At 41.0% G+C, this 72089-nt stretch overlaps 1 protein-coding gene and 1 long non-coding RNA gene across 19 annotated transcripts; one reads left to right on the top strand and one right to left on the bottom strand.

The window, feature by feature from the left end:
• Positions 1 to 14865: 14865 nt before the first annotated feature.
• LOC148037852 (DNA-directed RNA polymerases IV and V subunit 2-like) lies at positions 14866 to 53085 on the bottom strand. 2 transcript variants are annotated; one of them, XM_087676813.1, is made up of 7 exons: positions 52096 to 53085; positions 51570 to 51809; positions 51178 to 51285; positions 39227 to 40185; positions 26432 to 26726; positions 15557 to 16749; positions 14866 to 15444 (listed from the first exon to the last, which is right to left on the bottom strand). In XM_087676813.1, exons 1-7 carry the CDS (start codon positions 52561 to 52563, stop codon positions 14964 to 14966), a joined length of 3744 nt encoding a protein of 1247 aa, XP_087532939.1. In that variant the 5' UTR covers positions 52564 to 53085; the 3' UTR covers positions 14866 to 14963. The 2 variants fall into 2 exon arrangements, with proteins under 2 accessions (XP_087532939.1, XP_087532941.1); XM_087676815.1 differs by lacking the exon at positions 51178 to 51285 and having other exon boundaries at positions 52096 to 53077.
• Positions 53086 to 53201: 116 nt separating this feature from the next.
• Positions 53202 to 68610, top strand: LOC148037851 (uncharacterized). Of its 17 annotated transcripts, none has more exons than XR_015690721.1 (8): positions 53202 to 53545; positions 54302 to 54452; positions 54755 to 55041; positions 65897 to 65960; positions 66291 to 66349; positions 66586 to 66659; positions 66743 to 67933; positions 68019 to 68610. It is a non-coding gene; the product is annotated as an uncharacterized LOC148037851 (long non-coding RNA). The 17 variants fall into 17 exon arrangements; XR_015690719.1 differs by having other exon boundaries at positions 66515 to 66659; XR_015690708.1 differs by lacking the exons at positions 65897 to 65960; positions 66291 to 66349 and having other exon boundaries at positions 66743 to 66860; positions 67848 to 67933.
• Positions 68611 to 72089: the final 3479 nt, after the last annotated feature.

The following is a 72089-nucleotide window of genomic DNA, read 5'->3' as shown; positions in this document are numbered from 1 at the left end:
CAATCGTCCGTTTTATAAATTACATCACCATAGACCATGCATTGATGAACCTAATTGAATAACAAAGGTGTTGGAATTGTTGTTTGTCCATGACGAACACCAACTTCAAAAGTTGTGTTTATAAAAAAAAATTGAACATTTCTACAAGGTATCTTCAATTTACACAACGACCTCCATGGCACGTTTTTAAAAACATGCACGAGCATTGTAGTGTAACTTCTCCATACCTTGGGCACTACATATCTCTATAGATCCATATTTTCTCTAAGAAATGAGAGATTTAAGTATACAACATGTGCTATAAAGTTACACAACATTGATAGTTGAATCTCAAGGATGAAAAGTTAAATAAAAATTGAAGCACGAGAAGAAAATTTAAGATAAATGCCATGTACTGGGTGATGTTGACTTCTCCTATGCATTGAACTTTGACCTTATAATAAAAATCAATAACTTTGTAGAATTTGGTTTGAGTGAGAGGGTTGATTGATGGTTTGAGCATTATAGACACTACATAATGTCCCCATTATGTAGCTCAAAGGAATAAAACAATGTGAGATTCAAAACAAGTAAATTAATATACGAGAATTGTTGAATAAGTAATTTCATCAATGAAATGTGAATTCTTGACATATTTGCAATCAATGAGACCATCGCTAAAGCTAAGGCTCATCTTGAAGCTAAAGTGCAAACCAAGGAGGCCATGAAACCTAAGTAGCTTGAACTCATGATGGTTGAATACCAACCTAAAGGGGTAGTGATTCCATGTAATTACTAATGGCCTAACGAAGATAATCAAGTTTGGATAAATTATGGCTCATTAAATTTATCCAAAAATCTTCCTAAAGATTATTACTTTTTTCTTATTTAAATCATACAGATGGCCATATGCATGATAGCAAGAATTAAAGAAATAACCTCGTGATGAAGAAAAATGCATGTAGAAGGGCTATTTTGGCCTCATAAATTATATTGTTGCAAATTGACTAAACAAAAACCTAAGAAACACTAGAATGTGATGATTATCTCATCCTAGAAGTTATACTTGTAACAACTAGATAAAAAAGTGATTGTGGTGGTTTAGGCCATTAGGATCTCCACATCAACATGCCTTAGCATCTTACATGATGCTTGAAAGACTAAGTTGCAGGTGAGGGTTTTATGATCTTTCCTCATTCTTGCAAGAGCTAGGTATTTTTGATTTTTGGATTATCAGAGTGCCTAATACAGTAAAGGGCCAAGTAGTAAGTACTATTGTTATGTAGGATGGCTCAGGAGGCTCTTTAGGCTAAGTGGTGACTTGGGAGGCTTGAGAAAGCTTAATGAGACTTTGAGCTAGTAAATTACTTGTGTCTATAAAAGGAGTGCAATCACATATAACCTAACTTTGTAGAGTTAAAAGATCCCATCCTAGGCCATGATGGTTCTCTTCTCTTGCGGGAGAGACAAATCTTGTACCTCTCCTGGGGTTTGTATATATTTTATAAACAAATATGAAGTATTATTTTTCAAATTGCTTGTCATGTGCTAAAGGTTGTGTTAACAGACCTATATATTGGATTAAGAAAAGGTAGCTACTTTATATGTCAAATAATGTGGTAGCATACATGACTAAATTAGAAAACTAAAATAATCTTGTCAAGAAAAGTGGGAGATCTTGGCCTTGACAATCGATTGCCTAAGGATGGATGGACCAGATAAGTCGAGTAGCTTTCCTAAATACTAGATAGAGGTATTAAAACGTGACCCTTCAATTCATTTAGATAAGTACTAGCTTAACACATTTTTAGGGAGCTAATGTGAGACTATGCCTTATGGGTAGAGGGGTGGACATTCTACTCTCCCTCATTTCTCACTCTCATTGAACTAAGTGGAATATTAGCCCACTCTTACCTTTGATAGGTAATGAAGTGACCTTTCGTATGTGGGTACTAGACTGTTGTTGGGAGTGACTAGTCCCACAATTCCCTTGTGAATTAAAATCAATATTCCCATGTCCAACTAAGCTTGCTATTTTCTAAGGAAAAGACTAGATGATGATGTCACGTCAATTAAATATCAACTTTAGGATCTAGTGATTTATTATCAAGGTGAATTTCTTGCCCATGTTCAACTACGTTTGCTATTTTTCGAGAGAAAGACTAGATGATGATATCAAGTCAATTAAATATCCACTTTAGGCTCCAATGATTTATTATTAAGGTGAATTTTTTACCCAGTGAATGGCTTCAAAGTCAACATCGAAGTAGGAAAGCTTATGGAGGCTTTATTATTTAGCTCTTGCACATATATAAAAAGCTTTCTTGATGTATTTCAAACTTGGAAATTGTTGATTTAGAAGCTTCATACAGACATTGTATAGGAGCTTGGCAATGCTTTGTTGGACATAAGATTGTGAATATTTTCATCTCCTTGCAAAACAAGTTCAAGGTAAACTTGCTAGTATACCTTAAGGTAGGTTGTCCTTCCTCTCTTGACTAGATATGAAGCCTTGCTAGTGTACCTTGAGAGGTAGATTGTTCTTCCTCTCTTGACTAGATATGGAGCCTTGATATGCATTATCTTGATTTGACTGACCATTAGACTTGTACTTAGCACTTTCTTCTCTTGGTGCGGCAATTTATTAGCTCCAAACAATCTAAAATCTTGCTTTTAGCACATTACCTTGAGTCAAGTTGCAGAGGGCCTTGGCTCAACTCTTGTGCTCTCAATAGCTTGGGCACTTAGCTTAGACACCTTAGCAACAATGTACTCTTGGGAAGGGGACACCTTGTCTTGTGCTTGCTTGGTTCCAACCACCCAATAGGTTGGTCCCAAATCTTTTATCTTGAGCCTAACAAGTTCTTTCATCCCATGTCATTTTGTGCTGCAAGACGTGGTGCTTTGGACTTGCACCTCCTAAATATTGCATTTGCCTTGTTGTACAAATGTACTAGTTAACCTTGTATTGCATTTGCCTTGCTGTATAGATGTACTAGTTTACCTTGTGCCTTTTTAGGCCCCAACTCATTTACACCAACCTTGCCTCAAGCTTTTACCTTGAGAACCCATTTTTCCTTCAAGTTAAAAGGAGTTATCTTTTAAGCCTAATCATTTCATGCCAAAAGATTGCTTGAAGGTTCTCTCATTGAGACAAGTCAGAGCCTACTTTAGCATCATCAATCATAGACCTTGAAGCCCTCATCTTCCACGAAGAAAATCTTGGTAATACTACATCATATCTTGGTTGAGAAACATTGATATGAAGGAATCTACACCTTACCTTGAGGCATATCATATTCACCTCAACCCTATCCTTGAATTACATTGTGAAGCTTGATAGTTAGGTGATGCATTGTAGGTGTTACATACATTAGTTAAGGCACATGTTTGGTAGTGGTTGGAAAGTCCTTATCATGCGACCTGGTTAAGCATCATTGAATACCTTTACCTCAAGGAAATATATGTTTTGTCTCAAGGCATTCTAGCCTTGCCAGTTGCAACACCTTGCTTGCCTTAAATCACTCTAGTTTGGTTTGGATAATTCAACATTGTAGGACTTTATGTACTTGTCATTGCAATAACTAATCAATGAATTGTCTAAATTCTCACTCATTTTAACATTGATATAATCCTCATTACTTCTTGGTTCACATCTAGCAATCTTAAACTCTTATCACCTAACATGGGTGCATCATAAGCTAGAGTAAAGACCTATATACCCTAGTACTTGCATGGATTTGGATTTCTTTGCCAAAAATTCATTTCCAACATCTTTACCTTGAGCCAAAAGTGGAGTTTACCTTGAGGTATCTTGCAGACTTCATTTTGTACCCAATCCCTTTATAGCTCTAAGAAACTTGGCTTGCACATCATACATTCCATCTAAACCTTGTCTTGGCATCTGCTTTTCATCAACATAACTAATTGCATTAAAAAATCGAACCACATTCAAGAGACAATCTTTGTCTCTGGAGGCAAATTCGTGTTGGCACTTTCAAAAAGATAGGTCACATACATCTTGCTTGCACTCACTGCTTATACAGTCTTTCTTTGTGCTACCCTAAACACAAATATCACCAAAAGCCATCCAAAAGGGAAAAATGGTGAACTCTATACCCCTTGAAGTCATGTTAGAATATCCCAAGAGTGACCAGAATGAGTAGAAGGCATCAGTGGACTAAGTGACCATCTCATAGTAAAGCCTTGAATTACATGAAAACTTAGGGAGCTATTGTTGCTTTTAAATTTTCTTAGTTTACCCCTTGATACTTCTAGTTAAGACCCATACAATATTAAGCTCCAAGAATATCACTAAAAGAAATCATACCTACTCTAGTAGCATGCGTACCATTAGACCATATTCCTAGTGATTTGAGAGGACAAAATCAAATATTTTAAGTTTAGGTCTAGAAAAACTATGTATTAAGCATCAAGTAAATATTGTTATACTCTTGAATCTAGAAGACATTGTCATAGAGCAAGTAGTTTGATATCGGATCTGATAAGCTTCACAGCTTATAACTTATAAGATCATCTTTAAGGTCTTTGGTAAGTACATTGGATGTGTGTAGGGGTCTCCAATATACATTGCATTGTTACTATTGAGGTATTAGGTGCTAGCTTCTTTCCTTTTATCTTGTTAACACTCCCTCTCAGTGGAATTCCACTTAGAAGATATGCAAAACTTGTGAGCAATACCACAACACCAGCATCATTTATAATTCAACAAATGATGCGTTAGGGGTAAAGGCACCTATGCCTACATCGCCCACATATTCACTACACGTATAGTACCCACATACTTGTACATTGTAGGTGGTAGGTACCCATCATTGTCATTTCATTATTTATTCTTTGAATGACTAATGAATAAGGGAAGGTTGGTCACACATTTTGACAGTTGGAGTTCTCGCATCCTATGTCTCTCTCTCTTGCTCTCTTGCTCTCTTGCTCCATTCTCCATAACTCACACCTCCCTTGCCTTTGCTTACTTGTGCTCCTACTCATGCTTCTCTCTTCAAACGATATCAAAGCATTGGTTTGAGGAGCTTCATCAGTGATTCTTTCAGCATAGATTTAACATCTATAGCTCAAGGTTTAATGGCTACCATTGCTTTAGCTCATTTGAGGTAACCATTGCTTTTCACTTCTTCTTGGCTCTTCTAGAAGCTTGTTCCACGAATTGGAGAGGCTTGCTTGAGCACATTTAAGTGTTCTCCCATCCCCATTCTCTTTAGCATTAGCAGCAACAAAGGGGGTTGCAAATAGTGTGACTGCGCGAACAACCTCTCCCCTTGTCTTGAATCAATTTGGGCATCTCCTTCAACTCCTAGAGTTCTTGAGCATTTGGGCACACATTTGGCCACTCCTCGGGGTATCCTTGTTTCCATGGGATCGCTCTTTGTAATGATTACATCTCTGCTCTCTACTATATATAGTAGCAAACTTGCTCTTTTAAGTATGTAACAATCTTTGCTTAGTGATTAGAGCACATTTCTTGCTTCTATTGATGCTTGGATGCTTGGGACACATTATGGTGATGTGTTAAGGTGCATTGGATCAATTTGAGCCGAGGTGGCTCAGTGTTTGCACGATATTGTTGTAAACATTTTCGAGCAACAAGCATTTACAATGTGAGAGTATACCTATTGGGATTTAGTGCTATTTGAATCTACTTCATTGGATGTATTGATGTATGACATTGATGCTATGCACTTGAATATGCCTATGGAATACTTTGAGCTTTGTATTTGAGCCTGATTACGTGTCTTGTAGCTTTGATTATCTTGCTACATTGATCATTCATTTATGGGTTTGAAGATTTTATTGGGTTTTATGCTCCTTGCTATGTACTCAATGTATCTTGGATGCTTGGATATAATGTACATGATGTATTAAGCTTGTATTGCTCAATTTGCATTCAATTTGGTTCTAGTGGGAGTTACTTTGAGCTACTTGGATATTTTGTATTTGAGTAGAGCTTTGGATTTATGCAATTGAGCTTAGTATATTGAGAGACTGGGACTCATTGAGATATGTATATGCTCTCTTAATGCTTCTTGGTTACAATTACTCTTTTGAGGGTCGATTTGATTTATGCTTTGGACTTGGCACCTATCTCTGTTAGTGTGATGCCAATGATGTATAAACATTGCTTGGCTATGTATTAAGCTTCATTACCCTTGCTCAATCAATTGTGCATTCGAAAGTTCTCTTTTTTATTCCTCTTGAGACCTACCACACGCACGAAGTCTATGCCTACTAGATATATGGTCTACTAACACATTGAAGGTGTAACAGATCTTGATATCAGTGCCTAGTCACTACTAGCTGCTCTTATATATCCTCTTGTTTAATGAATATACCTAGTAATGGGAGCTTGGCTTTTCTTAGTTGATTGCTCGCAATTGGTCTTGGATCCATTGTTACATATTTTATAGTAGTACTATAATTGCAAGTTTATGCATGATCTATAAGAGCAGATACTTTGATTTCATTACTGGCAATTAGTGAACAACCTTACACTTTGGTATTTTCTTGTGTTAAAATCTTGACTGGCTATGATTTGGGACTGATTTGCAATCATTTACAACATGTCTTCTTATACTATGTTTTCATTGGTTAGCGTGATAGTTGGTGGATCAAATGACATTGCTATCTTTAACATTAACAAATTATTGGATGACACTAATTAAATTTATTGAAAGGCACAAATTGTCAGAGTGCAGCGATGCTGAAGCGTGGGACCAAGACTGAGAGAGAGAGTGAATGCAGAGAGAAGAGAGAGAGAGAAAGAGACAGTGAAAGATGAAGATTTGCTGTATAAGGTGTGTTGTATACAAAGATATGCAGATATATACACGGGCGCAGTGCGAGGGACTGCATATCTCCACCTCGACAATGCAATCTACTATCCACCTCAAAGTATGCTGCAGTCTACACGAATCTCCAGCCTGAAATCTGCACGAATCTCCAACCTGAGATTTGTAATCAGAAGTGTGGAACAATGTGCAGAACGTCGGCTAGAAATAGCCGAGAAGAATGCACCTAGAAATGGCAGGTCGGCTGCATTAAATGTAGCCGACTGGTCAGTACAGGTTGCGTGGCTGGCCAACTGGTCAGTCCGACCAGACTGCCACGTGGCGCCTGCACGGCCAGGACCTGATCGCTAACACCCCCTCTCAGAGCTTGGACGGGGCAAAAGCCTGAGGGATCTGGCATGTCTCCGAAGTAGAGCCTAGGGAAGCGCCTTCGTAAACAAATCTGCAAGATTGTCCTTCGTCTTGCAGTACTCCACAACTATGGTCTCATCCAGAAGCTTCTCCCTGATGAAGCGGTACTGGATCTCTATGTGCTTCGTTCGGGCATGGAAAACAAGATTTCATGCCAAGACAATGCAACTCGCATTGTCGCATCGCAAAAAAGTAGGACGAGTCTGGGGGCAGCCAAGCTCCTCCAACAATCTCCGAAGCCACATAGCCTCACATGTGGTGGAAGACGTGGCCCGATACTCCGCCTCAATAGATGAAAGGGCTATCGTGGGCTGCTTCTTGCTACTCCATGAGATAACACCTGCATCCAAGGTAAAACAATAGCTTGTAGTAGACCGCCTGTGGTCCACATCATCAGCCCAATCCGAGTCACTCCAACCTGCAAGTACAAGATCTGAACCACCTGTGCCTGCTGGATAATGAATCTCTAAGTCAGAGGTCCCCCTCAAACACCAAAGTATCTGCTAAGCAGCCTGCCAATGTACCGTCTGAGGTTCACTCATGAACCCCGCCAAGAGACCAACAGCTTGGTTTCTTTTGCGATACAGGATCTGAATGTGAAGCGGCCTTCCAGTTCGGATCCATAGGAGTAGAAAGGGTTCGACAATCCTCCATCGCAAAAGAAACCAAGAGATCCTGTATATATCTCTACTGAGAGATGAAAATCCCCCTTTGAGACTGATAAATCTCATGGCCCAAGAAGAAGTGGAGTAGACCCAAGTCCGTCATCTCGAACGTCTGATGTAAAGCTGCCTTCGTCTCTTTGACCTTCTGTGCATGATCACCTGTGACAATCAAATTGTCAACATACAACACAAAAAGCACACAACCAGCCTCGGAAGTGTGTACATAAAGTTGCGGATCGGCCTTGGAACGCCGATATCCCAACTGTGACTGAAGGAACGAATCAATCTTCTCGTTCCATGCATGCGGAGCCTGCTTGAGGCCATACAAGGCCTTCTTTAACCTGTAGACTTGCCCATCTGAAGATCTAAAGACAGGAGGTTGCTCTACATAGATCTCCTTCTTCAAATCACCATTGAGGAAGGCTGACTTCACATCCAACTGGTAGACAGGCCATCTCCTATGGCCAGCCAAGGCAAGAACAGCTCGAATAGTCGCCATACAAGCAGTGGGGGCAAAAGTGTCATGACAATCAATCCCTGGGTGTTGTGCAAAACCTTTAGCACAAGGCGAGCCTTGTGCTTGTCCAAAGAACCATTGCTAAGGTACTTGGTCTTGAAGACCCATTTGATGCCAATCACTTTCGTATGAGAGGGGCGAGGCACGAGATACCAAGTGCCATTCCTCTCAATAGCCTCCAACTCGGCTTCCATAGCTTTCTTCCATGGTGCGGACTGTAAAGCCTCCTTCACGGAGGTGGGCTCTCAATCTTGCATAACACAGGTCATCAAACAATAGTTAGAGCAAACAAGCTCCGTAGAATGTGCCTGGTGCCTCTATGACCGCCGCGGACCATCCTGCGGTCCCCACTCCTCAGGGACCCCATCGATCCCTGAATCTCGGAGTGTGTCATGGGCCCAACGAGGAGGAGGCCGGACCTCTCCTCGTCTCTCTCCATCAGCTGAAGACTCTGGGATATCCACCAGTGGTAACTCCTCGGGGGTGACCGGTGGAACAGTAGACTTTGTATCGGAAATAGAATCGGAATCAAAAGGCGCTGGCATCAAAAGGCGCTGGCTCCAAAGGAACTGTCTCGGGAGCCCAACTCTCCCCTAGATCTCCAAGAACGGGATGCTCCTCACCCGCTGCTATGGCCAGAACCTCCATGAACCGCACATCTCGACTGGTGTATACATCCCACTTGACGGGATAATACAAATGATAGCCTTGAGACTGAGAGCTGTAGCCAACGAACACCTGTCTTCGGGAAGCCGCTTCAAATTTATCACGATGAGTCTTGGGAATGTGAACATAGGCATCACACCCAAAAACCATAAAATAAGAAACATCGGGCTTAGTTCAAAGTAAGCCTCAAAAGGTGTCATCCCATCAACGACCGAAGTGGGGGATCGGTTAAGGATGTGGACTGCAGTAGCCACAGCCTCGGCCCACAGAAACTGAGGTGTCTGTCGGTGCTCCATCATGGTGCGCGCCATCTCGATCACACTTCGGTTCTTCCGTTCAAGAATGCCATTTGCTTGAGGAGTGTTGGTGTTAGCAAACTCCTGGTGAATGCCTTTATCTGCACAAAAACGAGCAAACTCATTAGAAACAAATTCACCACCCTTGTCGGATCGCAAGGTCTTCAATCGCCGACTCGATCGGTTCTCCTAAAAGATAAGCCAATCCTTGAAGTGGGAGAAAGCTTCCGACTTCAACGCCAAGAAATAGGCCCGCGTCATCCTGCTGTAGTCATCTACGATCAACATGAAGTACGAGCTCCCTCTCAAGGACTCGTTCCTCATAGGGCCACAAAGATCCGTAGATACAAGCTCCATCGGGGAAGAGACCGCCGCGAAGCTTTGTTGGGAATCGCATCCCTATGCTACTTCCCACGAATGCAAGAGACGCATGGCTGCTGGCTCACCACTATGTCCGACAACTCTCGAACAAGCTGTCCACGTGACGCCTTCCGAAGATAATCATAGTTAAGGTGACCAAACCGAGCATGCCATAGCTCTGACTATGTCTGAGAGGTAAGAAGAAGAGTAGGGAGAGCGATAGAAGACGTCAATTTGTAGATTCCGTTCTCCTCATATCCTGATGAGAGAACCTTCCTTGACCCACGATCAAGGACTCGCACCAAATCACTGTCAAACTCCACCAAAAGTCCAAGTGAACAAATCTTATGAATCGAAAGTAGATGATACCCTAAACCTGGCATATGCAAGATCTCTGAGGTATGAGTACCACCACGTCCATCTGGAATAAGCTGCATTTCACCCCGTCATGCAATAGACACCGAAGAGCCATCTCCAATGAGAATCTGCCCACGCGAGGGTCGCAACTGGGCAACACCAACCGATGAAGGAGTCATGTGCTGGGAGGCACCAATGTCAACAATCCACTCTCGAGCCTAGGGAGCTGTCATCGCAGCATTAGAAGCCTTTGATGTAGAGTCCTCAATGACTGCTAGATGAAGAAACGTAGCTGATGAGGGTGCAGCCACCGCTCCAAAATCGTTCGAGTCCTTCTTGTCTTTCTCGGGGCAATCCTTCTTCCAATGGCCGGTCTTTCCACAAATATGGCATGTGGATTCTTTTTCCTTGTCCTTCTTTGACTTGTTGTCCTCCTCCTTCTTCTTTTGGTCCTTCCCCTTCTTCTGAGAGACTTGACTTGTCAAAGCTTCCGACTTGGAAGCATGTTGTCCCTTCAGTTGTTCCTCTTGGTCCAAGACCATAGAAACCAACTCTTCCCACTGAAGAGTAGACTCATGCCCCGAAGCAATAAGGGCGGAGTAGAAAGCACCAAATCGTGGTGGCAACTGGGACAAGAGTGTGATCGCCATGTCTTCGGAGGAAATCAGCTTCCTCGCATTCTGAACCTGCATCTGAAGCTGTCTAAGCTTGTTGATGTGCTCCCGCAACGAAGAAGACTTGTTCACGAACAAGGTCCGCATCTGCACCTCCAAAGAAACCCACTTCATAAGGGTCATCTGGTTATACATCTGGTCAAGCTCCAGCCATATCTTCCGAGCCACTGTCAAGTGCTCGATGTGGACTATCACGGCTATAGTACAAGACAGAAAAAGAAAAGAACGAATCCAGGCATTCAGTTTGTCCCAGTGAGACAGAGCCTTGGTCAGCCCTCCCACTCGCCCTCGAACGTTGGAAACACAGCCTTGTGTCGCGATGGAATCTCCTCTTTAGGTAGGTTCTTCACTCAGTCAGCCCTTCTTCACTACTTTGATACCATGTCAAAGTGCAGTGATACGGAAGCGTGGGACCAAGACTGAGAGAGAGTGAACGCAGAGAGAAGAAAGAGAGAGAAAGAGACAGTGGAAGATGAAGATCTGCTGTATAAGATGTGCTGTATACAAAGATATGCAGATATATACACGGGCGCAGTGCGCGGGACTGAGTGTCTTCACCTCGACGATGCAACCTGTTGTCCACCTCGAAGTATGCTGCAGTCTGCACGAATCTTCAGCCTGAAATTTGCACGAATCTCTAGCCTGAGATTTGTAATCAGAAGTGTGGAACAATGTGCAGAATGTTGGCTATAAATAGCAAAAAAGAATGCGCCCAAAAATGGCAGGTCGGCTGCATTAAATGCAGCCGACTGGTTAGTACAAGTTAGACTGCCACGTGGTTGGCCGACTGGTCAGTTCGACCAGATTGCCACGTGGCGCCTGCACGGCTAGGACCTGATCGCTAACACAAATATGGTAAATTTTGATGTAGAAGTTACGACTTAAACCATTGAGACACAAGGATGTAAAGCTCGAACACTTTAATGTAAAGGATTGGGATGAATTGGATGAGTTATGTAAATCTACAATCATTTTGTTACTCTCTAAGCAAGTATTCTACAATGTTATCTCTAAAGGACAAACTATATGGCAATTATAGAAAATCTAAGATGTTTATGATAAGTAGAGTTCTATCTCTCAAATGTATTGATTGAAGCAACTTATGGATCTTTGTATGGAGACTTCCATGTTCATCCACTTAAATGAGTTTCGTTCTATTTTCAATCACTTGTCTTTACAAGGGATTGACTTAAAGGAGAATCTTTCAACATTATTCTTGCTGATTACATTACCTGAATCATGGAACACATTTTGTACTACTATGTATGCAAATATATTTGTTAATGAAATGAAATTGTAAGATATACATGGTATATTATTAAATGAAAATTTAACAAAAAGAATATTGATACCTTTTGTAGCTCTCATTCTTTGACAAAACATAATAATGCTAAGAGCAATAATAACAACCATAAGAGAGACTCAAAAGTCTCGTTCATAATTATGTGAATAGTCTCACAATAAGTCCAATGGTCATAAGTTTACATTGAATTGTCATTATGTAAAGTTAGGACATGTTTGATCACAATGCCATAAAATGCACGACGACCAATGTAAAAAAAAGAGAACAAAGTGCAAGAAAAAAAATGATAATTACAACATTATATTGTCAAATAAGTCCAATATCAAAATTGAAAAGATTAATATAGTACAAATTAACTTGAATGATGATTATATACTTCTCACTTTCTCTCTTAATGTTTCATAGTTAACTTATGCCCCACTTGCTTACACTTAGTGTTGGTTGATTGATTCAAGGACTTCATTTCATGTTACTCATCATCGAGAGTGATTCCTCCTATCGCAACATCACAAGATCTATCAGATTGAGTAATGACTTGATATTAGATGTTAGTATTGGAAATGTATGGCTATAATTTTCTTTAAGTAACATCTTTACTTTGCACGATATACACCATGTTCCGACTTTGACAAAAAGTCTACTCTTTGCTAGATAGTTGGATGATAGAGATAACTTTATCTTTTGGTGATTTCTCATGTAAGGTTACTCCTGGAAATCTTGTCCTTGCATGATATACACATGAACAAGTTGATTTAAGAGAGAGTATAATATGCTTAACCAAGTAGACTTACCGCAACATTTCTAGGTTGCGGCAATTATTACTACTATATATTTAATTAATTGATTCCCATATACTACTCTTGACTATCAAATTATAGAGATATGGTCTAGAGAACCTCCATCATATGCTCATTTGTGTGCCTTTGGTTATGAAAATTTCTACCATGTTCTCAAGGACAAGTGCAATAAGCTAGATCTTAAGTTAGTAAAATGCATATTTATTGGTTATGGGGATGCAGGTGAGATGGGTTATTGCCTATGGGATCTACAAGCTTGGAAGGTCATCCACAACTATGATGTTTCCATGACGAGAAAGTATATAAGTAGCTTGAGCATACAATTGAGGTACGCAAGGTGATACTTCACAAGAAGCCTTTGGCTATAACCAATTAGATAGCATATAGTTGATGCTCTAGTGGCTCATGACTACGATATAGATGTTCAAATTATTTATTGTTAAGACTCATAGAGGAGGTTGTATGATGACTTCAAGTCTAAGATCTCTCTTTTCCTATTGTTGGTAGCTCATACAAGCTTAATAGTCAACACATGGCTTGGATACACAAGGATCCCTATGTCATGCTAGATGTGGTGAGAATTAGAGATATACACTATCTATGGGACTATTCTAGAGCATAGGTGTGGAGGAGAACCCTCAAGATGGTCTTTCACAACACAATAGAGACCATGATTGTGACTTCAAGCATTCACTTGGGTCACACACAAAGAAGCAACATATGCATATAAGGATTTTTAGGAGAGCCACTTCTTTCTCATCATTTGTTAACATCTATCGTCGTCTCTCCAACAAAGAAGCAACATATGCATATAAGGATTTTTAGGAGAGCCACTTCTTTCTCATCATTTGTTAACATCTATCGTCGTCTCTCCAGATTACTTGTGGATATAAGGGACTTGAGAACATTGCCACTAATAGGACCTGATTGCTAGCATTACTGGTTGGCACATTTAGATTACTAAGTGTAACCATGCTATAGATCTCCACATGTCCACTACAAAGATTTGGGCAAAAATCATCCACTCTCCATAAGAGATGGGAGAGATTGCAAGGTGGCTTTGAAAGGATGAGCAAGACAAAAGCCTTTTTGTGGATCAAAAGCCTTTTTGTGGATCTAGAAGTCTGCCCCTAGCCCCTGAGATGGTCTAGTATTATTGCCCATTGTATTGGTTGTTAACACAACCATTGTATTTATGTACTCAGCTACCACTTAGGGTTCTTCATATTTTGTTTTTTACATCAGGGGTATTTTCTCCAAGGTGTCATTCAATAAAAAATTTATTATGTTAAAAAGACCCCTCCCCTTCTACCTTTCGATAGGGCTTCGATTCCAGATAGAGAGTTACCAAAAATAACATGCGCGTATAGCACGCTCATTTTTAATTCCCATCAGAGGCACACATGCATTCTCAAAAAGCCAGCTGCATGCAAACTACTGCTCCTCCACAGTAATAATTGGAATGGCAGCATCCTAGCTGCTGATTCATTTATCTCAAACTGCACTGGATAGAAAAAAAGTGCAGCCGATCCAATCTGATCACTTTGGTCACCACATAGAGCATTTTTAACACCACATAGAGCTTAACATGAAAACTACAGCAGTGCACAGACCATCGAGTTATGGCCTTGAGACTTCAACATCCAAAAAGCCATACACAAATCCTTCTGTTGGGCTGTACAGTAGATATTCTGAGCAACAGCTTGTTGGACTCCTGTAAAATCATGCCAGTTCAATCACAGAAACTTGCACAATCCAGTAAAAGGAGGTCATGGATGGCATTTAAATCATGTCTAAAATTTCTCACCCCAAACCACATTTTTCTTTGGTCTTAAAGGAGACTGCTTCAAAACTTTGTCACCAACTGAAGCAAACCAATGGTCAATTTTGGCTTTTTACATGGTGAAAGACTAGGCACTTAGGCATTGCTCTTAATTTTTCAAAATTATAGGATCTATATAGCATATACATAGAAACAAAGAGCCATGGGACAAACTATGGTTATGATTACCCTGCAACAAGGAACTGTGCCTTAATTTAGTTCTGTGTGGAACTGCATGTGCACTCCAAAACAAAGTGCTGCAGGACTATGAGTCCCCAGCAACAACTGTGCCTCAATCTAATTCCGTGTGGAACCGCATGTGCACTCCCATGCTTAACAGTTCTTGGAACAACAATTTGCATGAATAGGGCATTGCAACACGCACAACGTTTTTACCAGTCTTGCAAAACCTGCATGTGCGAGAGGCACTTCTTGCGTCTTTCGTGGCCATTGTTTTACATGTTTGACATATGTACACTTGGTAATGGTCAGCAAGGTAAAACAGCCTTTCTTGTATGTTGGCACTTGCACCATGTGCTAGTAAGCAATCCCTCTCCATCTCTCCTATGCGCACACCACCGTGCCTTTTACGGTCAGATACAGGCTGGCGTGTTAAAGGATGTATGGGCCCCTTGCGCCTGAACTTCACTTGGTCCTCTGCCATTCTCGTAAGCCTCTGGTAGAATGCAGGTCCAATGAATATGCTTGCTTCCATCATCTGACCTGTCTGGCCATGTATCATGGACTCTTTCCCCCATGCCTCAAATCCTAATCTGCATCATTCAGGTTTCTATTATTAGTAGAGAAGTCCGAGGCATTAAACTTTCCCTTGTTATAAGGGAAAACATACAAGTTCTACAGACAGAATGCACTCATAACACTTACCCATGCAATTCTTTGACTATTGTCTCAATGGGCTTATGGCTGTATGATGTTCCATCACATATTTCACCCTTCAGTGCAGCCACTTTGCCCAAATGAGTCTCCAAGAGCTGCCCCACAGTTTGTCGTGATGGAAATGCATGAGGATTGATAAGTATTTCAGGTACAACACCACTTTTTGTGAAGGGAAGGTCATTTTCTGCAACAGTGAGACCCACAACACCCTTCTGTCCATGCATAGAGGAGAATTTATCCCCTACTATAGGTTTGCGCCTCTCCCTCAGTATTACCCTTGCAATCATCTTTTCATCACCATCCACAGCAAGTACAACTCTATCCACACGACCCTTTTCACATGCTTTTAAAGCTACACTGGTGTCTTCATACAAGGCGTTGCTCTGCTCTACAGTTGTCTTGCCAAAAACAATATCGTTCTGTAAAAGATTTGCACCTATAAAGGGCAATCCATCATTATCCAGCTTATCATATGCAGAAGCCAGTTTATTTACTTTTCTCGAATCTGAGATTGCAGGCTTCATGAGTCTCTCGATTTCTTGATCGATTGACTCAACAAAACCTCTGTAGTGCAAGGAGTTAAACAATCCCCGGTCTATGGAAGACTGATTCATAATTATGGAATCCTCCTGATTGAAACCTAAGAAGGGACAAACTGCAACTATAGCAGACTGACCATTTGAAAGCTCATTTCTATTCAGGAGGCAGCCAACCCTAGTATTTACTAATGGCTTCTGTGGATAAAACAACTCTTGACCACCTGTATCCACTCTGCTATGCAAGCAAGTGGTATAGAAACCAATTGCTTGCTTACCATGCTTTTGACATTGGTGCATAACTCTGGAAGTATGATTATGGTTTGCGAATGGAATGAGTGAGGCTCCAACTCCGAACATGAATGAAGGATGAAGCTCACAATGGCTAAACTGATTTATTAAAGATCCATTTCTTCTGATTTCATTGATATCTGCTGCAACCAGGCACCCTGCCTCCTCCTCTGGACCCAGAAACTCAATTATACCAGCCTCCAAGAATTTTGTTTGTGTCGTTCCCTCTTTCAATTCTTGTTGGTTTTCTTCCCAATTCATGCTGTCATTTATAACAAGCAGAGGCCTAAGTATGCGGCCTGAGTCACTGAATATTCTCACCTCGTTCTTAGCTGCATCTTCACAGATCTCAACCTGGTATAAGACATCAACAAAACTTTCAAATAGGCAAACTCGGACAAAATAGAGATGAGAGAAGAAGAACAAGCAAGTTGGAACATTTCTCAGCAAAGCAGTATAAAAACATATAAGCATGTTCTTTTTTTTAAAACTTCTAAGAAAGTTTAATTTTCTTCTCACTCACAGTGCACATCCTGTTAGGACTAACAATATGTGTCATTCACATTTGTACTAATGCCAACAATAAGCTGAACCTGGAAAAATGCACGGTCAAGTTGCATTTTACTGCTAGGTGCCGTGCAAGTCCAAGTTGGGTCACTCCCATACCAAATCATAACCAAGTACTAACTGCATGTTTGCATGCTTTAAGTTAGATTTGATTCTGTGTTCACTCAGAGCTGAATGACTATCAGACCTAAACGATGACATGACTGTGTTGCACAAACTATTCTGCAATAACTACTACGTATTCTGCACTATCATTATTCTCCTCAGTATAACAGTTGACAAAAGGAAAGTGCTTGGAAAAGGATAAGATGGACAGGAGTTTCTTTCAGCCTTTCAGGCTTATTGAGAGATTCCAGCAGGACTTTACTGTCATTATACTCCTCAGTATAACAGTTGATGAAAGGCAAGCGCTTGGAAAAGGATAGGACTGTATTCGTGGTATTTCAGGAGATAATGAATATAAGAGAGATGCCTAAGAGAATTACAGAGGGACTGATTCAGCTGATTCTCAAAAGCAGTGGTTGGATATCAGTGATCCCACAGTAGAGGCCAATCACCTTGCTAGGAACCGCTTATAAGATCTTAGCCACAATGATATGCAGGAGAGACTCACCCATGATGATAGAGTCTACATGCTATCCACCCCACTCAGATTGCTTTCATTTAGGACAAAAAGTATGCCAGACATGTGCTCCATGATCTCCAAAACCAGAAACCCTCATAGAAATGGAACTCCTCCAGCTGTAGATAGACAAATCAATACTATGGAAGGGCAAAACTTCTACAAAGAGGCCAATACCACCAAACCAAACCGTTATTCGTAGTAGGAAATGAGTGCATCAAATTATAAGAGCAGGCTATAGTAAACAGCATTCCATGCTGAGAACATGGAGGAAGCGGCTCTAAATTGTTTACTTCAGCATCTGACATGCCTTTAATCTATGGCTACATTCAATGCCTGAACTATGGTCTAGTGTAAGCAATGAGCAATGTGTCTCCTCTAGGGGCTAGTGTCCCACATGCCAATACTAGGGTCTACTCTAAGCAACGAGTGCATCAAACTCAACTAAGAGCAGCCTATAGTAGTAAACAGCATTCCATTCTAAGAATACGGAGGACACAGCTCTGTATTGTATGCTTCGGCATGTGACATGCCTTGAATCTATGGCTCTATTTCATTATCAACAATGGTAATATTGACCCTCAATCGTACATTCTTTTTGGCATAATTTTGACTTGTCAGGCAATTCCTCACCAAGCCATTAACAGACACACAAGGTAGTAAGGCTTAAATTGGAAATTTTCAGAGAGCTCCCATCACACCTCGCAAACTTTGTCAAGATCATGGGCTTGATGCCAACAAGCTAAGTGGAAAATAATGTCACATGAACTTACACCCACTTGACCCATGATAACAGGACTATATAGTTAAGGGTGTCAAGTCTCACACTCTGCTGCCGGATTAGGCACAACTACTAATGCAATTTGGCATACTTATCATCAAGAACTACCACAAATAAACTATGGTTGTTCCGTCTAGATATGTGAGCATGCAGGTATGTATTAAAGTAAAGATTTGGAACATTCATGCGGGAGGTATGCCCGAATAAGGTTTATGTAGCTACACAAACAGCTGAGGAAGACCATACTTAGCCACATGCAACTTAGTGTGCCAAAATACATATTTGGAAATACACAAGCCTAAGTGGAAGTCAGAATCCTTGGAGAAGGGTAAGAGCAAAGGACTACAAGAGTTACATGATACTATTGAATATGACATGGGACCAGTAAGGACACTTGACAAGCACTTGCTGTGACCATTGTATAGTGGCTTGTGAGACGAGAAAGACCCTATCATTGATACAACAGGTGAGCATTGGTGCATGTCATAGTAGAGGAAGAGAACCACAAATTCAATAGGGATAGAAAGTTCAAGTTGCCAAGTGGCCATGTCATAAGCTGGTCGGCAAAACGTCTAGGCTAAGTGTCTAACACTAGGTCCAGCAATCCTAGATCCAGTTGGGCAGGTCCAAATTGAGAATTTTGACCTAACTTGCTATAGAAGATATTCTCATGGAACATTGAAGACACACAAACAAGGGTGTGTCAGAGTGCAGCGATGTGGAAGCGTAGGACAAAGACTGAGAGAGAGTGAACACAGAGAGAAGAGAGAGAGAGAAAGAAAAGGAGACTGTAAACGCAGAAAATCTGCGGTGTAGTATGTTGTATAAGAGTGTAGAAATACACAAGGGGACAGAGGAAATATCTGCGTATGTCTCCAACTTGATGACCTCGATCTCCGTCAGCCTGAGCACAGTCTATCTCAGCCAACAAATCTCAAGTTCAAAATTTGAAATCATTGAATAACGTGTAAACAATGTGCTGGAGGACTGCTATATAAAGCAGAAATAAAAGGCATAAAATAAACATGTCGGCTGCATTTAAAGCTGCATTAAATGCAGCCAACTGCAATAAAATAATGCCTAAAAACAGTCCGACTGCACTGCAGGCTGCCATGTGGCACCTGTGCAGTCTGCAGCCTGTCCAAGAGATGACTCAAATGCTAACACCCCCTCTCAGATCCTGGACGAGGCATTAGATTGAGGGATTTGGAATGCTGCCGAAGAAGAGCCTGGGGAAGCGCCTTCGTAAACAAATCTGCAAGATTATCTTCCGTCTTGCAATACTCCACATCAATGGTCCCATCTAGAAGCCTCTCCCGAATGAAATGATATTGGATCTCAATGTGCTTCGTCCGGGCATGGAATACGGGATTCCGTACCAAGGCAATGCAACTCTCATTGTTGCACCGCAGAAGAGTAGGACGAGTCTGGGGGCAGCCAAGCTCCTCCAACAATCTCCGAAGCCACACAACCTCACATGTGGTGGAAGATGCAGCCCGATACTCCGCCTCAATAGAAGAAAGGGCTACCGTGGGCTGCTTCTTGCTACTCCAAGAGATAACACCTGTACCCAAGATAAAACAGTAGCCTGTAGTAGACCGTTGGTGGTCCACATCGCCAGCCCAATCCGAGTCACTCCAACTTGCAAGAACCAAATCTGAAGCATCTATACCTGCGGGATAAGAAATCCCTAAGTCAGAGGTCCCCCTCAAATACCGAAGAATCCTCAGGGCAGCCTGCCAATGCACCTGTTTGGGTTTCGTCATAAACCCTGCCAAAAAACCCACAACAAAACAAAGATCAAGACAAGTGTTGAGAAGCCAAATCAAGGATCCAATCAATTGACGGTAGTGTGAAGCATCCATCACGGGAGAATTTGAGTGTGAAGTGGCATTCCAATTTGGATCCATAGGAGTAGTAATGGGCCGACAAGTCTCCATCTCAAAAGTCACCGAGAGTTTCTGAATGTAACTCTGCTGAGAGATGAAAACCCCCCTCTACGATTGATAATCTCGTGACCCAAGAAGAAATGAAGAAGCCCCAAATCCGTCATCTCAATTGCCTGATGTAAAGCTGTCTTGGTCTCTCGAACCTTTTGTGCATGATCCCCTATCAAAATCAAATCATCAATATACAACACAAACAACACACGACCAACCTTGGAAGTGTACACATAAAGCTACGGATCGGCCTTGGAGCGCCGATATCCCAAATTCGACTGAAGAAACGAGTCAATCTTCTCGTTCCATGCACACAGAGCCTGCTTGAGGCCGCACAAGGCCTTCTTCAACTTGTAAACTTTCCCATCCGAGGATCCAAAGCCAAGAGGTTGCTCAACATAGATCTCCTCCTGCAAGTCACCATTCAGAAAGGCCGATTTCACATCCAACTGATAAACAGGCCATCTCCTATGGCTAGCCAAGGCAAGAATAATTCGAATAGTTGCCATATGAGTAGTGGGGGTAAAAGTATCATGGAAATCAATGCATGGGCACTGAGTAAAACCTTTAGCAACAAGGTGAGCCTTGTGCTTGTCCAAAGAACCATCGCTAAGGTACTTGGTCTTGAAGACCCACTTGATACCAATCACCTTCTTGTGAGAGAAACGAGACACAAGAGACCAAGTGCCATTCCTCTCAATAGCCTCCAACTCGGCTTCCATGGCCTTCCACCAATGATCAAACTGTAAAGCCTCCTTCATTGAAGTGGGCTCTCGATCCTGTATAACACGGGTCAGTAAATAATAGTTGGAGTAGACAAACTCCGAAGAATGTGCCTGATTCCTCCATGACCTCCGTCATCTTGTGGTTTCCACTACTTAGGGACCCTCTGCATCCATGAATCTCGGAGTGTGTCACGGGTCCAACGAGGAGGAGGACGAACCACTCCCCGTCGTTCTCCATCTGTTGAAGACTCAGGAACATCCATCGGCGGAAGCTCCTCGAGGGTGGCCGGTGGAAGAGAAGACTTTGAATCCGAAGAAGAATCTCCATCAAGAGGTTGTGGCTCCAAAGGAACTGTCTCGGGAGCCCAACTCTCCCCTGGATCTCCAAGGATCGGGTGCTCCTCACCCCCCTTTGTGGACAGTACTTCCACAAACCGCACATCTCGGCTCATGTAGACATCCCGCTTAACGGGATCAAACAAACGATAACCTTGGGATTGGGAGCTATAGCCAACAAAAACCTGTCGCCGGGAAGCCGCCTCCAACTTATCACGCTGTGTCTTCAGAATGTGCACATAAGAGACATCAGGCTTAGTCCCAAAGTAAGCCTCAAAAGGTGTCATCTTGTCAACGACCGAAGTGGGAGATCGATTAAGGATGTGAACTGCAGTAGCCACTGTCTCGGCCCACAGAAATTGAGGTGTTTGTTGGTGCTCCATCATGGTGCATGCCATCTCGATCACACTTCGATTCTTCTGCTCCAAAACGCCATTCTCTTGGGGAGTGTTGGTGTTAGCAAACTCTTGGTGAATGCCCCTATCTGCACAAAAACGAGCAAACTTATTAGACATAAATTCACCTTCCTTGTCTGAACGCAAGGTCTTCAGTCGCCAGCCAGAACGGTTCTCCTCAAAGAGCAGCCAATCCTTGAAATGAGAGAAAGCCTCCGACTTCAAAGTCAAGAAATAGGCCCAAGTCATCCTACTGTAGTTATCTACGATCAACATGAAGTACAAGCTCCCCTTTAGGGACTCCGTCCTCATCGAGCCACAAAGATCCGTAGGTACAAGCTCTATGAGTGAAATAGAATGCCTAGAAGCTTTGTTGGGAATCGCATCCCGATGCAGTTTCCCACAAATGCAGGAGACACATGGCTGATGGCTCACCACTATGTCGGACAAGCAACCCTTGCAATGCCTTCCGAAGGTACTTGTAGTTCAGGTGGCCAAACCAAGCATGCCATAGCTCGGACTATGTCTGAGAAGTAAGAAGAAGAGAAGTAAGAGCTGAGGAAGACTTCAATTTGTAGACTCCATTCTCCTCATGCCCTACAGAGAGAACCTTTCTCGATCCACGATCAAGGACTCCAACAATATCATTGTCAAACTCCACCAAGAGACCAAGAGCACAAATCTTATGAACCGAAAGTAAATGATACCCCAATCTTGGCACATGCAACACCTCAAAGATGTGGGTACCACCACGTCTATCTGGAATAAGTTGCGTCTCACCCCGCGCAGTAATAGATACAAAAGCGCCGTCTCCAATGAGAATCTACCCACGCGAAGGTCGCAAATGAGCAACACCAACGGAAGGAGTCATGTGCCGTGAGGTACCACTGTCCACAATCCACTCTCGAGCTTGGGGAGCTGTCATCGCAATATGAGAAGTTGTTGGTGTAGAGTCCTCAATGACTGCTAAGTGTAGAAAAGCAGCTGATTAGGGTGCAGCCATCGCTCCAGAGTCCTTCATGTCCTTCTTGGTATCCTTCTTGTCTTTGTTGGGGCAATCCTTCTTCCAGTGACCGGTCTTTTCACAAATATGGCAAGTCGATTCCTTCTCCTTGTCCTTCTTGGATTTGTTATCCTCCTTCTTCTTCTTTTGGTCCTTCTACTTCTTCTGAGAGGCTTGACCAATCAATGCCTCCGATTTGGAAGCATTCTGTCCCTTCAATTGTTCCTCTTGGTCCAAAACCATAGGAACCAACTCTTCCCCACTGAAGAGTCGACTCCCGCCCTAAAGCAATAAGAGCGGAATAAAAAGTACCGAATCGTGGCGGCAACTGGAATAGTAAAGTGATCGCCATGTCTTCGGAGAAAATAGGCTTTCTCGCATTTTGGACCTGCATCTGAAGCTGTCGAAGCTTGTTGATGTGTTTTCAAAGCAAAGAAGACTTATTCACGAACAAAGTCCGCATCTGCACCTCCAAAGAAACCCTCTTCATCAGGGTCATCCGGTTGTACATCTGATCGAGCTCCAGCCATATCTCATGAGCCACCATCAAGTGCTCGATGTGAGCTATCACGGCTGTGGTGCAAGATAGAAACAGAAAAGATCAAATCTTGGCATTCAGTTTGTCCCAATGAGATTGGGCCTTGGTCAACTCTGCACGAGCATTGGAAGAGAGTTTGGACTCATCCCTCACCGAGGGCCTGTTAATCTCCTCCATCATCAGTTCCGCCAAATCATAAGACTCTAAAATGGCCAACATCATTACCCGCTAGATGCGGTAATTGTCACCATCAAGCTTTTGATCCGTTGGAAGAGCCGGTAGGACAGGCACCTTCCTGTCCATGATCGCATGAAACTCCAAATCAATCTTTGCAGACATGTTAACCTGCAATAACTGCACAAATGCAAAAGTAGCCCCCTCTGACTGTGAAAACGCAGCCTTCTAGGATTGATTCCTCCGCTGCCCAAATCTTCTTCACCTGCCAGAGGCGATGAAAAGGTAAAATCTGCAATGGAAGGCCTCAAGCACAGCCTTCCTCCCCTTCGAGCAGCAATAACCTGCAGCAAATTCACCGATTAGACTTCTTTCCCGCATGCCCACGTTCGCTTCAGCCTTGAGCCAATACGCAGCCCTCCCGCTCGCCCTCGAATCCTGGAAACGCAGCCTTGTGTCGCGTTGAAATCTCCTCTTCAGTTAGGTTCAACCCTTAGTCAGTCCATCTTCACCGCTCTGATACCATGTCAGAGTGCACTCATGCGGAGGCGTAGGACAAAGACTGAGAGAGAGTGAACACAGAGAGAAGAGAGAGAGAGAGAGAGAAAAGGAGACAGTGTAAATGTAGAAAATCTGCGGTGTAGTATGTTGTATAAGAGTGCAGAAATACACAAGGGGGAAGAGGAAATATCTGCGTATGTCTCCGACTTGATGATCTCGATCTCCGTCAGCCCAAGCACAGTCTATCTCAGCCAACAGATTTCAAGATCAAAATCTGAAATCACTGAATAATGTGTAAACAATGTGCTGTCGGCTGCAGCCTGCTGTCCAGGGGATGACTCAAATGCTAACAGGGTGGACCATATGGTTCCTCTGGCCTGCTTTCATCTCTCCTCTCTTTATCTTCACGGGGTCAATACTATCAAGTTATCTAATTTATAGTCAGCTCCTCCCTCCATTTTTCAGTGAGTTCCATGGGATGATACTTTAGAACTAAAAAGTGCACCAGCATTTGTTCACATGTTTTTAGTGTGCTTTGAACACAAGTTCATTGGTTAGCCAGGGAAAGTTTTCATCCCATACAAGTTACTTGGGACGTAGAAACATAATTGCACAATATGGTCATCAGAATCACCCGCTCTCCATCTAGATTCTCCACAGTGTGTCCTACCATCATCCCAATTGCACTTACATGGAGCATGTATACATCCATCAGAACTTCCACTACCCCTTGCATTTGCCACACTGAAAATTCACTAGGAGTGCCCATAATCCTGTTCTGGCACAATTCACTCTTCACAATTTGTCCCCTCTGGCTAGCCAACCGTTAACCATTGATTAAGCAGGACCACATTTAAGCCAATTATTGTCACATGGCGCACGTCACATCGTGTCAATCATTTAACTAACATTGTTAAGACTTTGAGCTTCAAATGAGATACAACTGAGTCATTATCATCAGATTCTGATAATAGACTCTTGGCTGGGTTAGTAGAGCACCAGCAGCCCACTCAGAACATGAAGCAATCGAAGAGACCCATTAGACACTACATTTTGTGGGCCCAGAATATATTTGCAGTAATAGGTTGGTGTTTTAGCATACTTATGGAGGGATGATCTGACTTGGGGAGCAACAGCCTGCACAAAAAGGAACAACTTGTGCTTCCGAGGATTTCCATAAGAGCAATACTAGTAGACTATGATTGGGCACATGATGAGCTTCACTAAAACAACATGCACTATGGAGCTAATTTCTACTAATATTACCATATAGACAGTAGACACGCAATGAGACCAGAAAGCAAGTCAACGGCATGCCTCAACCTTGGACACACTCATATGAGCAAAGACAATCTACATTGTTAGACATAATGTGAGAGGTTACAAGGCAGATCAGAGGCACATGGGAGAGGTTACAAGGCAGATCAGAGGCACATGGGAGAGGATACAAGGGCCCTCACAGGCAAATGGGAGAGGTTACAAAGAACCTCAGAGCGCATGAAGAGGTGGCAAGAGGCCTCTCTAGCCACTTGGGATTCAGGAGCCCTGGTGAATTGGCTCTTGCTACAGCCTTAGTACCAGACATTCTCCCTTGAGCAGCTAGTCTAGAAAAATCTATCCCTATATTTTATCCTTCATTATTGGAATCCTTGTGTATTACCTTAGCGATGTTTGTTGCTAAGGTGCTATAAATAGACTTCTCTGTCAGAAAGAAGTTGACGTGTGAAACAAATGTACAATAAGCCATAATGTGCAGTTAACCCATGGTTACATTGATCCCTTGCTTGAGAGGTCATTCAGCTTCACTTATTTTGGCTATATGGCTACTGTCTTTTCAACCACCTTTATCAAGTGGCAGTACAACTCAACAAAAAGCATGCCCATTTCAGTGAATCATGAGCATTGCTAGGCCTCCCATTTTGCTAAATTCCAAAGCCAACTACCAGTGTGACAGTGTAAAGAAGTTTAGTCCCTTCAGAAAATAGGAATCCTAATTATTCCCTAGGCAAGCCAATGTTCATAAGCGAAACATCAATGGCAAGGCAGTTAATTGCACTAGAAACTCCAAATCAAGCACTAGACTATATGATAAGGACAGAGTAACCATAGAAAGTTGGAAGCCTTGTATTGTAGATTCAGCTTACTGCAGACTTCATTTAAAGTCACCAGGTAGACTTTTCCAAATGTGGAAAAGCAAGTAGTTGCCTCTGTAAGACTCTGCTTGCATCCTAAAAGTAATCGTGGACTCCTAAACTTTAAGGTTCTGCACAACCATTGAAGAATATATTCAAGTTACTAAACTCGCCTTAGGACTTCTATGATCTATCTCTATTTCAAAAGATGGTTGTACTTTCTTCAAGCAATCTATAAATCACTAACCTTATTACCTTTACATTTCCAAAATGCTAGCTGAACATTGGCAGTTTGAAGGTCTGAGTTAATAAAGGCACTTGCCTCGGAAGGTATCTTTGAAGTCCGACGAAGAAGTTTTAAATGTCTACTGAGGTCCTTTGGCTGGTCATGAACCATTACCAAGTGTCCATTCAGAAAAATTCTGGCTAAATTCCTTAAAGAGCATAGAGGGCTGTTTTCAGGCTCTGCTTTACAGCAAACCCTAAGAATATTCAAGATTTCTTCTTCTGATGAACCTAAACTAACATGGCTGGAGATAGCTAAACTTTTGACAAGCCCACATTTCTCTCCATCTGGCGTTTGGACTAGGCAGAACCTTCCAATATGTGATTTCTTTCTGCAAAAAAATCAAGTTTGGACCTGATTCATGTCATACGATGAAAAGAGAAGATTGCTGTTCAATTTTAAAACAATGTCAATTGGGGATTTTCGTTATCGAGTAAAGACTTGCAAAGGGAAGGTGCAATGCTTTGTGCAAGGACAATTGTTACGTTTCAAAGGTCAGATATGACAAATAGTAATTAGTACAAACCAAAAACCACATCATTTCTCAATAGATCATATTTCTTTGCTTTCTTGTAGCAGATACAGAATCGAAGATAATCCAACAGCCAAAGCTCAGTAAGCTAACAAACAACACATTTTATTCACTAAAAATCTATCTGCAACCAATGGAAGGATTTCACTGGGATCAAAATAAGTGATGGAAAAAAGGATGCACCTTCAGTTTCATTTCCTCAACAATAGAATGCACACATTTTCACAATCTTAGGTGTCCCCTGGCATATTGGCCCATTCAAACATAAGTTAGTGCATAAAATAACCTTTCAAGTAATGCAAATGGATGCAACAGCTTATCGGGTTCCCTCTGATGATGCTTGCAATGAGCTTTCCAAGCATTCATCTTGCCCCAACAGTTCCAGCACATCCACAGACCATCCTTTCTAACAAAATGGAGATAGAGATTGGCCCATCTCTCATATGTCACCTGGTCATTTCTTTGACACTTAATGTCTGCCATGGAATTTGGGACTCAAATGGTATCTCTTATTGATACTATCAGCATTGGTGTAGTGGCACATATTGGACTTAATGGGGGAGTGTCTAATAAGATTGCTCTTTCTTGCTCATTTCGCCAGGGAGGCCCTCTCAATTCCTTGCTATTTGCTTTGGTAACCCATCCGATGCTTTCTCTATTGGATAATAGTTCATGAAGGCTGAAAGATCCAACTTGGAAAGGGCAATGGCAACTTTGAACCTCACCTCAGGCTTGCATATCAATGCGCAGAAATCTGCTTCAATCAGTTGTACACAAAGGAATTTGAATAATTTGAGATGGTAAAGGAGTGTGGTTCGTGGAGATGAGATACCTTGACACTTGGGCTAATCCCATAGGGGTGGATGTGGACCCTCCTGCATTGCTTGACTAGATGTCCTCCCATATACATGATAAGTTTTATGTATTGGAAGTCTCAAGGATGGCCTCTGCACGTGCAACTGAAAGTAAAGCTGAATCAAAAGCAGTTTCCAGCCAGCCAGATGATTATGATCAACACGATTTCATACATTTTGCCCTTGCTGCCATGGATGCAAAAATTGCTGCATGAACTGGTGCAGCCTATTAGCTTCATGCTCTGGAAAAAACAAGGGAATCAAATGGGCCAAGTGTGTGTCTCCTGCAACATGTGACTGTGCTAAAACAAATGGGTGATGCTGCCTTGTTGGATGTTAATATCCACATGGTAGCTTTGGGGTTTGGTCTTTTAAAGGCTTTGTGTTTTCACCCTTGGACTGATATTGCCAGGTCTTTCATAGAAAATCAATGATATTGGCATTTCCCATGGGCGCACTACTTTGAAGGCCTCCTAGTGGAATATCCTGAATTCCACCCAACCATTTAAAACTTCTAAGTTCTAAGTTTTTTCTTCTTGCACACATGATTGCATCATGCCAAGAGTCTCTTTTCCTTACTATATGGTGCCCTCCAGATTTCAGAAAGGAAGTGAATTCTTTGCGAGTAGACATTTTAGCCACTTCCAAGTAGCTTGACTCGTCTAACAAGAAACTGCAAATAGCTTTAATAGGATGGCAAGGTTAGGCCTGAAGACTATACAAGCTGTTGTTATCCCAAGTCAGGCGAGGGTTTATTCTTTCTGCCACATTCACTAGTACTTCCAAATACTGAGAAGTTACATGCCACTTTAGTTGTCCTTGGAAGACTGGCTTTGGAGGCACTCTACCTTGCTTGCTTCTTTACCCTTATTGCCATCGTTGGACTAGGCTTTTATGAAACCATAGGATTTTCTAAAGTGGTCAGCTAATCAGATCTACCACAAAATGGTAGAGGATAAGAGATGGATTACTGAGAAAGCTAACAAAGTTGGTCAGTTCATGATAGTACCACTAAGTGGCGTGATCGCCTGCTCCACTTGTGGAAGTCAAAGCTTCCCTATCAAGGGAATGTCTTTCTTTAGAGGCTTCTCCTTGGGGGTCTACCTACAGGCAATGTGCTATGGGCCTAAAAGATATCCCGTGGCAAATGTATATTTTGTACTACTTGTGATGAGACACTGGTTCATATTTTCATTTCTTGTCTAGTTGGCAAACTAGTTTGGGACTTCATTTCCAAAGTGTGGACCTCACAGAGAATGCCTGTGCGCACTTGGGTCTTGGGTAGGATGACTTTTACGGCCCAGTTGCAGTCTCATCATCCTTGCCACTTTCATTTCATGCGATGGACTCATCTTTAGCACATCTAGCAATCTAAAAATGCTCTTATATTTGATTCAGCCGCGGCCATGTGGGTCAAGTGAGAGGCTTGCTTTAGTGGCAGATTTCTTCTATAATTTCAGCTGGCCACATTATTGGAGAGGTGGCTGCCTGGATATTGTTCGCTGCACCCCTGTTGTAACCTTTTGACGATCCCCTTCATTTGTTCCTACGATTTTGGTGCTTGGGATAGTTTTTTTAGAGAATTACTGCTCATGTAGTAGAATAGAGTAGAGTAGAGTAGAGTAATATATATATATATATATATATATATATAGAGATAGAGAGAGAGAGAGAGAGAGAGAGAGAGAGAGAGAGAGAGAGAGAGAGAGATCATGTGAAGAGGTGCTAAGTACCCTTTACGAAAAAAAAGAGAGAGAGAGAGAGAGAGATTGTGACATTAAGGTAAATCAAGGGAAACATGCACGAGGATGACTGTCCGGGGTCTTGGGTGCCCAAACGGGGTTTAGGGGAGCCTAGAACCAAAGAGAGTCCAAGAATAGTAGGACTCACCAAGGTTTGACGGCTGGCAATCGGATCACGATGGGTCTGGCCAGCAATGAACTAGGCAAGGCTGGGAGGTGAAACGATCGCTCGTGCTCATTAGAATCGAAGGACTTTTTCTCTGTTCTAGATTGTCTTCTCGAGAGCCTCCTGTCAAGGTCGTGGCCTGCGTGGTCTCAAGGTCGTGGCCTGCGTGGTCTTACATTGATATCAGAGCATATGGTTCAACGGACATGACTTGTCATTCGCCACGTCGTCCGTCATCCGCCAGGTCGCCCGTCATCCGCCAGGTCGCCAGTCGATTAAGGTCGCCCGTCATCCGCCAGGTCGCCAGTTGATTAAGGTCGCCCGTCATCCGTCAGTCGTCGAAGACTTTTATTCGAAGTGGTAACTTGTGGTGTGCCACGTCACGTAAGTGTGACATGTGGCAGACATAAGAAAAGGTAAGGCGGACTGAAGCGACGGTCGACTGTGGTGGCTGTGAGGCGACTGCTGTGAGCTAGAAATGTGAGACGACTGCTGTGCGTGAGGCGACTGCTGTGGGACGGACGGAAAAACGTCAGATGATACACGATTGAAGTCAGGAAACTTCATTTCCAGCATGACTGCTTCACTTCTTTAGTTCGCGAAGGCAAAATTTGTTCCTTACTCTTCGGGTTTATTTACAAAACCAGCAACAGTTGCTTGCCATTAAAACCAGGGAAGTACTTTACTTTGTATGCAAATTTCTTATCTTTGCTTTCCAATTCCAGTGTATTAATGGCAGAAAAAGGGAAAGAGAGAGTAATGGAAGGTTCTAGTTCTGGGGACCACCCTATGGTAGATCCCCATGAACCAGAGATGCAAGAAGAACAGTGGGAAGAATTTTTTGCTACACGAGAACAATTTGATGATCTTACTGCTCGTGTATAGGCTCAGGGGGTTCAAATGGAATTTTTAACTCAAACACTCACTGAAATAAAATCTCAATTAACTTTATTGTTAGAAAGAGATAAAAATAAGATAGAAACCTCGGATGTCCCATCTTCATCGAAAGATTTAGATGTGACTATGCGAGATCCTAAGGAACCCCACCACAAGTTGAGGGATAATCCAGTTCTAAAGGATATGAAACCCCCTCAGTTTCACGGGGAGGAAAAAGATAGAAATAAAGATACAATCTTTAATTTCCTCCAAAAATGGAAAGATTTACATAAACTTAAAAATACCCCACCACATCTCCAAGCACTGGAGGCTAGTTTAACTTTGGGGCCCAAAGCATATAAATGGTGGCGAACTTTAAAGGAGGCAAATAAAATACTTGAAACTTGGGCTCAATTTGAATCTGTCTTTTTAAAAGAATTCTTTCCTGAAAATGAAATGGAAAGAAATTGGGAAGATTGGGATTATGTCAGACAAAAGGGAAGACCCCTGCTGACATATCTGGAGGAATATCATGAGATAATCCTCAAATTGGAAGGAATAGATGAATTTCAAAAAACAAGAGGATTAATTAGGGGCCTAGATAAAGCCTGTAAAAAGGAAGTAAAAAGGAGTTCACCTAAGACGCTGGAAGAGGCAATTAAATTTGCATTAATCAATGAAGATAGTATGCGTCCAGGTACACTCACTAGTCTCACTGATACGGAGCCCAAGTCTAAGGAATTGGAAACCTCAAGATTTGTGGGCAAATTTAAAAGAAAAATGCCATTTTTAAAGGGTAAAAAACAACCTTTTGAAAAGAAACAATATGTGAGGCCAAAGTTAAGTCCCGATGACTTTGATAAGGCCAAAAAAGAAAAGTTGTGTTTCAATTGCCTATCCCCTAACCATGCTGCTTGGAATTTCCCTCAAAAGAAAAAGGGGGAAGACAAAGGAAAGGATAAAGACAAGGACAAGGGAAAAGAAAAACCAATCCATGTAGTGCACACCTTAGAATTAAAGGGGCATGAAAGGTATAAATCTTTAGAGGTCTTGCACATGGATGTACAACACAAGTGTTGTATGTCAACTTCTATGTGGCAGCCTACTTTTGGGCCACATGATTTAGTTAGAGTGCATGGATTGATAGCTGGAAAGAGAGTTAGAGTCATGATTGATGACTCTGCTACACATAATTTTATAAATTATGCACTTGTCAAAAAATTGAAACTTCCCGAACGAAAGAGTGGGCATCAATATGTTGTTCGTATGATGCAAGGCCAAGACAATAAAATATGGGATACAATGGTATCCAATTTGGAAATTGAGATTCAAGGATATAAAGATAAACTTGATTTCCAAATTATGAACATGGAAAGAGCTGATATTGCTCTAGGGAGGGAGTGGCTATGGGGATTGGAACCATTCTTAAAACATAGTTACCATCATAATACACTGGAATTTGAAAGGGATGGTAAGACTTTTGTCATTCAAGGTGAACATGAAGTATTTGATAATCCTTTGTTGTGTTCTACTGAAGTTCAGAAGCTGATAAAGAAGGAAGTTTGTGAGGTATACATGTTATGGTCTCTTCCTATACAAAACACTTTTACTTTTTGTAATATAAAGCAACAATTTTCTTATGTTTGTGAGTTGAATGTAAATAATGAATTAAGTAGTTTGTTAGATGATTTTAAAGATGTGTTTCCTTCTGATTTACCAAGTGGCCTTCCACTAGATAGGGGTGATATAAATCACCCAATTGACACAAATAAGGATACACACCCTATTTCTAAACCACCGTATAGGTTAAGTGAAACACAGCACCAAGAAGTTGAAAGACAAATTAAGGATTATCTTGATAAAGGGTTTATACAACCCAGTAATTCACCTTGGGCCTCACCAATTTTATTAGTAAAGAAAAAAGATGGTTCTATGCGACTTTGTGTTGACTATAAAGCACTTAATAAAATAACGGTGAAGAATAAATTTCCTATGCCCAGAATGGAAGATCTTTTTCATCAATTACAAGGGGCAAAATTCTTCACAAAGATAGATTTAAGATCAGGCTATCACCAAGTAAGAATTAAAGCACAAGATGTTCCCAAGACAGCATTTCGTACTAGATACGGGCATTATGATTTTTTGGTGATGCGTTTTGGCCTCACTAATGCACCAGCAACCTTTATGAAGCTGATGAATAGTATTTTACGGCCCTATCTAGGACATTTTGTAGTAGTCTTCTTGGATGATATCTTGATCTTTAGTAAATCAAAAGAAGAACATTTGGAACACTTACAATTAGTATTCCAACTGTTAAAAACACATACCCTTTATGCGAAGAAAACTAAATGTGAATTCTTTGCACAAGAGGTCAAATATTTGGGACATATTATCTCGAAAGAGGGAATCAACATGGATCCAGAAAAAGTAAGGGCAATTATTGAATGGCCATCCCCAAGGAACCTAGAAGAGCTGCAGATCTTCCTAGGTTTATCTGGATTTTATCGTAGATTCATTCGAGATTATGCCAAAATAGTTGTTCCAATGACAGGCCAACTTAAAGGAAAAGGAAAGAGCTTTAATTGGGAAACAGACCAAAATGAAAGTTTTCAAAAACTTAAGATAGCTATTGCTACAGCTCCAGTATTATTAATAGTGGATCCCAATAAACCATTTGTGGTTGAAGCTGATGCTAGTGATAAGGCGATAGGCGCGATCTTATTACAAGAAGGTCGACCAGTTGCTTTTGAAAGCAAGAAATTAGACCGTGCAAAATAGAATTATTCTGTTTATGAGAGGGAGCTATATGCAATAGTACATGCAATGAAGAAATGGAGGCACTATCTGTACGGTGCCAAACTTTTGATTTTATCGGATCATGAAAGCATTAAGTGGCTTAATGATCAACCGGATTTACACGGGCGTAAAGCCAGATGGACCGAACTCCTCCAAGAGTTCGACTATGAGATAAGATATAGAAAAGGAAAGGATAATATAGTAGCTGATGCACTCAGCAGAATGCCCATCATTAATGAATTGAGTTTTACTCAGTTCACTTCCAACTTGCTTGAATCTTTAAAAGGGAAATGCCAAGTTGATCCGGCATATTCCAACATATGGGAAGCAATAAAAAATGGGGATCCAAATGAAAGTGCTTCTACTGAGGAAGGAATATTTGAGGATGTTCAACAAGGAAATGGAGCATCAGGGGTTGCTCAAACTGGATTCAAGTGGAAGAATTTTACCATTGATAATGGTTATTTACTCTACAAGGGTAGGGTATGTGTCCCGAAAGATATAGAAATAAGGCGCCAGATACTCTTTGAGTGTCATGATACCCCTAGTGCGGAACATCCAGGAGTTAATAAGACTTATAGTCTTATTAAAAGGCAGTTCTATTGGCCTGGAATGAATAAGGACATCCTTGACTATGTGGTCAAGTGTAATAAATGCCAGGTTAATAAAGCTGAAAGATTGAAAATGGGAGGACTTCTCCATCCACTAGAGATTCCTTCGGGAAAATGGGAGAGTATCTCCATGGATTTTATTGTTGCTTTACCCAGAACATAGAGGGGGCACGACTCTGTGTGGGTGATTGTGGATAGGTTAACCAAAATGGCTAGGTTCATTCCAACTTCAACTGATGTTAAAACACCAGAATTGGCTAGATTGTTCGTAGAGAACATATACCGATTGTATGGCCTTCCGGCAAATATAGTTTCTGATCGGGATAGAAAATTTGATAGTCAATTTTGGCGAGCGGTATTTAGGAAGTTGGATACTAAACTTAGCATGAGTACGGCGGATCACCCGCAAACTGATGGGCAAACGGAAAGGGTTAACCAAATCCTTGAAGATATGCTTAGGGCATATGTAAGTAAAAGGCAAACTAATTGGGAAGAGTATCTACCGATAGTAGAGTTTGCATATAATAGTGCCAAGCATTCTTCCACTGGATATAGTCCATTTATGTTAATGTATGGGTTTCAGCTCAGAGCTCCTTTTGCAGTAGGACTGCATAAGAAAAAGGTTCAGGCAGCTAAAGATTTTTTGAAGGATATGAATAGTATGTTAAAATTTGCTCAAGAAAATATTAAAAAAGCTCAAAATCGAGCTAGAGCATATGCAGATCCTCACCAAAGGGACATCTCCTTTAAAGAAGGAGAATTGGTCTATCTTAAAGTGCCTGAACAAACTAAAACTATGAAAAAGGGACAATGTCCAAACCTTTCACCGAGGTATTGTGGTCCTTTCATAATACTTAAAAAGATGGGAGAATTGGCTTACAAGCTTCAACTACCTGCTGGTAGTAAAATACATCCAGTTTTTCATGTAAGTAAATTAAGGAAGAAGTTGGGTGATTTGGATAATCTAATCTTAAATGATGACATTGAGCAGCTATTAAATGACCAATCTAATCCACATGAACTAGAAAGAATATTAAATGTTCCTAATAGACGAACAAGGAATACTATTTATCAAGAATGTTTGGTTAAGTGAAAAGATTGTTCAGAAGAAAGCTCAACATGGGAGTGAGTAAGTACTTTAAAGAAAAGGTTTCCCAATTTACAGTTAGACCTTCCAAGTATCGTTTTTGAGGACGAAACCGATTCTTAAGGGGAAGGAAATGTGACATTAAGGTAAATCAAGGGAAACATGCACGAGGATGACCGTTCGGGGTCTTGGGCGCCCGAACAGGGTTTAGGGGAGCCTAGAACCAAAGAGAGTCCAAGAATAGTAGGACTCACCAAGGTTTGACGGCTGGCAATCGGATCACGATGGGTCTAGCCAGCAATGAACTAGGCAAGGCTGGGAGGTGAAACGATCGCTCGTGCTCATTAGAATCGAAGGACTTTTTCTCTATTCTAGATTGTCTTCTCGAGAGCCTCCCGTCAAGGTCGTGGCCTGCGTGGTCTTACACATATAATAACGCCTGCAAATGTGACCATGAGACAAATCAAAGTACATATGCGTTTAGTGTCATCTCATCATGAAAAGTGAAAGAAAAATATATCCTAGTATAGTCTAACATCCAAAATCTAAAGATCTCAATGTCTAAGACTGTATATATAGAATATCTAGCTATAGTAGCTCTTCTCTATATCTAGAGGTCAATACAAGATCCCAGCTATGATGTGGTCCAAGGCTGCTCTACTAACATGTTGAGGGGTGAGTCTTTTGTCTTGCAATGATGGCCCTGATCTGACTATGGTGTGGACCCCTCAATCGTTGATTGAATGGTTGAGGTCATCATGCTCAGCAAAGTGCAATGGCCCTATCTAGTGTGACTCTGCGACGTGGGGTAGGTCCAGTCTAGTGAGATGAATCTGTGTTTGCTAAGCTAGTAGTGCCTATGGTTTTTGATCTATGGAAAAAAATTTGTCATTGCTCTTTGCTTGGGTCCCTCTAGGCAGGCTGGTCTCCTATCTCATATTAGTGTTGTGCGCCGCTTCTGAAGCTCCAAGAAGAAAAGGCCCAGACATCTCTCGTCCTCCTATTCCATGACATGGCAGAGGTGTCCAAAGCCCTCATGCAAGAGGTAATGATATCTTCCCCATATGTCAGTACACTATACATCTACCTATGTAGTGTTCTTCTGTCTCAAGCTCTCTATGACAGAGTTGGCATATCCTATCCTTTGCTAGACTACCTATCCATCTACTTGTCTCTATCCTCAGTGGATGGGAGGAGGTGCACATCTGTCCAATAGCAATCCGCATACCATGGGAGAGGTATGTATCCATATATTGTGGGAGAGTTGTATATCCATATACCATGGGAGAGGTGTGTATCCATATATTGTGGTTGGATAATAAATCCATCCTCACAGAGATATAGGGAGTGGCTCTGGTAAAACTCCATCTCCAGTCCTAGAGGAAGAGGTGGCTAAATCCAAGTCCTCTCCATCTCAACTCTTAGGACATTGGCTCTAATGATTGAATTCAGCTCAAATCGGCTAAGGGGAGTGTAGGACAGTCTAAGCTATGGTCAAAGGGCAAGGGTCAATTGATGTCCAATCCATGTAAACCTATCCAAGCTGCCATCTGTGAATACCAACATTCCTTCTCACCCATATCTGTTGGCTGTCTAGAGGAAGTCAATGCTAATTAGGGGTATCTGTGGCATGGGAGCTCCCATGTCCTTTGTAGGAAAGTCACTACTCTACAAAGTGCCTCCACAACCATAGGTGTTGCACCTGACTCTGTTCTTGTGAAGATAGGGGGTGGGGTGGAGGGCTTACTCCTAATCATGAAAGATATCATCTCAACAATGGCCTCTTTTTGCAGTCCCAGCCATCATCTTGGTCTCTCTCTAGGTTAGTTTGGTCAATAAGTGGGCTCAATTGTCTATGATATAGGTTGCAACTCCAAATCTTTTTTATACATGAGAGTAGGTGTGACTAGAGTGTCAAACAACCATAGTTTCGTGCGAGATTCCTGAAACTGTATGTGGGCATACTTGTTCTCAAGGGCCCCTAGGGCTGCATAGCCTTGTGCCTATCGGGCCTCAACTACCCCCTCAATGAAAATCTCAAGCCAAAGAAAGCGACTCCTAAGTATACATATTCTCATATGCTCCACTAAATCCCCTTCAAAGGTAAATTCTGCTACAGAAGTGTTGAATACTATGACTTTGGTTTTCCCAATATTCACTGTCTTTACAAAAGGTGTATAATGCATCCAAGTGATATTGCAAGCCCTTTGATGAGTTTGAAACAAGTAGAATATCATTAACATATAGTAGTATTGGTATTAACACTCCAGCTAGGCTAGCTCCAGATCCACCTTCTCTATCAATGTAGTCAAACACCTCATCTATGTATAGTCCGAATAATATGGATGAAAGCAAGCATCCCTATTTCACTCCTATGGTGCCATTGATCCTCTTAGATATAGGTATACAAATTGTCTAACCATTTCCACAAACTGACCATAATACATAAAGTGATGCTTTGAGTGTGTCACCTAAGTTGCTGAGGTGTTAAAGACCATAATTTTAGTCTTTCCAAGATTAAACTTGAGGCCTTTCTCTTCACAAAACACATGCAATGCATCTAAATGTCGCTATAGCCCCTTAGGTGAATTTGAGATGAGAACAATATCGTCTGTATATAACAAAATTGGTATCAATACCCCAGCCAAGTTGGCTCCCATACCACCCCATCTTTGTATGTAATCTTAAATCTCGTCAATGTACACAATCCAAACAACAAAGGAGAGAGCAGACAGCCTTGCTTTACACCAACCATGCTTGACGCTGAGTCTATTGTGCCTCCAGACACTCAGTATTTGACCACATACTAGGGTGAATTTTAGGATTGCATAGTCGGCTGCTAGACTGATCAGCTTGTTAGATATCTCAAAATGCTTAATTTCTAAAATTAACACTGGCAAGCCTATTACATAGTCCACAATGCTGGCTCCCTTTTTGCTGTTCCAAAACAAGTGAAAGCATCCACTCCCGGCTATCTCGATAAGCCATTGAATATAGCTAATCCGTGAGCACTTCCTAATGCTAGCAAATGGGATCCATATGCTATCATCTCCTTATCTTGTCCTTTCAAGCCCTAGTTCGTTCAATGTCAACTCCTTAAACATCTCATGTTTGGTATCATAAAAGGCTCATTGCTCACTTCTTGTGAGAGCATTAAAGTCTCCAGTTAGTAGTATGTCCCCAATGCTTGCATACCTCATAATGTCCTCATGTAGTACTTCAAATGGTAATCCCTCCCCATGGGAAAATGTTGAATAGGCAAGTGGGAAATAATATACTGCAACATATAGATCCCTCAAGCACCCTATTCTTAGCCTTAACCACATATATCTAGCTTACATATCTTGTGACACCACATGAATCATGTCTTGGAGGCTCTCAAGATAAAGAATAGCCACCCCATCCGACCTTGTACCTCTACACCAACACCCTTGCTACACAATGATTCTTTATGGGGGATAATGTTGCAGTCTTACTATCTATTTACACTACTGTCTCAAGAAAACAGCCAAAAAAAAGAAAAGAAAAAGAAAAAGAGAGAACAAAATTAGACCATTAAGTTGGGCCACTCAAAGAAGATATCCATCATTCTATGGCCATGGTAGGCCATGGGGCAGACTTGATTCAAGGACTTTGTTTCTTTGGGGTGAGATGTTGGAAAGAATATAGAAGCAAGGAGTAGTGGACATCTTGAAGAAGCAATAATTTCCAGGTCAACAAACCAAAAGATAAGTGACTTGAAATGCCATCTCAAACTACGAATCTTTATCCAAGGAGCTCTTGCCCTTGATTTGGCTATTCGCAAGCATGGGGCTTTAGGCAAGAATCGTTTGGTCAGGATTTACCTAAGCATAAACCACACTTAGCTATTCCCACATATGAAGGCTCTTCTTTTTGTGCAGCTTTCAGTAGCCAGCCTGAAGTGAAGTTACAATTTATTTAATTTTCAAGAAACATGCTCAATTTAAGAGACAAATTTTTCCACATCTATGGAGAAAACCCAGAGAAACCTCCAATTGCCGAACTTCTCAATGACAGACACATAACTATGTAGAAGTTTCAAGCAGTCTATAGTATTACATTTTAATTGGCAACAAAAGGACCCACAAGGTTTCAAGCACTCTAGAATGTCATTTATAGACAATACGGTCACACGATTTAACTTACGGGCAGCGTGTCTCCCATAGCTTTGCTCTTAGATCAACTTTCAGTTCTGTTTGACGAAGATGAGAAAGGGTCACAAGAGGGTTTTTACGATCAAGTGGTACCACAATTCCACCAGATTTCAAATCCTTCCTGTCTGGAGGCCGTGCCCAGTTACCAGTTTGAAATGCATTTTCAAAGCATCTTGTAAGGTAGGATGGGTCAATGAGCTTGTGAAGATTAATGCTTCCATCTTTGACCAGTACTTTCTGAAGGCTCTTACCCAGCTCTTTTCGTATTTTGAGAAAAGCTACCCTAAACTGCTCCAAGAAGAGATCCCCAGCAAGTTCCAACCGCTTGTTTTTCAAATCATCTTTGTCCTCTTCCTTCCGTCGATGCAACCAGCATTCCAATACACATTTCACCATATAACCAAGTAGCAAAGCCTTCTTGACATTTTTATCAGCTAAATGAGGGAAAAGCATGTGTTCCAAAGTCCTAGATGGCGTTTCTTCTGGATTTCTAGGATTTTTCTTGAAGATCTTACCGAGCAGCTGCAAGGCATCATCCTGTAAGCATGTAGCCCTCAGGCTGCTGTCCAATGATTTCCCATCAAGTATAGTAGAAGCCATTTTTAAGTTTGCAGCTTCAATTGATGGGATTATTAGATTAATCATCTGTGTGTCATTTGTATTGATGCCAATTATATCAATTAAATCTCTGTCATTTGTGATGCCCAAAGCTCGAAGTAAGATCACCACATCAATTTCAGTATTTACATACAAAAATTTCACAGATAAAATGGGCAGTCCAGGAGGGTCACTGTCTTTCTTGCTTTGAGTACATTTTAAAGAAATAGTGACATATGAAAACCGCTGCAGCAATCCCTCATTCAGCAGTGAAAATTTCACACAGTATCCATTGCCATTCTTCAGGCCATAACACCAAAACCCTCTGCGCTGCACTTCCTGACTAATCAAAACCTATATGAAACCAGTGATGTCAATAAACAATAAATAAGCCCTACATGAATCTGGAAAAGCAGAAAATGCTAACTAGTCCTGACTCTCCACAAATAAGAAGAGTTGATTGAGACGCATGTCAGTTCAATGAGACTACACTAGCATGGGCTACTAGATTTTCTTAAATAAGGGTGCTTGTGGACTCTCAATAAAACTGCTCCACACTGAAGTACAGATGTAGCATACGTAACCATGTAAAAACAATCTAATTACAAGTCCATAAGAAAAACTGACTAATAATTCTTCTGTTCAACAAAAGTTTGATAAAAGAGAAATGTTTCTACAAGCACAAGAAAAATATTCTGCAGCTGCTGAATGTCCAAATGCAGGCATCCGCTTAACTTACTTAATCGTCCACTCAATCTGGCTGGTTATAAAACATTGTCACATAACAAAAGACAAGTTTGAGGCAAAGTTTCAGGTTGCGATCTTGCAAAGTTTCACAATCATTCACCTATGAATGTGAAGTGCCTTGAGGAGGTGATTTAGCAAATTTACCTGAGATTTTAAAGCTTTATCGTGATTTTTTCAGTTGGATCCAACTTTAGATTAAGTTCCTTCAAGTTCAGCTGAGCGAGAGTCTGAAGCATTGTTTGATGCTCAAAAGCGGGAGGAATATCTCCCTACCCTTAACGCAAAGGCAGTCAAATGACATCTAGAGGTCACTTGGGCGCATCTTCATATTTCACTCAAAGGCACTGGTGGCTGCCACTACATCGATTTGTGACACTTCTATGCCATATATACTAGTCACATGATTTGGCATAATAAATTTGCTTCAGTCAGCCACGCTATAAATTAGCTACAGCTGTGGTTATAGAATTGCTGCAGAAGACTGGGACACTGGTCTTTGTCATATAGTTCTCACTGTTTTACATTTTACATGGTTGGTCATTTTACATGTTACTCAGATGCAATCAATGACACTTGCCATTTCTCGAGAGACAGCTATGTTATGGCCATGTGTCTTTCAGCCATGATATATCTGTCCCTGTGTCTATAAAACCTAATACAAGTAACAAACATTAATTGATTTGGGTGATTTCTATGAGATCTATGAGGAACTCAAAAACTTACAATTTTTGGCTCAAGTGATAATGTCAAAGAAGTTGCTATGAATTTTAAAGCGAAGATGGTTCCAATGCCCCTAAATGACACGAAGAAGAATGAGTTAGGTCTCAATATGTTGATGAACTTCAAAATTGCTTTGAAAGGTGGTCACCACTTACTAAAATGACAAGAAGACCACCATTTTGCTCTACATATTGTCCATGTCCTTCAAAATGACCATGGTTTACTATAATAGAGTTTGTCTAGTCACAATTACAGGAAATAACCGAACAAAGACTAGATCCTCAACTACTGTAACCTATCTTTCATGTAGAGGAACACATAAAAGCTTGAAAATGATGTCCTGATTGGATTAAAGACTTGCTCTAATATCAATGTAAAAGAGCCAAACTCCATAGCTAAGAAATACAAGAAATAGACTCAAGAAAATATAAAAAGCCATGATCAAGATTATCATAGCATATGAACTAAATTATCAATCTGAAGTATTACACCATGGAAATTATTAATGGCAGCAAGGAACTCACCCCTTGCAATGGTGGAGCAAGGTACGTATGCCTTAGCTATGGGACATGTACACACCCATGCCAAGGTGGAAGAAACCATGAAGGCCCTTGGGGAAGTGTTATTCCAATAGTGACAAATGATAAGAAGATTCCTACATTTGGTTAATTAGCCTTACTTATAGGCAAACCCTAGCTCCTCATATCCTAGGCTAAAATTAGCTACATTACAAGAAAAGAATCCTTCTTCTTGCTCAAAGATCACCCTTTCTCTCCATCAAACCCTGGGGAAGTTACTCATTGCATCAAGCTTGATCCATGAACTACACTTGAGCCAAGAGAGATCAGCCATTGCAACCAACCATTTTAGCCCATTTTTCAATGCATTTTGCATTGATGTGACAGCAAGCCATTTCTCCATCTTCAGTAGGGTTTGATCATTGTAATGCTTGCCAATGGTAATGCCTATCATCTTTTGAGAGTCTTGAAGCTTCTTCTTCACTCTTTGAGCATACTACATCTCCACAAATCCTAGCCATGGCAAAACAGAGCAACAACTTCTATGGTGAAAAATCTTCAAGATTATAAAAGGATTCTTAATCTTCTTGCTCATGAGGCTGGCTTACTAGCCATGGGCTTCTATTTATGTCAAGATTGAGCCATTTTCCCTCTTTCATAAGCTTTCTTCTTCCTCAAATGTTCATGGACAGCAATGATCATTAATTCTTCATCAACAAGGCTTCAAGATAGAGGACTTTTACTTCTCTGAGGTTAAGACTCCTATCTATAGCATGGATACATGGAGATTTTACAGGCATTGGTTGCATTGGAGGCATCTTGAAGCCTACAAGCTTGGATTTGAAGGTTCTTCAATAACCTTGCAAATTTCTTATCATTGAGGGCTTAAGGCAACTAAATATATTCTAAGTTGAAGGATTGTTAAAAAAATTGAAGCTAAAGCATTGAAGTCATGGATTGCATAGGAGCATATTGAAGCTACTTGAGTTGCGGGAGCTACTTTAAGCTAAAATTGGATTGCTCAATCTTCATCAACCATTAAGAGGTACTCTATTATTAGTCTCTCTCTCTTTCTTTAATCCTCTTATTGGGCCATTATCCATTTGTTGGAAGAGAGGCAAGAATTGATAATGCATTTTATGACGCTCATTGCTTGTATTGATTAGGCATTCCTCTTCATTTCAGCAAGCACTCAGTTTACTAAAGTATTTCACTAAACCCCTTTGCTCAAAAATCATTTTGGATTGGATATTTTGATCTTACCCATAACTTGTTGATGCCTAATTGTGCATAGCAAAATAAATGAAAAAACCATTGTAAAAGGGTAAGACAAGTAGAGAGTCACGTGCTAAATCCCTTTTCCCATCCATTTTACCATTTCATTTTCCAATCCAATGCATACCACAGAATGAGCTGAAAGTTTCTTTCAAGAATAGCATTTCATGCTAGTTGCTTAGCTTAGAATTAGACTGCCATGTTGAAAATACCCGCAAGAAAAAGCAAATGCCATGTGAGAAATGAGAAAAATGAGAGGTGACCCACCCTCACATCGACGATCTCAAAGGGATGCACAAATTGGCTTGGGAAGGAAATTCGCACACACCCCTGTTGTGCTAAGAAATGCACTTAGCCACTCAAACAACCCCAAAACATGCTTATTTTAGGCTTATTTTAGCCAAAACCCTAAAATAGGAAGCGGATCGAGAGAGTTAAGTGGGAGAGGATCTAGAACCCTAATTTTCTATAAATTGGCAGCTAGCCCTCCACTCTTTCTTCAATCTCGTTTTTGTAGATTTCAGGTGTTTTAGCTTGCTGCCCACACCCCGTTCACGGAGGACATCTCAACTGAAGCTGTCCATTGCTATCTCCATCAATTGGCGCCTGATTTCCAACCCTCTTCACGCAATTTGGAGTTGATTTCAGTCAGGCGATTGTTGTTCCTATGCAGACCTATTGCCGTACAGCCTGCCACGTCATCACAATCCTGCTGCCTAAGTTTTCAGTCTTTCTCTCTCCTGCAAGCTGTCCTACCTGCGTTTTTAGTCTCTCTCTCACCTGTTGCCTACGTTTTTAGTATTTCTCTCTCCTACAGGCTGTCTTGCCTGCGTTTTGTCTTTCTCTCACCTGCCTGCGTTTTAAGTCTTTCTCTCTCCTCACTGCTGTTTGCATCAGATCCAGCTTCTCACTACTGCATTTGTTGGTGTTTGACATCCGAAGGCTACCTTGGTACGATTCGGGATTACCTTGGTACGATTCGGGATCCGTTCGGAGTACGACACACTCTCCAGCTCATTACCCCTGCCCTGATCTTTGAGATACAGGAGTTTGAGGTTCAATATTCATTCACTGCATCGTGTGTTTGCTGTATGAGCATCGTATTATTCAGTAGTTATATCACTTCATTTATTCACTGTGTTCATTGTCTCTGAGTTACCCTAACCCTTTCTGTGTTCTTTTATCAGTCTGTGCTTTGTTGTACAGTTTCTATTTATGTTTCTGTGTTAGGATATTTCTTAACATGGTATTAGAGCCTGGTATTCTTTGAGGAACCTAGACCTTTGATCTGAAAGCTCTACACAAGAAGCAAGAACAACAGTAGGTTCAAATGACTTCGAACACAACAACACTGATTCAGTCTCCAAGACCAACTATGTCGAGAACTCAGCAAGAGTGGGCTGATCAACTTGCTCCACAAAGTTTTGACATGGTGGATGACACTTTTGATTATGTGGAAGAACAACTAGGCAAGTTGACCTTTGAATAATATAAATTGATCATAGCTTATAGACAAAAGAAGATTGAGGAGCTTGATCGAAGGATTCCCCTTCAAGAAAATCTCCTAAATGAAGGTATGTATGAATTTCCCTCTTTAGATTTTGCGCGCAAGTCTGATGATGCTGTAGGACTGTTGAGACCTCCATCAGGGATGGGCCCCCTTGTTGGAAAACAAGACCTGGAGTATGTTCATTTATTTCATCCACTTTCATCCACTCTGATGCAAGGTACGTTAGATTCATCTTTTGTGTCTTCTTCTTTTACTTCTTCTACTTTGCAATAGTCTGGTAAAGATCACGTGGAAGAAAGAGCACAGTCTGTTGACTATGGAAAGGTCCTCTTGAGGATCAATTCTTGTATGTTAACACATGTCGTATGGATTAAGAAAGCTGCCACTTGGCAAAAATTTCCCATGCAAGTGGGGGAAAGGCTAAATAGGGCTGAAGGGAGAGGGAAATCTCGTTTTTTCATTTGGGAGCTGTTGGGAAGAGGTGTTGGACTGTTGCTGCCAGCATTTGGGGCCATTTCCCAGCCATTGGAAACCATTTTGGTTATGGAGATTGCATATTCTTGACCTTGGGAAGCTGGCAATTGCTGCTGATGCACTTTCTCCTGAAGCACAGTCTCTGATGCTTCTATTGTTGTTGGTGCATCCGTTTGGGGCTGGTACAACAGGGCAGCAGCTGATTTTGATCAATTCTTCGCGACAAATCTCAGAATTTTCTCTCTCTACAACATTCTCTCATCTCCTTCAGCCTATGCTTAGCCATTCTCATCAATTCTTAGCCATTTGGACGAGATTTCAACCATTTTTGGTGGGCTGATCTGTAATTTCTGTAGTAAATCCTAGTTTACAGCAGAAATTAGGGTTTAGCAACCACCTTGGGATCCGTGCCAGAGATTGAAGGCTCAAGGGACTAAAATCAACAGCTGATAATTGAAGATTATCAAGGGATTTCAAGAGCCAGCCCATCCCGAATTGATTTGGGGCAGCATTTGGCCAGCCAAGGGTCAAATTGGAGAAGAAGTCCTGGGTGAATCAAGGGGCAAATGCCAATTAAACATAAGCAAAGCATCAAATTTTCACGTCCTCGTGACATACCACCCCTTTGAAATCCTTACAATCGTCCTCAATTGCACTGTAATGTGTCAAAGCAAACAATATTGCACTGGAATTTTCACAAGGCATCATAGTCAACACAACATTGGCCACTGCTAGCTAACTATCTCTTATGCCCACCATTTGCTGAAAATTTCCAACCAGCATGAACATAGCATAAAACTCAACAATAGTCCAAAATTGTTGCCAAAAACTCATCGGATGCATCCCAAACTCTTGTTTCTCAACAGTGCTGACTATACAACCATAGTAAAGCATAAAGCGAGCCGAAACCGTGGCTGAATTGTCAATGGCATTCAATACACATGTTGCTGTCCATAGAACTAGCTGAATACCACTGAAACCAATGATCATACACTGAAAACCAGCACTCGGTAATCAGTTTCTCATGATCATAACTTAATGCAAATGTACAGTTTCAGAGCTGCAATGAAAACCATACCCATCTGCATACATACCACAGTGACTAGTACATTGAATAGTGACGTCATGGCAAACATATTGTCAGCACGCTACCTCCCCCTTGAGTATCAAGTGGTACTCTGGACCCTTGCCCTGCTGAACCTGAAAGAGCCCGATCCAAAGTTGGCTCTAACTGAAAGGCATCAAGGTAAAGCTGCAACAACTGAGGATGGTCTACCAAGTCATCCTCTTCCATCCATTTAGCATCCATTGGTGAACAGTTGTGAAACTTTAGACATGTTTCCAACATTCTCACTATCATCTTTATCCTTAGTAAAAACCAAGTAAAGTAAAGGAAAAGGAAAAGCGAAACGAAGATCCCATATGCCCCTAGATTCTTCTACTTGAAACCAATAAGGCCTGAGAGACTAACACATCCATTGACTATCGTCGGCCTTTCTTTTTGACATCAAAATTTTGTGAGATAATATAAAAGTTGTACTCTAAATACTACCACCTCATAATGTCAAAGAGACTATCACCAAGCAATTACACATCCCAATGAGCAAGATGGAAATCAAGGTATTGAACAAGAGGAATAGAGACGAGAGAAGTAGTGTACATGACATGCATTTTTGAAACCTCACTTTGACATGTGGATTAGTTTTTAATCACATGATTAAGGAAATGTTGCACATGTGAGATGCAACTGGGGTTAAAGTAAATTTACGAGCTTGAGACTCCAGAAAATCACAAGATGTCAAAGGCAAAAGTTGCTATAAGTTATGTTGTACATGTACTTCGTGGTATCCGGTGTCAATTGTTGGCCTAGGTCATTCATTTGGCCATAGGTGTCAATTGGTGATATTAGAGATGTGGAGTTTAATGATACCTAATGCTGATCTAATGGTCAAAGATGGCACAGAGAGACTTAGGAGTGGAAGATGCCCGACCAATTTAATTATTGGCCAATTAGATTATTTTTCTGGGCACAGAAATAATTATTAGATTAATTTTTAATAATTAAAGGCTGAAAATTAATATTTAATGATGGATAAGGTTGGAAAACCCATTTGAAAAGGCTGCCACTTGGCAAATTTGCCCATATAGGCTGGTAAAAGGCTAAAGAAGAGAAAAAATGAGATCATTCTTACTGTAGCAAATGTGGGAGAGCTGTGAGCAACCATGGCCAGCTTATTTTCAGCCATTGCAGCTAACCACGAGTGAGTTTTGAGGAGACGATTGTAAATTCACATCCTCCACAGCTGAGCAATTGCATCCAAGTACAAGGTGACAACTGATTTGGATATCTGAGCTATAGGCGACAGTATTTAATGCTGTTGTGACAGGGCAACAACTGCATTTGACTGATTTTTAGTCATTCTTCGCAACAAAACTCTGAATTTTCTCTCTACAGCTTTCTCTCTCATCTCCCAGCCATTTCACAGCCTTGCTCCGAAGATCTTAGCATTTGGACCCTTGGAAGCTAAGAAATTGCAAATTTCTCAACTATAAACCTTAATTTACAGCAGAAATTAGGGTTTAGCAACAGCCTCGGGAAGCATGCCAAAAATTGAAAGCTCCAAGACTTGGATTTTTTAGGGCTAAAGGTAAATTTCAGCTCAATTTAGGTGGAGGACTAGCCAACCATTGAATTTGGGGCATTTCCATCGTCTATGAAGTGGGTGAAGGCCAATTAAGTGCCCGAATCAAGGGGCAAATCAGATTGAAGACTTGCTGGTCGCTTTGGACAACAAGGGGAGTTTGGATTGCGAAGGAGATCAAGAAAATCCCATTGTAAATCAACTTCTTGTTCAATAAAGATAAAGAAATACTGAAAGGGGTGCCAATTTTGGGGCCAATCGGGTGTGCATTGTCCAAGATCAATAGGTAAATTTGTATTTTCAGATTTACATTTATTGTTTACTGCTGTAATTAAGTTGTAATCAAGGATTTACCACCCATCCACGAAAGGAAGGCTGGCTTCATGGTTCCATTGCCAGGATACCATTAAATCCTTTGAATTGGTGGGCCCGTGGTACTTGATTGCAACTTGGGACTATTGCATTATTGCTGAAATTGTTATCAACAATGAATTACAACAAGCATGTCTTCACATGGTGATACGAGATCAAGTGGAGAGGATGCATCACTCCTTGGTCAATCATGTGGTGAAGGTGGAAATGCAATGACTGATGCTGGGCATGGTTCTCAACATGGACAGCGTGCTGAAAATGTGGGAAATGACCCAAATGTTGGCACTTCAATGCATAAAGAGGCTGATGACTAGCAAGGGGCTAAAGAATTTGATGATAGCTTTAAGGATCAAACATACACAGCAGCAAATCTTTTTGCTGAATTAGCAAAGGATCCCCAGTTTACTCGATTCTTGAATGCCCCAAAGAAGAACAGCAAAGGCAATAGCTTCGAAACAGCCACAAGAACCGAAGGAAATGCCTAAGCCTTCTTTAGAAGAGTCCCAAAATGCTTGATGAGCACAAACAGTTGGTATTAGTGGGGTAGCAAGTGCAAATGCATGGCCAACTTGGTAGTGCCAATCCATGGGAACATGGGCAGCAAGGCAATTATGCACATGCAAGCATGGGACAGCAAGGATACTTTGGTGGTGGTACCATTTTTCATACTATGGTTGGATAAGCACCGCATACGGGAATGTATGGCACAAATCCCTATGGTATGTTGCAGCCAATGCATGGCTCATAACAGCTAATGTATCCGGGTAATGCAAGTGGAATGTCTAACCCCATGTATGGCAGCATAGGCATGATGCCTGGGGCACAAAGCATGACATATGGATATGTATCGGCATCCCCAAGGACTGTTGGAGCACAAGATTTGGTATTGGTCATGTAGGTGCTTCAAATAGTGCTAGTTTTTATGCAAATACAACCAATGCACCCTTTTTGCAATAGCCCATTTATAATAACTTGACTCCCATAGGTCCGCTAAAGGACTATGATGAAGGTGGGAAAAGTGTGAAGTTTGAGCCTTTCAATGGTGCACAAGATAGGCTGAAAGCACTTGTTTTTATTCAGCAGTTTGATGCAACCTATTCTGTAGGCAACTTCACAGAGGCATCTAAGATACGCAAAGCAACCACTGATATTTTAACCATGGTTTATGCTTAGTTTTCGCTATACTATGGTTTGGTTTTGCCAAATGAGTTGAGCTCATGAGAAATGGACATGTCACATGATAATCTGGTAATGTTTTTAAGATTCTTTGTGAGTCTTATGTTATGTTAGGTTGACTAGTAATTTTCAGCATATGTTGGGCATATGGAATAGTTAAACAGAAGTGTGCAATGTTGTGTTGACTATGATGCTCTATGGAAATTCCAGTGTAGTACTTTGCTTTTGATGCATTTGGCAGCACAATCGAAGACAATTGCAAGGATTTCAAGGGGAAAGGTTGTTATGAGAACATGTATTTTTGAAACCTCACTTAACATGTGGATTAATTTTTAATCACATGATTAAGTAAATGTTGCACATGTGAGGTGCAACTGTGGTTAAAGCAAATTTACGAGCCCAAGACTCGAGAAAATCACGAGATGTCAAAGGCAAAAGTTGCTGTAAGTTATGTTGCACAAGTACTTGGTGGTATCTGGTGTCAATTGTTGGCTTAGGTCATTTATTTGGCCATAGATGTCAGTTGGTGACACTAGAGATGTGGCGTTTAATGAACCTAACACCGATCTAGTGGTCAAAGATAATAAAGAGAGACTCGAGAGTGAAAGATGCCTAACCAATTTGATTATTGGCCAATTAGATTATTATTATGGACAACAAAAAACTATTAAATTAATTTTTAGTAATTAAAGACTGAAAATTAATATTTAATGATGGATAATGTTGGAAAATCCATTTAAGAAGGTTGCTACTTGGCAAACTTGCCTATACATGTTGGTTAAAGGTTGAAGAAAAGAAAAAACAAGATCATTTTTACTGTAGCAAATGTGGGAGAGCTGTAAGTAACCATGGCTAACCTAATTTTAAACATTGCAGCCAATCACGAGTAAGTTTTGAGAAGGCGATTGTAGATTCGAACCATCCACAGTTGAGCGATTGCATCCAGGTATAAGATGACAACTGATTTGTATGTCTCAGTTATAGGCGACGGCATTTAATGCTGTTGTGGCAGGGCAACAGCTGTATATGATTGATTTTCAATCATTCTTCGCGACAAAGCTCTGAATTTTCTCTCTACAGCTTTCTCTCTCATCTCCCAACCATTTCACAACCTTGCATCAAAGATCTCACTATTTGGACCTTTGGAGGTTGAGAAATTGCAAATTTCTCTGCTGTAAACCCTAATTTACAACAAAAGTTAGAGTTTAGCAACAGCCTCAAAAAGGTGCTAGAAATTGGAAGCTCCAAGGCTGAAGGTGAATTTCAACTCAATTTAGATGGAGGACTAGCCAGCCATTGAATTTGGGGCATTTCCATTGTCTATGAAGTGGATGAAGGTCAATTAAGTGCTCGAATCAAGGGGCAAATCAGATTGAAGACTTGCTAGACACTTTGGACAGCAAGGGGAGTTCGGATTGCGAAGGGGAGAAATATCGAAAGGGGTACCAATTTTGGGGCAAATTGGGTGTACATTGTCCAAGATCAGTAGGTAATTTGTATTTTCAGATTTGCATTTATTGTTTGCTGTTGTAATTAAGTTGTAATTAAGGATTTACCACCCATCCATAGAAGAAAGGTTGGTTTTAGTACATCATTTTAGGAAGGAAGACACCGAGCAAAGGTTTGGAGGGCTATTTCACACATGAAGGAGAGGCAATCAAGATCAGGGAAAGAAAGAGAAGTATAGATGCAAAGGTGCATACATAAATCAAGAGCGATTCTAATTCACCATCAAGGCACTTGCATCTAGAGAGATCCTAAACTATACACACACCTAACATCATAGATGAGAGAGAAAACTATGCAACTTCATTGAAATCCATAATTTGGCAAAATATCAATTCTATCATAATTAATACATGTTTACAAGGGACATACATATATGAATGATAAGTTTTTTTTTTTGGCTTACCAAAACAAGGACTGCAAAAACAAAAACTATATGTAGCACAGGAGCAATTCTGAAACAAGCTATGTTCACTCCCCTTCTTTCATGCTTTCTATACTGCATTTCAACATGCTGCAAAACATGTAACGTCACTAACATAGCATGTCACAACCCATCTCACATAGCTGTAGAAGCCATCCATTCTTGATAGTGAACCTTGTAAATATTCTATAGTAGTTTAAATTCATCTGTATGTTTTTCAAAGCCTGTTCTATGTGATTTCTGCATCTTGTTCAGAACCTGTACATTTCCAAATTTCTACAGCTTGTTCTGATCATATCTCTTCACTAGTGATATTTGAATACTAGACTAAAGATCTGTCACTTGTGGGCACATGTATGACTAGTCACAATCACCTTTTCAGATCCTTTGACAATGAAGTACCCTCCTACATCAAAAGCACATTGCCGTTTCTTAATTAGAGCCTGCTTATCTAGGCCATTCAATCTGCAAAATGAGGAATTGACCATAATGGGTATTTGCCCGATCAAGACATTCTTAAAAAGCTCATCTTGTCCAACCACCTCATACGCATTTTTCAGCTTCCCTTCTAGCTTCTGTTTACCTTTACCTGTAGCATCCCAAGGTTTATAAACCTGTCAACAGAAAATATCCGATAAGCTAAACTAGCTTTAATTTGTTAAATGTTGATAAAGGACATACAAAATCAGCAAGTGATAATCAAGCTTGAAATCGTGAAAATCAGGTGATAATCGTTCCATCATAAGCTTGGAACCATGAAAATTTTATAATTGCAAAATTATGATACCTAAAGAACTTATGTGACAGGGCATCCAGGTGGTAAGCTGAACAGTTGAATTCATCTAAAACGGGTTCCATGGTTTTTAATGATCGTGACGAGGAAGGAGATGATGGCTTTACCTTGATATGGATGTCAGCTGAAACAGCAGCACTGTATGTTATCTTCCGCAGTCTAGCCTCATTAGGGAAGAGTGCCTTTCCTGTACCCTCTTTAGAAATCCACTGAGGCTTCGAGATGGAAACTCTCTGAAACAGAACTTCCGCCCGTTTCCATATATGACTGCCTGGAGAAGCCTCTTTGCTGGTAGCTGTGGTGGTGTAACCAGGTAAGATGTATAGAGTTGGCGTGCAGAGAAACAGTCTCTCTATATCGCGGCTCATAAATCGGTCGAAGGACTGGATTTGGTGAGCGACCAAGCTCCTTCGATGATCATTAAACAGAGCTTTCTGTATCTTCTCCATTGTCTTTTCGTTCACGAAGGCCGGAATCCGGGCTTCGCAAGTATCATTTTCAATCGGAAGAAAGCTCTGATCATTGAGGCTCTCCAAATTGTTGCATGTCTCCAGAAACTCCAAATCTAAAGCCATATTCTAAGTATCTCACAAGTGGTGGTTTTCGACAGGATAGATATATCAGCTCGCTAGCTCTGGCTCCCAAACCACACGCAAGAGGGAGGCCAGTGGACGCTCATATACTCCTTGCAGGAATGCCAACAGAGAAGAAGAATTGGATGATGATGGCAGGCTGCAGGCTGTTCCACAAAATTAAATAGTTGCCAGTGCTCCGGCAGCTTCCTTCTGGGACATTAAATCATAAGCTCTCTCTGTTTGAGGCCCCCGGGCACTGTTCCAACAATATGCCTGCCACTCGCAGCACTGCAGATTCAAGAGACGGAGTAGGCCTCCTCTCCCACCTGTCGTGCAGATGAGAATGGGAGGAGAATATAGACAAGACAGGAAACTGTGGTGAAGGTGGCATCGGAACATGCAGACATGCAGAGTCCTGCCTGACCAACAAACATAGGAGAATCGAAAACAAAAGAATTATATACACCCAACCCAAGGCACGGAAACTTTTGAATTCAATAAACATACAAAAGTTACAAATTAATAATGGAGGTCCATTAATGCTGCATATACACGTATTTTAATTAGCGGCGACAGTCGACTGGCGGTTTGGGCTAGTCACACAGTGCTTGATGGAGGCTCGGGCTCCGTGAAACAAAAATAGGGGACCTCCGACCTATCTTAATTTAAAGAATATTTAAAAATAATGTTTTCATCAAATAAAACTGGTGCGCACTTTTTGAGGCCCCGGCCCCCCTCGGAGGCCGATGGAGTGGATGGATCCATATAAACTAACTGTGGCACCCATCCAGTGTCAGTAGAGTGCCGCTACACTGGCTATAGTGCGGAATGCGTGCATCCAGATCACACGCAGATGGGGGGTTCGACAGACCAGCTATCGTCCATGCCAACAACTTGATGATGCAAAAAGCGTGAAGGCTTTCTCCGTGGCATCACCTTCCACAAAAATTTTGCTTCAGTTCACCTCGACAAGCCATAACAGGTATGTGTGTACCATCAGTCAGCCAACCAGCAAAGTACACGTGTAGCATGATCATGAACGGCGCATATACTAAAATCGACTTCGCCTGCGCTCTTCGTTTTGAGAGTTTGTGCTTTGCTCTGCTGCTGAAGAATTTGTTTATGTAGAATAAATGGACGCCCATATGCTAGATCAAAACAATGTTCCAGATCGTAGTTAAATTTGTCAAATTGTCACCATTCTTCCAAATTGCAATTTGTTGTACATCCAGATACCAAGAGCCCCTTTTGCTCTCTACGAATTGCTTTGTCCTGGCAGACCTGGAGTTGAATTTTTATTCACAGGCGAGACATTGCAGCTTTACTCATATAACCTAAATGTGTTCTCCGCCTCGAAGCAGGAGAGGTGTTTGCTCTTAGAAGTTGGGTTATACGTGGTTTTATTGTTTCATGCCTCGAATCTTTCATTCACAGGGTTGTTTGCAGTATACCTCGAATCTTTGACTCACAGGGCTGCCTGCATTATGTCTCAGATGTTGGGTTCTATGTGGTTTTACCACCTTGCTCGCTACATACCTCGCAACCAAAACCTAGTTTGCAAGGACATCGGTGGTTTACTAGTGTGAATTCCAAGTGTTTTTTTATGGAACTTTAGCTTGGATCATGCAAAGAATAGAAGGGGTGATCACGCCTGCAGGACTACCAACTTGATGTATTAGATAAAACGTTGGTGTGTGATGGTAGAGCATCTAACACTTGAAAATGGTGAGTTTTGCAGCGATACCGAGAGAGCAGTGGAGCTTGTGCTATGAAGAAAGGTTTTGCACGAAGGCTTGCACGCATTTCATTAACCCAACTATATGCTCTTATGTAGAGTTTGTTCGTGACTAGCAACTACATTCAACCCTCTTGTATATGCAACCTGGAAGGTGATGTTCTCGGGATTCTTTAACCTAGCTATGGAATGAAGTTGCATTAGTATGACATGTTTTTTGCCTATGTGTAAGCTTTTTCCCTATGTGTGCTCCAAATCAATAATTCAAACTTCTCATACATTGGGTGCTGTTGAGAGTTGAGTCCTATAAGAGACTCAAATGAAGATTGTATGAATGTCTGTATCAGCTTTTGATTTATTGTTGTAGTGCATGTGTGCCCGGCTCCATGGAGACCTGAGTATCAGACTTCATGGATAGTGCATACACATTGTTCTGATACACTCTAAATTTTTCAGGCATTGTGGCAATTTGACTCTCCTTTAGTGAAGCTTGGTGAAGAGATGAAGATGCATCAAGAAAAGAGGGTGGTGTTGGCATGTGCATAGTAAGCACATGCAATTGAAAGTTCGACTTGAGAAGTTGGATGCCATGCAACATTGTGGCAATTTGACTTTCGTTTAGTGAAGCTTGGTGAAGAGATGAAGATGCATCAAGAAAAGAGGGTGGTGTTGGCATGTGCATAGTAAGCACATGCAATTGAAAGTTTGACTTGAGAAGTTGGATGCCATGCAACAAAATAGAGGTGAGTTGTTTTCCTCACTCAAGGATGGTCTCTTTCCAATTTCCTTCAGACCGTGAATCTCAAATTTCAAACATCACTAGCTATTGTTATTAACACCATAGAATGGGACTGGTCAAAAGGAATGTTGCAATTCTCATTGCATCCATATAAACACAAGAAGGTAAAATTATGGTGGCCTTCATCTGATGTGATAGACTGTAGGGAGACAAATTACAATCTATGTTGAAATAACAATAGGCCAAGAAATAGTTAGTAGGATTGCATCAGCGATACAGGACAAAACTACTATTTTTGTTGATACAATAGAGTCAGTAGCAAAATCAATATGCAAAACAATGATGGCCAAGGGGTGGACTAACACTCTTGCAAAACATCATTAGGATGGGTGGGCCTAAGTGAAATGTATCATGCAGATTGGCAAGCATCTAATGTTCACCATTGCCCACATGTTTTTCTGATTTTATGAGTTGTGTCTTCCATTGCTTCTTGTCTTTTCTTTCTTGCTTTTCATATGCTTGTTACCTCCTCTTAGCCTCAATAGTAACCACCTTTGCTTGCTTGTTTTATTGCTACTTTGACTTTCTCCTTTTGGGGCTCCAATTCTAAATCCTTTGTGTTCTTTGCCTTCATAGATTCGATTCATTGGTCTGAAGTAAGTATAAGTGAGCAAGAGTAGTCTAGAAAGGCCCTCCCATTAACCCAATTGATAGTGACATCCTCCTTGGCACTCATAGAAGCTCAAGAAGATTGGGGTTTGCTACTGCGTTAGGATTTTGCATTGTGTGTCTAATGTCATCGGAGGAAATTTTTCTAGTTCATGACTGGTTGCAACCATGCTTGAAAGCAACTCAGCAACACCTCCTCCCAATTCATCAAGGGGTGCTATGCACTTGACTACAATAAAAGGGATCTTGGATTTCTATATTCTCCCCCACACTTGGTGCCTCCAAACTTCAACTTCTCATGTACGTCCATGTTGTTGGATGACATATTCTCATATTGCAATGTGTCATGAATTAAGGGCAAGTTTCAATAGTACAAAATCCATCTTTCATGTTGGATTTGATGCATGCCATTGCTAGCACCCTTGAGGCAACACCGACAAGATCTCCCTCTAATGCATGACTAGAGTATATCCGTAGTTGCCACAAATTCCTCCTTTTTAAAATAGGACTGACCTCTAATGCTGATTATACACTATGACCAAATCATCATGGAAGGTTTTCACTCCTTCCAATCATAAACTAATTGCTTGGAACCTATCAAGACTCTCTGACACATGATTTGTGAGCTCTTAGTGTCATCATCCATCCATCCCACGGGTGTCATGCTGATTATACACTATGGCCAAATCATCATGGAAGGTTTTCACTACTTCCAATCATAAACTAGTTGCTTGGGACCTATCAAGACTCTCTCACACACGATTTGTGAGCTCTTAGTGTCATCATCCATCCATCCCACCAACTTTACTTGGGATCCCATTAGTGAAAGGGTTGTTATAGGAATGTGCTATCTCACTTGCCTTCAACTTTGAAAGGGTCGTTACAGGAATGTACTATCTCTCTTGCCTTCAACTTTAGGAAATTTATAGATAACCCATGACTAGTTGTTTGCATTCTAAAGGGCCAATGAACAAGGGCCTTTTCTTCTTTAGCAATTGGCATGGTAGGTGGGCCCTTCCTCCTTTTCTTTGTTCTATCGCCAATCCAATTTCCTAATGATGTTTTATTCATTCCATATTGCCTAGTACATTCTTTAATTGAGATACCTTTCCCATGACCTGTGATTGCCTTTATCAAATCTTATTTGGTCCATTTTGGTTGGTATCCCTTCTTAGAATTATGTTTGAATCAATGCTTGGTTGGATGAGGCAAAGGGTTGGATAGAGGCAAAGAAGGCCCCTCGTTTGATTGAGAAAGTTGAGGCAAAGAAGATTCTCCATTTGATTGTCTAAGCTGAGACAAAGACAATCCTTCATGGAGATTCTCATTTGATTGAGAAAGTTGAGGCAAAGAAGATCCTCCATTTGATTGGCTAAGTGGAGACAAAGACAGTCCTCCATGGAGATTGAGTAAGACCTTGATTAGTGGGTTTAGAAGGACGTGTCCTCTTATAATGCAAACGAGTTGTTTTGGATGGAGGAACAATTGTATGATTTTGAGGCATGCTTACAACCTTCCTGTTGCATTACATTCCTAGCTCCAAGATCAATCCAACAAGGTAGCATGTGTATCATGACAAATATTGTGCCCTCTTGGGAATACATCCTTTCATGAGGGGATGTTGATTCCATAATCCAACATCCATTTCTACCTACACATGAAATAAAGAAACTTACAAATATTAGGTTATACAAAAATGAAGTGAGTGATGAACACCCACCACTTGTAGTGTATAAGTGTATGGGTACTATAAGTATAGTGAATATATGGGTGGCCTAGGCATAGTTGCCTTTACCCCTTGCCCCCCCACCCCCACACCCCCGCCCCCCCCCCCCCCCCCCCCCCCCCCCCCCCCCCCAAACAACCTCCCACTCAAAGGTAAATGTGCCTGGAGTGAGCAAAGAATAAGAAAAAAGTAACAAAGTATAATTGTACATAAAGTACAACAAGACGAGGAAAGATTTCATCTCATCCAATGCCCATCATCTTCCTAAGAAAGGCAAAACGTTTTGCTGAGAGACTTTTGGTAAGCAGATTTGTAAGATTTTGGTTTGGCTCAATGGACTTATCCTAAACGATATCTCTGCTAAAGTAGTAACACACCTCAATGTGCTTTGTCTTCGCATGGAAGATCGGCTTCTTGGCCAATTGAATAGCATTCATAGAAATCGAATGCAGGTAGCGGTGGGTGTCATGCTGATTATACATTATGGCCAAATCATCATGGAAGGTTTTCACTACTTCCAATCATAAACTAATTGCTTGGGACCTATCAAGACTCTCTCACACACGATTTGTGAGCTCTTAGTGTCATCATCCATCCATCCCACCAACTTTACCTTGGGATCCCATTAGTGAAAGGGTTGTTACAGGAATGTACTATCTCTCTTGCCTTCAACTTTAAGCAATTTATAGATAACCCATGACTAGTTGTTTGCATTCTAAAGGGCCAATCAACAAGGGCATTTTCTTCTTTAGCAATTGGTATGGTAGGTGGGCCCTTCCTCCTTTTCTTTGTTCTATTGCCAATCCAATTTCCTAATGATGTTTTATTCATTCCATATTGCCTATTACATTCTCTAATTGAGATACCTTTCCCATGACCTACGATTGCCTTCCATCATATCTTATTTGGTCCATTTTGGTTGGTATCCCTTCTTAGAATTATGTTTGAATCAATGCTTGGTTGGATGAGGCAAAGGGTTGGATAGAGGCAAAGAAGGCCCCTCATTTGATTGAGAAAGTTGAGGCAAAGAAGATCCTCCATTTGATTGGCTAAGCTGAGACAAAGACAGTCCTTCATGGAGATTGAGAAAGACCTTGATTAGTGGGTTTAGAAGGACGTGCCCTCTTATAATGCAAATGAGTTGTTTTGGATGAGGAACAATTGTATGATTTTGAGGCATGCTTACAACCTTCTTGTTGCATTACATTCCTAGCTCCAAGATCAATCCAACAAGGTAGCATGTGTATCATGACAAATATTGTGACCTCTTGGGAATACATCCTTTCATGAAGGAATACTGATTCCATAATCCAACATCCATTTCTACCTATACATGAAATAAAGAAACTTACAAATATTAGGTTATACAAAAATGAAGTGAGAGTGATGAACACCCACCACTTGTAGTGTATAAGTGTATGGGTACTATAAGGATAGTGAATACATGGGCGGCGTAGGCATAGTTGCCTTTACCCCCAACAACTTCCCACTTAAAGGTAAATATGCCTGGAGTGAGCAGAGAATAAGAAAAAAGTAACAAAGTATAAATGTACATAAAGTACAACAAGACAAGGAAAGATTTCATCTCATCCAATGCTCATCATCTTCCTAAGAAAGGCAAAACGTTTTGCTGAGAGACTTTTGGTAAGCAAATTTGTAAGATTTTGTTTTGGCTCAATGGACTTATCCTCAACAATATCTCTGCTAAAGTGATGACACACCTCAATGTGCTGTGTCTTTGCATGGAAGATCGGATTCTTGGCCAATTGAATAGCATTCATAGAAATCGAATGCGGTGTAAGGGCCACATTAGTAATACTAAGGTCTACCACCAGATGGCCTAACTAGAGAGCTTTCTTGCAAGCCTCAGTGGGATTGTAATATACTCTGCCTCTGTAGTAGATAGAGCCATATCTTTTTACACCGTGGACATCCAAGTGACATCACCTCCAACAAAGATGAAGACATAGCCAAAGGTATACTTCCTACTGTCTCTATGTCCTACATAATCAGTGTGAGTGTACCCCACGACTCTTGTATCTTGGCCACCATAACATATGCACATATCTGCAATGCCCTTAAGGTACGTCATGATACCCTTTATCGTATCCCAATGCCATCTTCCAGGTGCACACATATAGTGTGCCACAACTCCCACTGCAAAATACTATGTTAGGATGAGTGGCTATCATGGCATACATTAAACTATCTAGTGCGAATGCATAAGGGATCTTGTCCATCTCGGCCTTCTACTCATCAAACCATAGACAATCAGTCTAACCTTCATATGAGAAAATAAAGGATAACCAATAGGCTTAACATCTTGCATATGAAACTTCTCAAGGACCTTCTAAAGGACAACCAATAGGCTTAACATTCCACATATGAAACTCCTCAAGGACCTTCTAGATGTACTCCTTCTATAACAAGTAAAGAAGGCCCTTAGAGTACTCATGCATGATGCACATCCCCAAAATATGTGCGGCCTGTCCGATATCCTTCATCTCAAAGCTGTTCTTGAGCTAACTTTTCAAGGCATCCAACTCATCATGAGCACTCCTAGTAATCAACATATTAGCCACATAGAGTACAAAATCGTAAGGCTATCATCACAGGCCTTCTTCATGTATAAACATGGATTTATATCACTATGCATATATTCCTATTGTGGCCACAAATAATGCTAGCACTCGATCAAGTCTTGTCTCCAACACTTGAGCCTGTTAACACTTCAAAACCTGTATTGACGGTAGGGTAAGAAGCCCAACGGGGAAAAAATGGAAATAAATAAATTATAAAAATTTGGGGTAATCATCGAAAAAGAGAATGTTGCGATGAATGCGCCATGGTTCTGCTGTCTTGGGACAAGGGTGACCCGCCCCATGGAACATGCCTCATGAGGCATCACCAAACACTCAGTCATTCCACAAGTGCACGGAAGCGTAACACGACACGCCACATGCAAACGCCAAGTAAGCACGGTGTTAAAAAAAAGGGCTCCTCTTGAGAGCCGAGAGTATATTGCAAAATGGCACAAAGGCAAAGAAAGCTTTATAAGATAGCCGAAGGGTGAGAGGGACTTGGTTCACTGGCAAGGATGGAGATACCAACACTCATCCAACGCGACTCCACACCGTGGGGGCGAGGAACTGGCACAAGAGGCTCATATCCCTCATACACACCTCCCCTTGAAGAACTCGACGTCCTCATCAAGTTCCAAAACCATAACTCAGAGCCAAAGGAGCGATTGTCTGAGGACTTCAAAATTCAGGGGTCTTAACACAATTCATTATCAAGTCGGTCAGTGTCTACTTGCTAGATTCTCAAGTACAAAATTTTGAGGGTCTTTGCCAACTCGCTATCAAGCGGGCTAGGGTTTGCTTGCTAGGTGTCATGTCCACCGACTCGATTACAAGTGTGAAACATGGTCTTTTCAAACTATAGCTAGGTTACCACCCACTGACTCAATTTACAATTGTGGAGTGGCCCCGGCATACTTGGATTACAATTACTTGACTTTATTGTGCACTTCAATCCGTCCACCTATTGACCATATTTACAAGCACAGAGTGGAGGGTAACCCTAATAAGACAAGTCGTGCACACTTCCCCCGACACATGGCTTGGCAGCATGAGTGCGCAGAAAATGCTGGTGGACTTTGGACCAAGGCGGGAAGCTCAACGGGGAGCATGCCACGCCAAGAAGGCAAGAGCCCAAAAGGAGGCACCTTACGAGTGGTGGCCCTAGCTAGATCTATCAATCCGCAATCAAGGTAGGAGAGACCATTTGACTATGCTAGAGTGGCCGCATCCCTCCACTTGCGTGAGGCAACATTTGACCACCGCAGGGTAGTTGCATGCCTCACCATCCAAGAGGTGCGCCTTGAGTACGCACCTCCCCTTGAAAAGAGTTGGGCCTTAGTTGCCTTGATCTTTGTTTTGGCGTGAGCTTGTTGTCTTCTGAAGAAGACGCCATACTGCTATCTTGCAAAGGTGGCATGTCTCCTTGGACGGAAGGCGCGATCCCAACACTTCGCACCATTTGTTTTCCTTCTCTTGGACTTCTAACGGATGAGAGCGCCTTGAACAGGAGAGTACCTTGAACAGGAATGCGCCCAGGAACACGCGATGTTGCTGTATGTCTCTGTGCGCTGCAAGAGATCCATTTCTCCCACATTGAGCACCCTTCCTCATGTTGATGCACACCTGGAATCAGAAGATTGACAGGGCCCATCCTGTGTGCATTGGGTGGTTGGAGCGCTTGCACAAAGCATGGTGACTTGACAGGTTGCATCAAATTGCCACACCTACAATGCAAGGGTCATCTCCCTTGCAGTCAGTACCATTAGGTCTCTGACACCCAAATATAGCATTATCACGTGCAAGTTAAGTAGGCAGCCCTTAGGCAGATCGTTCCTACATGCTATGCCTACATGTATATTGTGACCCTTGATGGCCGGATCAAGCATTAAGGCACGGAATGATTTGAGGTTGATTAAATGCATAGCATCAAATTGCCTCACTTGCATGGCACAGGCCATCTCTTGCACCATGACTACTTTGACTTGGCCCTCAACGGCCGCATAATATGTGAAGGGCCAAGGCACAGAAGGTTGGGTGTGGACTGGCTTTGTGCCCCAACGACCCACATCTCTTTGGGACCTTGATATGTCTGGATTTGCCCAAGGGGTACATGCGCAAGCTAAGTCTTCACATCTAGCTCGTTCCAATCTTTTTCACTCTGTGAGATGAGTTGCATCCATTGTGAGTGACTTGGAGGGTAAAGTCTCATTGGAACCAACTTGGATTGATCATGTACCCAACCAACTACCTTGATCTCACCAAGAAGATTACAAGTAGGCCTTTTAGGCAAAGGGACCTCCTTGAAATTCACCTTCATGGTGAGCACAGACTCTACGTTGATGTGTAACTCAGCCACTTGGGATCCATTCACGAAGATCCAATCACCATGATCAGTCCACATGAGAGGCACCCCAGCGATTGCCTTTGCTTTGCTGTGTGAGGACTCATTCACCTTTGAATCATCCAATTGAGCATAGGGGGTTAACTCCTTAGCACGCTCATAGAAATGGATGATCACTTGCTCAACAAATGTTGCCCGCTTTCTCCTAATCGCGGACTCGGATTGTTGAGGCTCGAGTTATCCCTCATAGAGAGTGGTTTCACTCCTATCGCAATTTGACTGGATCTGTCTGTTTGGGTAATGACCTAATACTCCAGATAATTGGTATTGGTAATGTCTAGTTGTAGGTTTACTCTTCATGATGTACGTCATGTACCGGCTCTCACAAAGAGCCTTATCTCTGTTGACACTTTGGATGATGCAGGTTATGTGGTTTCTTTTAGTGATTCCTCATGGAAGATTACTCGTGGAAATCTTATCATTGTATGTGGTGCTAAGTCCAATACTCTCTATCCCAAGCTTATATCTGGGTCAGTTGACCATATTTTGGCAAAGGATGCAATTTTACATGTATCTCTTTGGCATTGTTGCCTTGGGCATGTCCTTGAAAGGAATGAAAATTCTTACTTGTTTATAGTATCTTCTGCCCCTTGACTGTAAGTGCTGAGTCTTGTGATCATTGTTTATGTAATAGACAGATACGTAATACACATACAAAATTTGGTATGACACGCATGGGTGAGTCTTTGGCTCTTGTTCATTCGGATGTATGTGGTCCCATGCCCTGCAAGTCATTAAGTGGCGTGAAGTACTTTGTTATCTTCATTGATGACTATTTGCATAAGGTCTGGGCATATCCTATTAAGCAGAAATCCGAAGTCTTAGCTACATTTCAGTGTTGGCTTGCTTTGGTTGAGAACTAGTCTAGGTATAGGCTGAAATGCCTAAGGTCAGATAATAGGGATGAGTATGTCTCTAAAGCCTTTGAGCATTGTGACAAGAGGAGTGCTGAGTATCAGTTGACCGCCCCATATACCCCATCCCATAATGGTATGTCTAAGCGCATGAATAGGACAATTAAAGAGCAAGTTTGCAGTATGCTTAGCCAGGCAAACATACCACAACATTTTTGGGCTAAGGCAATTACTACTACCGTATACTTAATAAATCGGTCCCTATGTATTGCTCTTGACTATCAGGTTGTGGAGGACGTATGGTCTAGAAAACCTTCCTCATATGCTCATTTGTGTGTCTTTGGTTGTGAGGCTTTTTGCCATGTACCCGAGGATAAGCGCAATGCATCTTTCTTGGTTATGGGGATGTAGATGAGATGGGCTATTGCCTATTGCCTATGGAATCCGCAGGCTCGAAAGGTTATCTGCAGCCATGTTGTTTTCTATGAGGAGAAAATGCATAAGCAGCCTAAGCCTGTCATTGAGATATGCAGGGTGATATTTCATAAGAGGAGCCTCCTGCTACTGTACAGCTAGCTAGACAACTTGCAGCAGCAGTAGTTGATGCCCTTGTGGCCTAGGTTCTTGATGCTCCATAGCATGTATAGGTCCTACAACCAACTTTGAGGTAGTCTACTAGAGATAGATGATAGCCTACGCGGTTTGAGTCCTCTATGGATTATGTTATGGTGACAGATGTTGGTGAGCCTCTTACTTACATGGAGACTTGTATCATAAGATTTACATGGAGTAGCCTAAGGGCTTTGTAGAACGTGGCAAGGACCACCTAGTGTGCAGATTGAGGAAGAGCCTTTATGGCCTTAAGCAGACACCTCGGGAATGGTATCACACGTTTGATGCCTTTATGTATTCACAAGGATATTCTCACAGTGATATATAGAGCCATGTTTATACACAAAGAAGGCTCATAATGGCAAGCTTATGATTTTGATTCTCTATGTGGATGATATGTTGATTGTTGGAAGTGCTTATAATGAGTTGGATGCCTTGAAAGATCAACTCAAGAAGAGCTCTGAGATAAAGGACATGGGACAAGCCTCACATATTCTTGGGGTGTGCATTATGCACGATGCAATTTGATGTATGCCATGATAGCCACTCGTCCTAATATAGCATTTGCAATGGGAGTTGTGGCACGCTAAATGGCTACACTTGGCAGACAGTATTGGGATATTGTCAAGGGTATCATGAGGTACGTGAAGGGCAGAACAGCTATGTACATATGTTATGGTGGCCAGGATATAGGAGTCATGGGGTACACTAACTCTGATTATGTAGAACATGCAAAGAGTAGTGGAGGTGTTTCTTGGATGTCCAAGGTGTAGAAATACACGGCCCTATCTACTACAGAGATAGAGTACATTACAGCCACCACTGAGGTTAGGCCATCTGGTGGCAAGCCTTGGCATTACTAATGTGGTCCCTACACTGCATTCGGATTCTATGAGTGCTATTCAGTTGGCCAAAAATCTGGTCTTCCATGCAAAAATGAAATACATTGAGGTGCATTACCACTTCATCGGAGAGGTTGCTGAGGGCAAGTCAGTTGACCTTGTCAAGATCTCAACTAATCAAAATCCTACAGATCTGCTCACTAAAAGTCTCTTAGATGAGCGTTTTGCCTTCCTTAGGAAGTTGATTGGATGAGATGACGTTTTTCCTCATCTTGTTATACTTATGTACATTTGTGCTTTGTCATTTTTTTTCTTGTTCTCTCCCCACTAGGGGCACATTCGCCTTTAAGTGAGAGATTGTTGGGGGTAAAGGCGTCTGTGCCTAGCCGCCCATGTATTAGTTACACTGACAGTACCCACATACGCGCACACTTGTACACTATAGGTGGCAGGCGCCCATCACTGTCACTTTATTCTTTATTCTTTTAGTGATATTTGAAATAAGGGAAGGCCAATCACACATTGTGAGTATTGGAGTTCTCACATTGTGTGTGTGTGTGTCTCTCTCTCTCTCTTGCTCTTGTTCCTTCCACCATAGCTCTTGCTTCTGCCCCGTCCTTCCACAAGCCAATCACACATTGTGAGTATTGGAGTTCTCACATTGTGTGTGTGTGTCTCTCTCTCTTGCTCTTGTTCCTTCCACCATAGCTCTTGCTTCTGCCCCGTCCTTCCACTTCAGGGTTTACTCTCTTTAATGCTCTCGCAAATTATCTGTCTCGGCTTCCACAAAATGTACATCTTCCATTTCTGTTAGAAATAATTAAATGAAGGTCAGTTTCATGACTAAAGACCATGAAAAAACCAATTCTTTTAGTGACATTTGAAATAAGGGGAGGCCAATCACACATTGTGAGTATTGGAGTTATCACATTGTGTGTGTGTGTCTCTTTCTCTCTTGCTCGTGTTCCTTCCACCATAGCTCTTGCTTCTACCCCGTCCTTCCACTTCAAGGTTTACTCTCTTCAATGCTCTTGCAAATTATCTGTTTCGGCTTCCACAAAATGTACATCTTCCATTTCTGTCAGAAATAATTAAATGAAGGTCAGTTTCATGACTAAAGACCATGAAAAAACCAATGTTGCATATGTATAATCACCTGTATTTTGGATTTAGTGGAAGGGAACGACATGAAAATATGCAGATGGATGGTCCATATGCAAGGACATTTTAAAAGCAGGTAAATACTTGTTTGTCAATTTGGATTGTTTCTTAATCTCGTTTGTCATTGTCATGTTGTAGGCCGTATTGACAGGTGCTTGTAGACTCAAAACATCCTTCATTGAAAAAGCTAAAAGGTTTAGGTTGCAGTACAAGAAAGTGGATTTTGAACTGAAAAGGCTTCTCAACTTAGGCACTGTGCTAGATGTGAATAGTCAAAGGAGCTCAAAGCTCTTCTCTAATACTGAGCTGCACTTAAACAATTAACTGGGTATAATAATTGCAGGTTTTGAAGACCTCTCTAATACAGACCTGCACTTAAACAATTAGTCGGGTATAATAATTGCAGGTTCTAAAGACATCTCTGATAGTGAACTGATGGAGCCATTGGAGCTGCAGCCAAATTGGGCATGTACTTTGGAGCTTGTTCTTGAATTGTCCATCTGCTTTGAGTGACTTTTTTAATGACAGTTTTGTTCTTCCTGGATAAGCAAGTTTGTGGTTGCAGTGTATCTATGTGGATTTTGATGTGTTTAGACTTCTTTACTCAGCCACTCTGCTATATGTTGACAGTGAAAGAAACAGAAAGCTCATCTGTGACAGTGAGCTGCACTGACAAAATCAATTGGGTACAATAATTTTAGGATCTCATGACATCTCTAATAGTGAACTGATGGAGCAATTGGAGCTACAATGTAATTGGGCATCTACTTTGGAGGTTCTTCTCTAATTGTCCATCTACTTTGAGTGTCTCCTTTATGACAGTTTCGTATTTCTGATAGAGTGAGTTTGTGGTTGCAGTATATGAAAGTGGATTCTGCTGTGATTAGGCTTCTCAACTCATGCATTACTCTGCTAAATGCGAACATAAGTGATGCAGCCATAGGAGCTGCAATGTAATTGGGCATCTACTTTGGAGGTGGTTCTCTAATTGTCCATCTAATTTGAGTGTCATCTTTATGACAGTTTGTGTTTCTGATAGAGTGACTTTTTGGATTCTAATCTAGTTAGACTTCTCAACTTAGGCACTGTGCTTAATGTGTACAGTCAAAGAAGCCAAAAGCTCATCTCTGATATTGAGCTGCAGTAAAATAATCGATTGGGTATAGTATTTGCAGGTTCAGATGACATCTCTAATACTGATCTGATGGAGCCATTGGAGCTACACACTAATTGGGCATCTTCTTTCGATGCTCTTCTCTAATTGTCCATCTGTGTTGACTGTCTCTAATTGTCGTTCTACTATGAGTGACATTTTTATGACAGTTTTGTGCTTCTGGGTGAGCGAGTTTGTGGTTGTAGCATATGAATGTGGGTTCTGATGTGCCCAGGCTTCTCAACTCAGGCACTCTATTAAGAGTAATCAGTGAAAGAAGCTGAAAGCTCATCTCTGATAGTGAGCTGCAGTAAAATAATCAACTGGGTATAGTATTTGCAAGTTCTGATGGCATCTCTGATACTGATCTGATGGAGCCATTGGAGCTGCAAACTAATTGGGCATCTTCTTTGGATGTTGTTCTCTAATTGTCAACCTATGTTGACTGTCTCTAATTGTTGTTCTACTATAAGTATCATTCGTATGATAGTTTCGTGCTTCTGGGTGAGTGAGTGTGTGGTTGTAACATATAAATGTGGATTCTGATGTGTCCAGGCTTCTCAACTCAGGCACTTTGCTAAAAGTGATCAGTGAAAGAAGCTAAAAGCTCATCTGTGATGTTGAGCTGCATTTAAATAATCAATTGGGTATAATACTTGCAGCTTCTAATGTCATTTCTGATAGTGAACTGACGGAGCCATTGGAGCTCCAATGCAATTGGGCATCTACTTTGGATATAGTTCTCTATTTGTCCATGCCCTTTGAGTGTCTCTACTTATCCATCTGATTTGAGAGCCTCCTTTATGACAGGTTTGTGTTTTTGGCCGTGTAAGTTTGTGGATCGCGTATATGAAAGTGGATTTTGATGTGACCAGGCTTCTCCACTCCGCACTCTGGTAAATGTGACCAGTCAAATGAGTTGAAAGCTCATCTGTGATTGTGAACTGCACTTAAATAATCGACTGGGTATAGTAATTGCAGGTTCTAATGACATCTCTGACCGCGAATTGATGGAGCCATTGGACCTGCAATATAATGGGGCATCTACTTTGGAGGCTGTTCTCGAATTATCCATCTACTTTGAGTGTCTTCTTTATGACAGTTGTGTGTTTCTAGATGAGCAAGTTTGTGGATGCACTAAATGAAAGTGGATTTTGATGTGATTAGGCTTATGACAGATGGTTTTGAGCTTGCAGAATAATTCTGCAAGAGGGCAGGTGGAGACCTTAAAACAGATTATACATTGCAGCGGTGTGGTTTGTAGCAGAGAACCCAGAGATATAAGAAAGGGTAACAACACAAGTCATTCAGAAGCAACAGAGTAGCAGCAGAATTGGCATAGAAGAATAGAGTACCAGCAGAACTGATTTACGAAAGGCACCTCGGGTATGTAAAGATGTTGAGGTTTAAGTAAAGATTAGTTTTTTCACCTTCTATTTTTGGGGCCCCTCCACTAAAACTGGGTGGGAACTTGGAAGGGGCTCTAAAATGGCGGACCACAAGAAGTAATAAAAAATACAACACATGCATTAAAAGTTGGCAGGTGGTAGTAATAACTAATTCTCATTTAAATCTTGTTGCTCTATGTATTTTATTTAAAAATGATTGTTGTGCCACTCCCGTGCAAATTATAATATCTCTTCAAGTCTTATTTTATGTCTTATTTCCTATTCATTGTATGCACAAAAGATCCCCAAAAATTTAATGAAGATTTGTACACAAGCCTAACTATCAAAGCATTGATTCATCCTTAAGTCATATCCTATTTGTAGAGGATTGAATGGAAGCATACAAAACATACTTTCTTGCATTTTCACTTATTTTTTTCTTATACTTTATGAACTCAATAGCAATAGAAAAATGGATAAGCATGTGATTTATAATTGCTTGGATGTGTTTGGGAGTATTTTGAAGAGTCCATATATCATGAAAAATCACTCAAAGATCACTTGATTGAGCTAGGGATTATTCATGTACATGATCTTGCATTCTCTCACCACCACCTTGATCGCTATACTCCATTACCGTGCCTGCTAGTCTCTTATATGGCCAAAATTTAATTAGGATCTAAATTCGACCCTCTTTATTCGAGAAGTATATGCCTAAAGAGTTCAATGCATTTCTAGTTAAATGCACGATAAAACACCTATGTTCAATGCCATGTACACCACAATAAAATGGTATAGCTAAGATAAAGAATGCATCTCCCATGGAGATGGCATGATGCAAAAGCCTCCCCACATAGTTTCTTGCGTAAGTTATTATATGTGGAGCTTATGTAGTAAACAAGTATCCCACCAAAGCATTACGATCTATCAGTATGTATGAGGTTTGGTATGAAAAAAAGCCATCTCTTGCTCACTTACATGTTTTATGGTTAAGCATTATACCACTATAATATCATAAGAAATTGGATGATAAGGTTGTGAAATGTATCTTTGCTAGCTTAAAAGCAAAGGTTATAGATTATATCATCTATAAATTGATCCTTTTTTGCCACTTATGAGATTGTCTTTGTAGAAGATATAATGTCGTCTTTACTTTCATATACCAAGGAAACATATAAGATATACATGACACTTTATTATCTCTTTTCAATGGTGGGCACTCAAATATAGTATCAAAGTAGGTAGTTTTCAAACTATGGATGTTTCTCTTGAATCCGTAGATCAGTGTATTCAACAATCTAGAAGTATGTCAAAATGGATGGTACAACCATGAGTATAGCAATTTGGATGCACCTTTATCTAGGTATCCTTAGTATGGCTCTCATAGTGTCTCTTACGCATCAAATTATTATGTACTAGATCCTTTCACTATGCGTAATGAGGATATGTTGATTCCTTTTAAAGCAATGTTAAATTTAAAAAGTTAGATGGTTACTATGCAATTTGAGTATGAGGCTATTATCAAAGAATGATGCTTGATTCTTATGTGACTTGTCTCATGGCAAAAAGGCTATAGATACTAATCGGGGTTACAAGTTGAAATGAATATCAAATAGTAGTATTAATCGCTATAAGGCTAGATGTGTGGCAAAGGGTCATACTCAATAAAATGGTATTGATACGTTAACAAAACCTTTGCTTCCACTTGCAATATGAAATCACTTCATACGATCTATGTATTAGCAACTCATAATGGTTGGAATATAAATCAATCAAACATAAAAAATGTGTTTTTAAATGGTGATTTTTGTGCGAAGTATAAGTTTTTCAATCTTGTGGTTTTATTCAAAGAGGGTAGGATAACAAAGTAGGTAAATTGAATAAGCTATTTTATAGCATGAAGTAACAAGTTGAGCTTGGAAAGAAAAGATACATGCATTATGCACTCTAAGACATTCACTTTGTGTTCACATTTTATTTACATGGTATCATGAGCATTATCTCTTGGATGGTAGTACTTGTTTGCGAATATTTGACCCACATTGAGTATCAGGTTTTCAAAGCCATAAGTTTAGATACTCGTTTCATTTAGGACGTGATTTGGTAAGGATTGAATTTTCTCTTGGAATGTTTAATATAAAGAGATGACTATGTTGCGTATGTGCTTTATGTTAAAACAACACATCTTGGGGCTAATCCTTGGGGTGTAGGAGAGCCATAGTTGAGTGACAACAACTAGTTGGGGGATGCTCCATGTGTATGGTACTAGATACCGATATGTTCGGGTACTCCAATTTCTTCGAGTTGAGAAGGGCAACATATTGGACTACGCTTTAGAAATAGTATCTATACTTGATTGCACATGGTTTTCGGAATAGTTTGATTAAGAAAACCTTGTATGCTAGATATGAGGGTAATGTGCTTATAATCATTGTAGTTTCTATTGATGACATGCTATTCATTGGTCCTAGAGAAACATATATTGCTAAATTTTAAGGCTAAGTCAAAATTGACTTGTGACATGTCGAATTTGACCTCTTACATCATTATTTAGGAATCTAATTCAAGAAATGTGATGGAGGTATTGGTTTGTGTCAAACAAAGTATACTAAGATATAATTGTAGAGATTGGGATTTAAGGACGATAAGCTTATTCCTAATTTATGAAAACAAGTTTGAAAATAAGCGTCCATGATACTGAAGATTGCTTGATGCCTTTCTCTATCGTTGAGCTGTTAGATGCTTGATTTATGTATGCATTATGGGACCTGACATTCAATTATAGTCTCATAAATCAGTATGTTTATACATAGCTTACACACCAACCATTGACACAGTGAAGTGTATCTTTTGTTATTCAAGTGGTACTCAATGTTGATAAACTTTTATTAACTTATATCTATGATTACATGTATGGAAGAACAACAAAGTAAGAGGTTGTTGTAAAGGTATTTCATGGGAAAAGGAACAAGAGATACGATCTAGTTATGTATGTAAGAGAACAAATAGAAGAAAATAAAAGAAAGAAGAAGAAGACTGTTAAGCCCTTTATTGTGCCCACCAATCTTCCATATTGTTGCCTCCTTCCATGTTTATTTTCGACATTTGGTATCACACTAAGAACTTATGGTTAAAGCAAAAGTGAAGGCTCATGAAAAGCATAGTTGAAGCTTTGCAAAGTAGTTATGGAATATTTTAAGCAAATTAGGGGCTGCCATAACAAAAAAACCAATGGATTGGACAACCATTGGAGGCTAGTCTTGTTTAGAACAAGAAGGTTTTTGATTGGTTTCAAGAAGGAATCGGATTATATTTTGATCACAAAAGCAAGGAGGATACTTAACAGGGGCCTATGTCAAATAAGGAGCCTTCTTGTGCCAAAAAATCACATGTTTATCTTATTTAAAAAGTAGAGGGCTTGTGGTGAATAGACAGATAGAGATGAGGAAGGGAGACATATATTGCTTGTTGTAGAGCTCTAAAGCTCAACAAATTCACAATTGGCAAGAGAATACACTTGTGTAGTTCAACACTTGCACAATGATATAACTTCATCTTTAGCATGAGCAAAGTTGGCAACAATAATCATTGCCTATTCCATGTCAAAAACTTTTTTAAAGCAAGGCGCCCTTGGGGGAATCAATCTTAATAATAATGTTAAAGA

This window comes from Lygodium microphyllum, chromosome 4 (genome assembly GCF_053477565.2).
Source record: "Lygodium microphyllum isolate KBCC chromosome 4, Lygodium_microphyllum_v1.1.10, whole genome shotgun sequence".
Taxonomy (NCBI): domain Eukaryota; kingdom Viridiplantae; phylum Streptophyta; class Polypodiopsida; order Schizaeales; family Lygodiaceae; genus Lygodium; species Lygodium microphyllum.
This window is presented reverse-complemented; position numbering and strand designations above follow the sequence as displayed.

Excerpts from the sequence above, each read along its gene's own strand:
- LOC148037852 (XM_087676813.1), bottom strand. The coding sequence starts at position 52,563 with ATGGCTTTAGATTTGGAGTTTCTGGAGACATGCAACAATTTGGAGAGC. Across the intron at positions 51,286-51,569 it reads TTGTCAAAGGATCTGAAAAG|CATGTTGAAATGCAGTATAG; the intron begins GTGATTGTGACT and ends CATGTTTTGCAG. Across the intron at positions 15,445-15,556 it reads ATAGTCAAAGAATTGCATGG|ATTAGGATTTGAGGCATGGG; the intron begins GTAAGTGTTATG and ends TGAATGATGCAG.